At 34.4% G+C, this 72,089-nt stretch overlaps 2 protein-coding genes across 2 annotated transcripts; one reads left to right on the forward strand and one right to left on the reverse strand.

The window, feature by feature from the left end:
• Window positions 1–13,612: 13,612 nt before the first annotated feature.
• Window positions 13,613–18,840, reverse strand: LOC149414474 (uncharacterized). Its single transcript, XM_089643643.1, has 2 exons — window positions 16,623–18,840; window positions 13,613–14,262 (listed from the first exon to the last, which is right to left on the reverse strand). The coding sequence occupies exons 1-2, from the start codon at window positions 18,493–18,495 to the stop codon at window positions 14,243–14,245; spliced, it is 1,893 nt and encodes a 630-aa protein (XP_089499769.1). The 5' UTR covers window positions 18,496–18,840; the 3' UTR covers window positions 13,613–14,242.
• An 18,187-nt stretch (window positions 18,841–37,027) lies between these two features.
• Window positions 37,028–49,540, forward strand: LOC149414475 (ionotropic receptor coreceptor Ir8a-like). The gene is made up of 9 exons (XM_089644189.1): window positions 37,028–37,128; window positions 38,730–38,828; window positions 40,092–40,191; window positions 40,655–40,832; window positions 43,871–44,054; window positions 45,401–45,522; window positions 45,748–45,951; window positions 48,707–48,930; window positions 49,245–49,540. Exons 2-9 carry the CDS (start codon window positions 38,733–38,735, stop codon window positions 49,538–49,540), a joined length of 1,404 nt encoding a protein of 467 aa, XP_089500315.1. The 5' UTR covers window positions 37,028–37,128; window positions 38,730–38,732.
• Window positions 49,541–72,089: the final 22,549 nt, after the last annotated feature.

Consider the following 72,089-nt stretch of genomic DNA (forward strand, 5'->3'; position numbering starts at 1 on the left):
TACAAAATGTGCCACGTAGACCTACCCAAACAGCAACCCAGATACGGTTGGATTTTATGAATTATTTTTGTAGAAACAGTATAGAAAATAATTAAAATTTGTCAAAATAAATATGTTGTTTTACTTACACTGTTACCCTCTGTGTTAATAATGCTGGAACATTCTTAAACGTCATTTAAAAAATTGTCCATTGCTTCATAAAACGGCCAAATTGGGTTGTAATATTCCTCTTCACCCATGCCGGATTTAATGGACTGGATTTTCTTCCTACGATGAATTCTGTACGCTGCCATTAACGACTCCTTCTTTTTTTTAATTCACTTACAGGGATATTCATACTGTCTGCAATTCTACTCCAAGCATCATTAACCTGAAATAAAAAAAGTAGTTAGGAACTACTAGCTCTAGTTGATAGTAAAAACGAAAAAAGTAGCTAGGAACGGTATACCTATAGACAAATTAATATCGCAACTAAACATGTATTATTTTATGTAGTGAGGCAAGTTACTTACTCTGTTTTTATTTTTGTGTTGTTGGTGTTTGGGGTTCCATATAATGGATTCATTATGATAATAATCAATGAACCTAAACAGTTCTTCGTTACTCCATGGCGCCATATTCGCGACACGACACTACAGTCTACTAAATATACCAAACCACACACGTCCACTCCGGCCGACGCGCAACTATGAACTGAACGTTCGGCCAATGTGTGAACGCTCTTTGCCGCTCGCGCCAAATTCCTTTGATTCGTGCACGAAAAACCGACACTCATCGGCTCGCCGGCGAGCGTTGGCCGCAAACGCGAAATTCACACAAAATGGCCCAGTACACATTCGGCCAACGCGTTGGCCGCACGCGTTGGCCGAATGTGTACTGGGGCCTTTAGAGTTTAACATCTCGCTCGAGGCCACGCGTGACATGACGCAGATGTGTGATGGCGTGAGATACTATCATTTCGTGTCTAAAATTTAGCTAGTTAAAGTTATTTGTGATGAAAATATAATCCGTATAGTGTTAGCGAGTTAAAAATATATATTCAACCTAACCTAAATGTACTCCCTACGTAAGTTCAAGTTTAAAATGAATTGACAGTTTTTAGGTTATTACGCGTTAGTATTTTGCAATCGCAAAATACGTTAAATGGCTTGTTAAAAGTGCTCCTTACCTACTTATTTACAATATGACATATGCCTCCTTGGCAAATTTGTCTACCTTCACAGCGTATGAATGTTATCGATTACATTGAATCACTTTTCATAATAAAATAAAAATAGTATTAGGATGAATTGTACAGCGACGTCTTTTGTGCAAAATCATATCAAGGGCGCTTTCGCGTTTATCAATGATTATCGCGTTTTATCTTATTGTTTTAGTGACATTCAAAAATATTAAACATGTGACCATGAGTTAATTTATTTTTCTTTTCACAATAAGCAGATAAGCACAATCATGTTTGCAAATTTTTGTATTTCAGTGTTCTTTTCGTTTTTCATTTATTCAAGTTTTTTGTTACTTTTGGGTTTTTTGTCTCAAATTAACAAGTGTCCACTGACAAAGTTTCCTCTTGATAACACGAGCCCTGATAGTTAATTTTCTTAGAACAATGCTTTGTCAGATGAACTTTGCCGTCAGGTAACATTTTGATATTTTTCTGCTTCAAAGACGTTTTTAATTTTAAAATTGTTTTTGGGCCAAAGAATGAATGGCTGAGTGCAATATTATTGTCTACGGTCGCACCTTTTTTATATGGCTTTGATTTTTTCTGACTTGCATATTATCATCAACGCTCCGTCGGCTATATCTGTGGTTAAGAAGTGTGCTAACTTTTCCCATACAAAAAACCCGAAAGTGACCTAGTGAGTGGTTTATTTACGTCTTAGTGCATTTTGCTTAGTAACACAATACCATTGTTGTTCATTTTTTCTGAAGTAGTATTATATTCTGCATAATATTTGTGTTCCATTTATACAGTTTTGTATCACTTCAGTGAACATCACATTTTTTATTCCGAAGTAAATCACATTCTTGCACTTCTAATTTTCTAGTGACATTTCTTCAACACATTCGAACTGTTGCCTTGTACTCGTGTTAGTAGGTTCATGTTATATTGACTAAGTAAGACCTGAACAACCTAATTGATGCATGTTAATTATAAGAATATATCAGTTTTACATCATTCGCTTTATAATATATTGAGTTACCCAACACCAACCAGGTTAACTCGCGACAGACGGTACATGGGTTGTTTAAATCTTTACACTAAGTGGAAAACTTAAGCTTATTTTAATAAGTCAATCCCACTAGAAGTTACATTACATATATTGTCTTGCGTTTACTCATTGTCAGTAATAGACATCACCAAGTTTGTTTTACTAAGCACCCTGAAATTGAAACTAATATCAAACATTTCGCTTTATACCAAATCTGGTCGCAAAAAACGGCTTAAGCCATTAAAAGAAACCTTTCTAATCTGTATAAAGATTCAGGGTGATATTGAGAGTATCTAGCACTCAGATAACATTGTAGCAAATGGTTCAACTCTTGCAAAACTCAACTCTTATAACGTATTTACATCGGTTATATTAATCCAGTCAAATATATTTACTGCCAGTCATGTTTGTAAAGTCGACGCCGCTTTTAATTCTCTGAATGTTCTCTCTTCTGTCGTGTTATTGGTGAAAGCGGATATTTAAAATTTATAAAAATTAAAAGTTTAATTTGTTAATGATTTTAATCATGCATCGAGTTTAAATTTAAAGCATAGTGGCAAGTGTATCCATGAAATATATTTCTTTTGATTTTGTTTCATTCCATGTAAGACTTATACACTAAGCGTAATTAACAAACTGTCAACTGGACATTAGTGATAAAAAAGTTTCCTTGAAAGCATTCATAACTTTATGCGATAAAAATTTACATTAATCGTATAGCAGGCAAAATGTTTAGACATCTGCTCTCCATATTAATATTGGACATCTTTGATCCTATAGGTCAAAAAACGGTCTATATTATTTATTATATGTGGTCCATTTCACCTTCGAGGTTTTGAGTATTTCGTTCCAACTGAAGGTGATCACTTTAAACTAATTATAACCTTCGTAAATATGATTAATTCATATTCCGTTTCAGCTCTGACATATTTTGAGTTTGGACCATTTACCAGAAGGCCATGGATCTTCCCGACACAGAGAGTATTTCCATCAAGGTGGAAGCAGGGTCGCAGGATGAGGACGGATGTGAAATGCCGTATACCGATATAGATATCTACCTCCCCGACGTAAAGAAGGAATGTTTGCAGTATGCGGCGAGTAGTAAGTTGCATTGTAATAGATAGGTTTTCAAAAAAAAGCTCGTATTGTACAGGGCTAGCAGATTCTTCAATGGAGACCACATGCTAGCCTTATACAGATCTCAATAATGCCGAAATACTTGATTAACCTACATGACTGTGCAAATGAGGGCGAAGCGTCCGACAATCCATTGTTATGTTTGTTTCCATGGGGTTTCGGGGAATACTGAGAGTATCTACCAATCAGATAATATCTCTGTATATATATAAATATACCATTTATAATAATATTATAATTAATTTAATTTAACTACAGCAAAACATTTTACTTACCTTTTTACAAAAACATAAAAAACAAACCAAAAGACAACCTTAAAATTAGAATCCATAATACAACTTTCAATCAAGAAAAGTGCTTCCTGTGCAACGAACTCGCTAATGTCAAAAATATAAAATATTTAGGAGTAACAATAGATTTTAATCTAAATTGGAAATCACATATTAATCAAACCACTTCTAAACTAAGATATCTTACCTACATATTTTATAGACTCAAGGAAATTTTAAACACTGAAAAATTGAAAATGATCTACTTCTACCTGGTGCAATCTGCAATCACTTATGGCATAATAGGATGGGTGGTGCACCTGATACATTTATTAAGCCCCTACAAATAATTCAAAAACACTTAATGAAAGTCATATATAACAAAAATAAAACATTCTCGACCAACCTATTATACAAAGAATCTAAATTATTTAGCATTCGTAAATTATTTATATTACAAACAATGAAATATTTTAATATTGAAGACAATATTAGTGATTTTTAAAAAAAATCACTAATATTGTCTTCAATATTTAAATATTACAATTTGAGGTTTTACTCAATAAAAAATATTCCGAAAAATAATAATGAAATATAAATAAATAAAATATTATGTCCTTTTGGAATACCAATTTACTTATCAATTTAAAAGGTAAGAAAATAGTAATACCGGGCATTTCAATTAAAAGAGGGATTTTTCAAGGAGACTCATTGAGTCCTCTTTGGTTTTGCTTAGCATTGAATCCTCTATCTAAAATGTTAATTAAAAGCAAGTTTGGAATAAAAGTTAAGGGTTATACAAGGGAGAGTAATACAATTTCGCATTTATTATTTATGGATGATATAAAATTATTTTCGAATTCTGAACAAAATTTAGAGAAAATGATCGAGGTAGTTAAAAACTTTTCAGATGATATCAAAATGACATTTGGTTTAGATAAATGTAGAACGATCCATATAGAGAAAGGCAAAATTGTAGATGGGGACGAGAGTATATTTAGAAATTTCCAAATTACTAGTATGAAAAGGGATGAGGTTTATAAGTATTTAGGATACCCACAATCAAATAGATTAGACCATAGTAGTATTAAAAATGATATTAGGATTAAATTTCAAACTAGGATAAGGAAAATTTTAAAATGCAATCTATCTGCTAAAAATTTAGTAAAAGCAATAAATACTTGGGCAATACCTCTATTAACGTACTCATTTGGCATAATTAAATGGTCTAATACAGATTTAGATAACTTAGAAAGATTAGTTAGAACTACGCTAACAAAGTTTAATTGCCATCATCCAAATTCAGCTATAGAACGAGTTAATTTACCTAGAAATTTAGGAGGTAGAGGTATAGTCAAAATAACTTCTTTGAAACATAATCAGGTAGAAATGCTAAGAACTTTTTTCCATAGGAAAGCTCATAGCTCAGAAATGCACAAAATAATTTGCAAGGCAGATAGAAATATTACACCTTTAAATTTATACGATGAGAATGCCAACATTTTTATAAATCCCAACCAGGAATTATTAGATTCCTGGTCAAATAAAATTTTACACGCAAAACACTTCAATTATCTCAACCAAACGTATGTTGACAAAATTAAGTCAAACAAATGGTTGAGTATTGGAGAGTTGAGCGCAGAAATAGAAGGATTTATGCTTGCAATTCAGGATAGAGTCATTAATACTAAAAATTATAGAAAGCATATAATCAAAGATACAAATCAAATTGATGATTTGTGTAGAAAATGTTTGGCTTTTCAGGAAACTATAGAACATATTATATCGGGATGTTCTATATTAGCACCGTCCGAGTATACATTTAGGCACAATCAAGTTTTAAAAATAATTCACCAAAATTTGTTAATTAAACATAACATGATTGACTGCCGTAATGTAGTACCATATTATGAATACGAACCAAATTCATTTTTAGAAAACGAATTTTATAAAATATATTATGATAAAACTATACTAACAGACCGAGCGATTAATCATAATAGACCCGATATAGTTTTACATGACAAAATTAAAAAAATAACTTATATCATTGATGTTGCTATTCCAAATTCCTGTAATATTCAAAAATCTGTTAGTGAAAAAATAAGAAAATACACAGATTTAGGAAATGAAATAAAAAGAATTTGGCATTCTCAGACTATAAAAATATTACCATTCGTTATTTCGGCTACTGGCATTATACCTAGCTCTCTAATTAAAAATTTAGGCGTATTAGATCTATCAAAAAATTTATATATAAAGATGCAAAAGTCGGTCATTTTGAATACATGTAGGATAACAAAAGATTTTTTAAATATTTATGTTGAGGGATCAGTAGGATTTATAGGCCCTGTTAGTAGTTCTACCGAGCCGAACCCTCTGATATGAAAATATCTGGAGACGGTGAATTTTTTTTCCCATTTGATATCTGGTGATTTGACGTGTTGTTGTTCTTGTATTGTTTTGTATTTATTTTACTTATATAATGCACTTACATAGTGTTGATTGACTAGCTGATCATTTGTGGAAAAGTGAGTGGAAGGGTTAAGTTTTTCCTTTGGGGAAGACTTAACCCGGACAACTAAATCGGAAGTTTATATAAAAAAAAAAAATTTAAAAACAAAAATAATTTCAAAATAAATGAAAACAGAATGAGCAAAAGAACAAATAATATATTTTACACCCCCCAAACAAATACTAAATTAATGCAGACACATAACAGTTTCATCGGTCCTCGTACATTTAACCTTCTACCACTACAAACTCAAATGATAAATAAAACAATAGAATATGTTAAAGAGGTAAAATTATGGTTGAATGACGCAGATATTGAAACGCTTTTTATATAAATTTATTGATCCTTTCTACAACTCACTTGCTGAAACTTAATAAAATATTGTACATAATGTTTTCTCTTTACTTTTATAATAACTATAAACAAAAAAAAACTTTTTCTACTTATATATATTATACTTAGGTACCTGAAATATAGTAATGGTTTTATATTACCCACACTCAGGCAGTGCCTTAGTGGGTTTTCATTTCTTGTGTATACAATTTTGGTAATATATATTATGTTATTATTTACTGTCTATTATTATGTATAAAATATATGTAAAGAAATGAAAATAAATAAAGTAAAAAAAAATAAAATATTTATATATATATAATACGTATTTACTGCCAGTCATGTTTTTGAAGTCAACATCGTTCTGAGTTCTCTTTAGGAACTGAGCGGTCTCTCTTCTGACGTCTTATTGGTAAAAGCGCCCGTGATATATTTTAAATATCAATCTTAATTTTATTGCGCACTGATTTTTGCCGCCCGGTTATTGATTGCAAATTTATTATTTTAGTTTAAATTTAAATCACGATGTCAAGTAAATCCATAAAATATAATGCGTTCGATTTAGTTTCATTCCAAGTAAGACTAATATGATAGGAAGCACAATTAACAAACTGTCAACTGGACAGTGATTTTTTTTATTTTTACAATAACCATTTTTAGCTTTATGCGATAACATTATAACTTCTTGTATAACAGACTGTATAATTTTATGTACCGGCTCTCCATCTTGATATTTTACTTCTTTGATGCACGAGGTCAAATAATCGTCCGTGATATTTACTTTAGGTGGTCCAGCTTACATCCGACATCTTACATATTTCTTTTCAACTGAATGTGATCATTATGTTATTTATTTTTAGTTGGGACCATTTACCAGGAGGCAATGGGTCTTCCCAAAAGTGTTTCCATCAAGGTGGAACCAGGGTCCCAGGAAGAGGTTGGATGTGAAATGTCGTATACAGATATAGATATCTACCTCCCGGACGTGAAGACTGAGTGTTTGCAGTATGCGGAGAGTACTCCGACAACCTCCAAGTTGGGTTACAAAGGTATTTTGGTTTCAGATGTTCAGAATTCCTGCCTGTTTCATAGACAAGACGTTTATTCTTGTTAATTCAGTCCTTGCCGTTTATTAGTTATTCTGTTCTCAAAAGACCTCTTATTTTAAGTAATTTAAGTTACATACATATTTATTATATACTAGCCATACCTCGCCACGCATTGCTGTGGCTCATTCTGTCTGTGCATATAATGAAACATTAGCGTGTGTTTATTTTACGTCCAACAGATGGCACTATTAATAAAACAAGTTTGTCTAACAGACGTCCTTGGTTTTCAAAAAAATGTTTTTACCTGTCACAGCTGAAATCTATATAAAATAGGTATATAAAAACACACGAGTATTCAAATGCAACGTTGTGTCAATATTTTAATGCTATCCGTGAAGAACGTTTATGAAGAACGGAGATTTAAGATTTTAAACAAATGATCATTTACATTTTTATTTATATACACGGTTGTTACATTTAGCGCTGTGTAAAAATTAAACAGACCGCCGACACAGCCGTTTTTGTTTTGTTAAAGTTAACCATTTATGCTCATCTAATTTAAAAATATATATATTTACTGTACTTGACTAATTATGCTTCATCCACATTCTTTTCAGACTTGTTGGCGAACGTTAAGACGCATCCTGGGGGAAAACGATACTCTTGTCCCCATTGTAACTATTGTTGCATTCGAAGTTCATCGTTGAAACAGCACTTGCGGACCCATACTGAAGAAAAACCCTTTTCATGTTCCGAATGCCGTTATTCGTGTTTTCAAATGAGGGATTTAAAAATTCATTCGCTTACACACGGTGGAGAAAAACCTTTTTCATGTTCTGACTGCAACTATTCATTTTCAACAAAGACAGATCTAAAATATCACATGTTTACCCACAGTGGAGAAAAACCTTTTTCATGTCCCGACTGCAACTATTCATGTTCAACAAAGGGACAACTTCAAATTCACATGTTTTCCCATGGTGGAGAAAAAACGTTTTCATGTTCCAAGTGCAACTATACATGTTCGACAAAGGGCAATCTAAAGAGGCACATGCTAACTCACAGTGGAGAAAAACCTTTTTCATGTTCTGGGTGCAATTATTCATGTTCTCGAAGAAACACTCTGACTAGCCACGTGCTGAGTCACAGTGGAGAAAAACCTTTTTCATGTCCCGACTGTAACTATTCATGTTTAACAAAAAGTCAAATTAAAATTCACATGTTTACCCATGGTGGAGAAAAACCGTTTTCATGTTGCGAGTGCAACTATACATGTTCGACAAAGGGCAATCTAAAGAGGCACATGCTGACTCACAGTGGAGAAAAACCTTTTCCATGTCCCGACTGTAACTATTCATGTTTAACAAAAAGTCAACTTAAAATTCACATGTTTACCCATGGTGGAGAAAAACCGTTTTCATGTTCCAAGTGCAACTATTCATTTTCTCAAAAGGGCGATCTCAAGAGGCACATGCTGACTCACAGTGGACAAAAACCTTTTCCATGTCCCGACTGTAACTATTCATGTTTAAAAAAAAGTCAACTTAAAATTCACATGTTTATCCATGGTGGAGAAAAACCGTTTTCATGTTCCGAGTGCAACTATTCATTTTCTCAAAAGGGTGATCTAAAGAGGCACATGCTGACTCACAGTGGAGAAAAACCTTTTTCATGTTCTGAGTGCAATTATTCATGTTCTCGAAGAAACACTCTGACTAGCCACGTGCTGAGTCACAGGGGAGAAAAACCTTTTTCATGTCCCGACTGTAACTATTCATGTTTAACAAAAAGTCAACTTAAAATTCACATGTTTACCCATGGTGGAGAAAAACCGTTTTCATGTTGCGAGTGCAACTATACATGTTCGACAAAGGGCAATCTAAAGAGGCACATGCTGACTCACAGTGGAGAAAAACCTTTTCCATGTCCCGACTGTAACTATTCATGTTTTACAAAAAGTCAACTTAAAATTCACATGTTTACCCATGGTGGAGAAAAACCGTTTTCATGTTCCGAGTGCAACTATTCATTTTCTCAAAAGGGCGCTCTCAAGAGGCACATGCTGACTCACAGTGGAGAAAAACCTTTTCCATGTCCCGACTGTAACTATTCATGTTTAACAAAAAATCAACTTAAAATTCACATGTTTACCCATGGTGGAGAAAAACCGTTTTCATGTTCCGAGTGCAACTATTCATTTTCTCAAAAGGGCGATCTAAAGAGGCACATGCTGACTCACAGTGGAGAGAAACCGTTTTCATGTTCCGAGTGCAACTATACATGTTCGACAAAGGGCGATCTAAAGAGGCACATGCTGACTCACGGCGGTGAAAAACCTTTTTCATGTCCCGACTGTAACTATTCATGTTTAACAAAAAGTCAACTTAAAATTCACATGTTTACCCATGGTGGAGAAAAACCGTTTTCATGTTCCGAGTGCAACTATACATGTTCGACAAAGGGCAATTTAAACAGGCACACGCTGACTCACAGTGGTGAAAAACCTTTTTCATGTTCTGAGTGGAATTAATTATGTTCTCGAAGGGGCAATCTTATGAGGCACATGTTTACACATGGTGGAGAAGAACCGTTTTTATGTTCCGAGTGCAATTATTCATGTTCTCTAAGAAACAATCTGACAACCCACGTGCTGAGTCACAGTGGAGAAAAATCTTCTTCATGTTCAGAGTGCAACTATTCATTTTCTCAAAAGGGCGTTCGTAAGAGGCACATGCTGACTCACAGTGGAGAAAAACCTTTTCCATGTCCCGACTGTAACTATTCATGTTTAACAAAGAGACAACTTAAAATTCACATGCTTACCCATGGCGGAGAGAAACTGTTTTGATGTTCCGAGTGCAACTATACATGTTCGACAAAGGGCAATCTAAAGAGGCACATGCTGACTCACAGTGGTGAAAAACCTTTTTTATGTTCTTAGTGCAATTTTTCATGTTCTCAAAGTTGTACTCTGACGAGCCACATGCTGACTCACAGTGGAGAAAAACCTTTTTCATGTTCTGAGTGCAATTAATAATGTTCTCGAAGGGGCAATCTTATGAGCCACATGCTGACTCAAAGTGTAAAAAAACCTTTTTCATGTTCTGAGTGCAATTATTCATGTTCTCGAAGAAACACTCTGACATACCACGTGCTGAGTTTCAGTGGAGAAAACCTATTTCATGTTCAGAGTGCAACTATTCATTTTCTCGAAAGAGCGATCTAAAAGTTCACATGTTTACCCACAGTGTAAAAAAACTTGACGATGTACCGACTGCAACTATTCATGTTTAACAAAGCAAAATCTAAAAGTTCACATGTTTACACACAGCGGACAAAAACCTTTCTCATGTTTGTTTTAATTTACATGTTCATCGTTAGTTTTAATTTACATAAAGAAATTTAATGTTGTAATCATAATTTCCTTTCCTGTTTTTTTCACGAGTCACGCCACCATTTTCACGCCACCTAGCGTCTATTAAGTTTTTGGTTTTAATTTACATTAATAAGGCTACTTTTGTAATAGTGATTTCATTTCCTGACTTTTTCACTAGTCATAACCCTTTTTTTCGACAGGATATTACGTCGTAAAAAAAATGTTTTCTCATTTTGATTATTATTATTATGGTATGAAATTATATTTAATCCCATACTCTTAGTAAAGCTATACATATCTGATAAAAAAATAATATTTTATACTTATTTTTATGTATTTTTCATTAATTTATCAATTTTTTTTTTTATTGTTGATACATTTTTTTTACAATATTTCATATTTCAATTTAGTAATGTTGGCCTCACTGGGTTGTTTACCCGTGCTGAGGCCCCCATTTTATAATTTAAGAATTTATACATTTAAAAGAAAATAAAAGAAAAACAACATTAAAATAAAGATAAATTTAAAATAAAAAATAAAGATTAAATATTAAAATATAATTATAACACTAAAAGAAAAATATCAAAAAGAATGTAAATCGGCATTTATAATGATATATGTGTTTGTGCGTGTTGCGTGTTTTATATATTTTTTTTGTGTTGCGTGTATATGTTTTATTCTTTTATGTTATAGTATTTTGGTAATATTGTCTTTTTGTTCTTAAATCCATTTTTTTATTTTGTGTTTGAATTTATTTTTATTTTCCTCAATTTTTGTTTCAAGTGGAAGACTGTTGAATGCTTTAATAGCGTGGTATTTATGGTGTCTTTGTCCAAAGGTAGTGTTTACCGTCGGAGTTTTTATGTTTTCTTTGTACGCTTGTCTGACCGGTCTATTAGTGATATTTTGTGTTTGTTGGGGTTTGTTTTTTTGGTCGAAAATGTAGTTTAGTAGTGTTTTAACATATAATTGGCGTATAACAAGTACGTAACAGCTTTTAAATATTTGGTCTGTGTCGGTTAGTTTATGTTTTTTGAGTATTACCTTTAATATCGTTTTCTGTGCGATTTCTATTTGAGCGATAGCTGCGTTTGTTGCTCCTCCCCAAGCAATTATTCCATATTCTATTATTGATTGGCATAGTGCATAATATATTGTTTTCAATTGTTTTTTTTTTATATATGTTTCTTGTGTTTAGGAAAATGTGTATTGTTCTGAGGAGTCTATTTGTGATTTGTTTGATGTGATGTGTCCATCTAAGATTATGGTCAATTAGGATTCCTAGATACTTTATTTGTTCTGTTTTTTCTAGAGGGGGGCAATCGCAGATGTTGGTGTTTATGCATTCGTGTATTTTTATGGTGTTTGTATTGTTTTTTGGCTGTCCTGTGTTAGTTATGCTGTACGTTGTGAATTTTGTTTTCGATATGTTTAGTGTGAGTGTATTTGAGTCCAACCATTTTTTCACTTGCGTGATTCCTAGATTCGCTATGTTATAAACCTTATTCCAATCCCTAGATTTAAATAATAAAACTGTGTCGTCTGCGTAACTAATTATTTCTCCATCTATTTCCATGCTGCAAAGTTCATTTATGTAAATTATGAAAAGAACGGGCCCTAGTATGCTTCCTTGTGGAACTCCGTGTGTAATCGGCAGTGGTTTGCTAGTATAGTTATTAATTTTGACTTGTTGTGTTCTTTCGCTCATGTAGCTTATTAATAGTTGTAGTTCTTTGTCTTTGATACCCATATTTTCTAATTTTTTAAAAAGTGTTTTGTGGCATATTGAATCAAAGGCTTTAGCCAAATCTAAATATATCGCTTTGCATTTAAACCCTTGATCTAAGTTGCTATGTATATAATCTATTGTACTTGCTAAAGCTTCTTTTGTGCTTCTTTTTTCTCTAAATCCATTTTGTTTGTCCGAGATTAATTTGTTTTCTTCCAGGTATTTTATTATTTGTTTTTTTAATAGTCTTTCGAAAATCTTTGATAGAGAGTTTAACAAAGTAATTGGTCTATAGTTAGTTATTTCCATTTTATCTCCGGATTTATACATAGGGATTACCAGTCCTTTTTTAAGAGTATTAGGAAAGCAGGCATGTGTTATGCTAAGGTTGATTAGGTGTGTTATAGGTTTTAATATTTCATTTTTTATTATTTTAATGCAATCTGTTGTTATCTTATCTAATCCAGTTGATAAAAATTGGGGGTGATCCTTTTTGAATAAAAACTGGTTTTCTTGACACAACTTTACATTTATTTCAAACTATTGAAACAGGTATAATATTTATAAAGAACTGTGCGAATAACACTGCTACGATCGCTCTGACTTATGAGCTTGTTTATTATCGAGTTATTGTTGAGAAAGGAACGAAAAAACACGTAATGCGAGCCTTTTTAAAGACTTCAAAAACCACCACATGTAAATAAACCACTTGTCATCGTGATGTCTAGCAGTAAAAATGAAACCTGCTATACCGACCAAATTGACAATATTTTCTAAGCAAGGACTCACACCATTTTGGTTAAACGTAGTAACTTCAAATTTCTAGACTACAGATGTCGGTAGCCTGCAAAATTGAACATATTGCCAGGGGGCGGGATTCAAAAATTGCACTAAATTTTTGAATGATAATCTATTTAAAAATAAACTATAAAACAAACAGAATAAACTAAAAAATTCTTAATCTAAATATACCACAAAAATACTAACAAAATAATTCAAAATAGCAGAAATTAACAAAATAAAACCCCCTTTTTTTATGCCCTACTGGTAAACTTATAAATTTAACTGTATAAATGCTGTTGAATTACTCTATTAATTAACTAAAAATAACTAGAAAATTATTAATCCTATTAAATAACCAAAAAAAAATTCAAAAATGACTAAATTACACACGTCTGCATACTAATTTTTACATATTTAAATAGTTCAATAACACAAATAATATAGTTCACACTGAACACAACACAATTATTGTTCCTTTTTTTTTCTTCTTTCTTCTCAGGTCTTCTGCTTGATCCATCCAAGGTGGAGTCGAGAAGATAAGCATCATAGTGTAATGTACATAATCAATCCTTGGTAAGGTCCGGGACGTCAATTACAGGTTTAGTGTCTGAATCCAGGGGCATCAGACATATCTTTGTGATGGGCCTCACAAAGACTCCTTGAGGTGTTTTTAGGGTAACAACTCGTATTACTCCATCCGCTCCAGGGTGTGTATGCAGAATTCGGGCCATTTTCCATAAAGGTGGAGGTAAATGATCTTCCTTTAAAATCACCAGATCGTCTTTTTGCAGTGCCCGTTGAGTGCTGGTCTGCCATTTAGTCCTCTTTTGTAGTTCCATCAGGTAATCTTGCTTCCATCTAGACCAAAAAGATTGGATTAGCGAACTGATCCTCTGATATTGAGTTAGTCTGTTGTCCGGTATCGCCCGGACGTCTCTCTCAGGAATGATACAGGATTCAGTGCCTATAAGGAAATGGTTTGGGGTAAGAGGTTGGTAATCATGGATGTCGTCGGATAAGGAAGTTAATGGACGGGAGTTCAAACAGGCCTCAATCTGACAAATTAAGGTATACAAGAGTTCAAATGTTAATGAAGAATTGCTAGTGATTCTATACAAATGGAACTTTGCTGATTTTACTGCTGCTTCCCACAACCCTCCCTGATTAGGGGCTCGAGGGGTTATGAACTTCCACTCAATACCTCTGTTCACTAAATAATTTTGAATATTGTCGTTGTTTTCCCTCAAGCTGGTGTACAGCTCTTTGAGCCTGCTGCTAGCTCCTTTAAAATTACAAGCATTGTCGGAAAAGATCTTTTCAGGTTGTCCCCTGCGGGATATAAACCTTTTTAAACTGTTCAAAAAAGCATTGCTAGATAAATCCGAAACTAATTCCAAGTGAACAGCCTTGGTTGAGAAGCAAATAAAGATACATAAATACGATTTTACGAGGGAAGCCTTCCTCAGCGTCCCACTTTTAATTAGAATTGGTCCGGCGTAATCTATTCCGGTGATAGCGAAAGGACGACTCGGCGTAATTCTTTCGGGTGGCAAATTTCCCATGATTTGATGACCGGTTCGAGGACGACATCTAAAACATACAATACATTTATGTAATATCTTTTTAATAGTATTTTTACCAAAGATGGGCCAAAATTTTAATCGTATTTCAGCTAACAAAGCTTGAGGTCCTGCGTGTAGGTTTACATAATGGTAGTGACGTATTATCAATTCAGTTAGCTTATGTTTAGCCGGCAAGATAATTGGGTGTTTTTGTTGGTAAGATAAATGTGTAGCCAAATTCAACCTACCGCCTACATATATTAGACCATCGTGTAAGAAGGGATTAAGAGATTTTAAATTACTTTTCTTGTTGACGATGCCATGGTTTTTTAATTCTTTCAATTCCCTTTGAAAGGCGTGTATTTGAGCTGATCTCAATAGACATTTCAAGCCTGATTCCAATTCAGCCACACTTAAATTGTCTGAAATTTTACCCTTAACACTTCTGCAGTTATTGACAAATCGCAATACATACGCAGTAACTCTTTTCAATTTAATAAATGATGAGAATTTTTCAAATATCTCCCATTCTTGAATATCTGTGGATAATATAATATTTTTGCCTTTGAGTTCCGGAGGGTTTGAACACGAAATATTTGATATAGGCCAAGCGTTGACTCCCTCGGTCAACCAACTTGGTCCATTCCACCATATTGGAGAATTTATCAATTTATCTGTAGTGGTTCCTCTTGAAAGTATATCTGCTGCATTGTCGGCTGATGATACATGTCTCCATAGATCTGGATCACTAAATTCTTGTATTTCAGCTACTCGGTTTGCAACGAAAGTAGCCCATCTCGTAGGTTGACCTTTCAGCCAGCACAACGTTATCATGGAGTCACACCAATAATGTGTGTCGATCTCCACTATATTTAGCGCTTGTTTTACATTTTTAATTAATTTCGCCAGTAGCACAGCACTACAAAGCTCCAACTTGGGCAGGGAAATACACTTCGATGGCGCCACTCTTGATTTGGACGTTATTAAATGTGAATGCCGCTTACCGACATGGTCCACTGACACCATGTAAACGCAGGCTCCGTAAGCTTTCTCAGATGAGTCGCAAAAACCGTGTAGTTGTAGATATGTAGATTGCCTGCAAATAATTTTTCTTGGTATTTTCAACACATTTAGTTGAATTAATTCTTGAAGGTAGGACCTCCAGGGTGCTAATATTTCATTAGGCAATGGATCATCCCACGCTGCTTTAGACTGCCATAACTTCTGCATTATCAATTTGGCTACAACTATAATCGGTCCTAGAAGACCTAATGGATCGAAGGTTGATGCGATGCAAGATTATATCTGTCTTTTACTCTCGGTTCGACTTGATGGTTTCATTATTACATAAGAAAAATAATCAGATTCATTATTCCATATTAATCCTAATATTTTCTCAGTCTTTGGATTGTCAGTAATATTTTTTTCAGAATTGCCTGATTCGGCAATCTTAGCTTGGCCCGACTCGGCTGACAACTCCAAGACATTGGACCTCCATTTCCTCAAGGTCATCCCCGCAGACAAAAAGAGGTTGATTTTGCTCTTTTAACTCTCTACAGGATTCCATGTCATCTCCTCCGGTTAACAAGTCATCCATATAGAAGTCATTTTCTATGACCTGACTAGCTCTAGGAAAATTTATATTGTTATCCATACCAATTTGCCGTAGACTTCTAGTGGCTAAGAAAGAGGAAGGCCCCAGACCATATGTGACTGTCTTCAGACGGTAATGCTTGAGCACCTCCTGCGGCGACTCGCGCCACACTATCTTCTGCAGGTCACGGTCCGCTTCACACACGTTAATCTGGCGGTACATCTTCTCGATGTCAGCCGTCAGTACTACTTGATGTTTCCTGAAATGCAATAGTTGGGTGTATAAGTCCTTTTGTATAACAGGTCCTGTCATCAAGGCGTCATTGAGAGAAATTCCATTTGAAGTTTTGGCGGAGCCGTCAAAAACGACCCTCACTTTAGTAGTAGTGCTTGATTCTTTTATTACAGCGTGATGAGGTAAAAAATAGGATTCACGATCCCCCTTTGACTGGTCACACACCTCCATATGACCTAATTCCTCATATTCACGCATGAATTGTATATATTGTGTCTTCAATTCGGGATTTGACACAAATTTTCTTTCTAAATTTTTAAATCTTTTTTCAGCAGTGAGCAATGAACTTCCCAGCTGATCAATGCATGCTCGACGCGGTAAACTTACTACGTATCTACCGTCGTCTTGTCTAGTATGAGTACTAGCAAAACTGGCTTCACAAGCCTTTTCTTCATGATTTAGAATCTTAGTGGGATTAATCTCCTCCAATTTCCAAAATTTTTCTATTTGATGACTTATTTTATTTATAGATAAATTACAACAATCTGATACAGGCCTTTGCTTTGGGTACATGTGGATTGGTCCTGATATGATCCATCCCAGTTGCGTACGTTGAAGTGTTGGTCCCGATTCGAGTTTCAATCTATCGTTGGTTAGGATTTCCCAAAAGCTCTCCGCGCCCAACAGGATGTCGATGGGTGCAGCTATATTGAAGTTCGGGTCAGCTAGCTCCAATCCTCGTGGTAACTTGAAGTCTTTTTTCGCCATTGTCACTTGTGGTAAATTTGTTGTAATCTCCTGTAAAATCAGACATGATATTTCACTTTTATAATCAGTATGAAGCGAATTCATCTCCACTGAAATTCTCTTTTTTATGTGAGTGATGTTATTATGGATCCCAGAAACGGGTTTGTTTATCAATTCACATGGTAAATTTAATTTATTAGCAAATTCTGCTCTCATAAAATTTGACTGGGCCCCTGAATCAATCAGAATGCGGGCTTTAAAAATTTTATTGTTACTACCCACAACTCCTATGTTGGCAGTTGACAATAATATTATTTTTTCTGCTTTATCCGATGCAGAAAAATTCGATACTGAAACCTCGTTATCAGCATCCATATTGGAGGCCTCCCGCAGAGGTACCTCATTGTGTAGCAAGGTGTTGTGATTATCTTTGCCACAACGCCTGCAAGAAAAGGTTGCCTTGCAACTCTGTGCCTGGTGACCCACCTTTAAACATTTAAAACAAGCTTGGATTGATTTCGTAGCATCAATCCTCTCATGTAATTTTAATTTCAGAAATTTTTTACAATAATAAATATGGTGACCTTTCTCGTTACAATAAATGCAGTTGTTAGCCTTTACCGCTAAAAATACTGATGAATCTTTTTTGCAATTATTGTTGCCTAGTTGTGTTTTATGTAAGCTAGAAAATTTTTTCTCAGAAGCGTTCATCAGTTCCAATACTTGGGCTCTAGCAGATAAACATTTTAAGAATTCCTTTAACGTAGGTAATTCGTCTTGTAATGTATATTGTTCCCAATTTTTTCGGGTAGCTGCGTCTAATTTATTTGATATTATATAAATAACCAATGGATCCCATTGATCTACCTTGACCCCGATATTTTGTAATGCCTTTAAACTAACGTTTGTTTCATCAATTAGATACCTCAATGCTACAGGCTCTTCTTGTTTCATGTCTTTTAATGAAAATAGAGCTTGGATGTGTTTATGAACGGTAGTTCTTAAATTTGCATAACGTTCATTTAATAATTCCCAAGCGGAAATGTAATTTAATTCAGAAATTTCTAGATTAGCAATTATCTTTAATGCGTTTCCCTTTAAAGTTGATTGCAAATAAAAGAATTTTTGTACGTTGCTTAAAGTACTATTGTTATGGACTAAAGTCTTGAAGGTTTCGACGAAATTAACCCAATTTTTCTGATCGCCATGAAATTCCCGTAATTGGAGGTTGGGTAGTTTAATTTCCACCTTACTTTGATCGACGGATTCGATCGCACCTTTGGCCGTTGCCAAAACTGAGAAATATTGGTTTTCGAAATCTTCTCGTTGACTATAATTTTCAATTTCGTCTGAATCCGGTAACATTTCAATTTTCTGTTGAACTGCTTCGAATTCATCTAACAATGATTTCACCCGCTCATATCTTAATTTAATTTCATTTACCGACAATGCATTTAAGGAATCCGCGAATCGGGTTAGTTTTCCTTTGATTACGCCGCGTTTGTTTATTAATGACTTCATATTTTCCATTTTTAATTATATTTTGTTAATATCGGTTGACAATTATTTTATTTTAGCAAACACCCGTTTGAAAGAATACCACGACAACCTTGACAATACTATTTGAGAACACTATTCAATAATATTATATTCTTATTTTCAAGTGGGTAGTGATTTTATTTATAATATTGACTCTATTTAAGATTAATCTCGTTTAAATTACATGAGACCTGAATAAACATAAAATGGATGATAGGAAGGAAAGCACTGAATACTTATCTCAGATTTGCGATGTGGTCCACTTTCCTTAATGATTTCCAGTTTCAATCAATTTTGTATCCTTTTGGCTGCTGGTTCTTTGTTTTTTTACATACAATCTCCTGATCGTAATCCGGCTCGAAGGACCAAATGATAAAAATTGGGGGTGATCCTTTTTGAATAAAAACTGGTTTTCTTGACACAACTTTACATTTATTTCAAACTATTGAAACAGGTATAATATTTATAAAGAACTGTGCGAATAACACTGCTACGATCGCTCTGACTTATGAGCTTGTTTATTATCGAGTTATTGTTGAGAAAGGAACGAAAAAACACGTAATGCGAGCCTTTTTAAAGACTTCAAAAACCACCACATGTAAATAAACCACTTGTCATCGTGATGTCTAGCAGTAAAAATGAAACCTGCTATACCGACCAAATTGACAATATTTTCTAAGCAAGGACTCACACCATTTTGGTAAAACGTAGTAACTTCAAATTTCTAGACTACATATGTCGGTAGCCTGCAAAATTGAACACCAGTAGCAACTGTCTTTATCATAAGGCATTTGTCAATGGGTAACAGTATACTTATATTAATTATTCATAGATTAGAAACAAAACCTCACTCCAAATACCCACACAAGATCAAAATCATACCCTATATATTCATTATGTAATTGTTCTCATATATATTTTTATTTTTTCATTTTTTCATTGTAACTTATTTTCAGCATCAACCTCTCTCCATCATAAGTACTTACCATGATAAAGGCAATTTTATTGTTTTTAGTATATGTTTAGCCTTTAAGATTCTCAACTTACAAATAACTTACAGAACGAACAATAACACGTGTTTTTATACAACAATCATTGACACAAACATCACAAAAATCCTACACATCATTCAGAACTCACTAACTCATATATTTAAATATTATATTAATTAAATTATAACTATGATTCAGCTGCATGTAAATAATTACAATGATTCCGATATTAGCTGTAACATGAACGTTGTTCTAGATATGAATAAATTAAACAACTATAACTGGAGCTCATATAGCTTGAAAATCATACATCAGAATATCAGAAGTATATCGAATCTTGATGATTTTACAATTTTTCTTGATCAATTTAATTCCTCTTTTGATGTTATCATATAAACTGAATGTTGGATAAACAAAGATTACACATCCACGTCAATCCCCAATTACTCAGAACATCACACCAAATTCAAACTCAACAAATCAAGCGGGATTGTGATATATATTAAAGACGGTCTACAAGCTCAAGTAGAAGAAATTTCATTATCGCAATCGAACTGGATGAAAATAATATTGAAAAATCATATGTGTAAATTTGCTATCTACAGGTCACCCTCTTTCCAAAATATCGACCCCTTCCTGAATTCATTACAATCAATCATAAATAATTCAAAAAAACTAGAAAGACAAATCATTATAAGGAGATATTAACATTAATACCATCCCGGATTACCATCGTCAAACAAACGATTATCTTTGTCTGCTTGCGGAAAATGGTTTCACTCAGACAATTAACAGCATTACTCGTGAACAGGACCTGAGTAAATCCTGTATAGATCATCTCAATGTGAAAAAAATTAATTTTATCGACTCTTTTGTTATGCACACTACCATTTCAGATCATTACACTACAGCGATTTGCCTCAAAGAAAAGCCCCATACCTATACAAAAATTAAATTCGTTTCTCAAACAAACTTCAATTATCTACTTGACGAATTGAGTTTAGAAAAATGGCAAAAAGTTCTTGACCAAGCAGACACTGATGCAGCAATGAATGAATTTGTTAACAAACTAAATGAGTATATTTCAAAACACACAAGCATTAAACCCATATCGAATAAACTAATAAAACTAACGCCATGGATCTCCCCGGGACTAGTCAAATCGATCCACAAAAGAAACCAACTGCATGAAAAGGCGAAAACGTACCCAGAGAATTTGTTATTACAAGTTTATTATAAAAAGTATAGGAATTTGTGTAAGAATTTAGTAAAATCAGCGAAAGAAACTTTTTTTTAAAACTCATTTACGAAAACAACTGTTCTCCAAAACATTTTTGGGAATCGTTTCGTCAAAAAACCAAATCTAAAATTAACAAATCTTCAGAAATTAAATCTCTATACATCAACAGCTCAAACTCTCAAGTCCCAAAAAACATGGCAAATTATGCCAATAATTATTTCACATCTGTGGGATAAAATTGCGAAAAAAATTCTCGATAAACGTATGACAACAGAAACCGATCTAGCCAATTTATCTATCCCTAATCTCAGTCACAAAATAGAATTAATCCAAACATCACCAAATGAAGTCATGAAGATAATTGACGACTTCAAATCTTCAAAATCGTGTGGTCCAGATAAGATTTAATCAAATCTGATAAAAATCATTAAATCATACATAGCCATACCCATTGCATTCATTTATAATCTAAGCTCTAAAGCGGGTAAATTCCCTAATCATTTGAAACACTCAATAGTTATATTACTACACAAAAATGGGGACAAATCACTAATACAAAATTACCGACCTGTTTCCTTGCTAAATTCTGTATCTAAAATTTTTGAAAAAATTGTGAAGATCCGTCTCAGTCATTATCTTGAAAATAACAACATCCTTTCTAGCAGACAATATGGCTTTCGCAATGGTTTAAGCACTGAAAATGCCATTGCTAATTTGACAAAAATCATCTCTAATAATCTAGATCTAGACAAAGGTATTAAATGCATTGCACTCTTCTTGGATCTAGCCAAAGCATTTGACACTATTTCACACAAAATTCTGCTGAGTAAACTACAGAGAATCGGTATCCAGGGGCAACTTTTAAAATGGTTGGTCAGCTACCTAGAAAATAGGAGCCAAAGAGTGGAAATTAACGGTACTCTAAGCGATCCAGCAAATATAAAATTCGGTGTACCTCAAGGAAGTACGCTAGGACCACTTTTGTTTAATGTTTATATAAATGAGTTTTGTAATAGTTCCTTTGCAGACCATATTATTACCTTTGCAGATGATACAGTATTATTATTTGAAGGAAAAACCTGGTAAAAACTTACAGTAAAGCAGAAATTGGCAATAACAAAGTTAAATAGTGGCTAGACAGCAATCTCCTCACTCTAAACTCGGATAAAACTAAATTCATCTGCTTCAGTGCAACTCAAGCGGGTCAACCTAAAGAGATGCATAGCATTTTTGTACACCATTGCAATGCCATAAATGTATGTAAATTTATTTATTTATTTATTGTAAGAAACAAACAGCATTTTTTTACAGGATTAGTTATACAAGAGGTTACATATGAGGTAAGCCAAAATAGTTTCTTATGCTAATGTTGGTTAATGTGATATAATACAAGATTGTAATTGGTTATAACCATTAACTGAAAATGAAAATGAAATTAACAAAAAAAATAAAAAAAATAAAAATCATTTAAATATATTAGAAGGAAGAAGGAATAGGAAAGGGCAAGAGGCAGAGGGAGATGGGATGGGGACAGGAGACGCTCATGTTGTACCTTTTCTATAACTGTACATTGATTTAATTAATATTTGTGGTCGTGCGCTTGACTTCGTTTCGGTATTTCACAAGAGTATTATTAAGAATATCGATATTATTAAATTGCGTGTTATATTGCGCGCATATACGGGGGATTGGAGAATTTTTTCTAAGGTTGGTTCTGCACGCGGGCAAATGAAAAAAATGGTTTTGTCTGGTTGGCCTTGTAGGTATGTGAATTCTTAAATAATTTACGAGTTCAGGAGAGTCCAGGCCGTTATTCAGAATTTTGTATAAAAATATTTGATCAGATATTAATCTACGTGTTTGAAGTGGAGTAAAGTTGTGAAATTTTAAGGATTCGGTGTTATTTGCAAAGAGTAAATTAAATTTATAATTTATGTGTTTAAAAAATTTGTTTTGCACACTTTCGATTCTGTCAATATGGCATTGGTAGAACGGTGCCCAAATTAGTGTGCAGTATTCTAAGTGGGGGCGGATATACGTGGTGTAAAGGGAATACTTTTTTTTAATATTGCGAAAAGGTTTAGATATACGAATTATAAATCCCAACATTTTATTGGCTTTGTTGATTACTTCGTTAATGTGTTTGATAAAATTTAGTTTTACATCCAGTACTACCCCAAGGTCACGGATTGATTCTATTTCATTGATATGTGTATCATGAAAGTTATAATTAAAATAAATTTTATTTTTGTTGCGCGTAAAAGATAATTTGTTGCACTTAGAAATGTTTATGATTAATTTGTTTAATTTACAGTATGCAAAAAGACGATTTAGGTCTTCTTGAAGTTTTATGCAGTCATTGATAGATTTGATTACTAAGTATATTTTTTTGTCATCTGCATATGCAAGGTAGTTAGCATGTAAAAAACATTTATAAATATCAAATATATATACATTAAACAGTAATGGTCCCAGATGGGAACCCTGCGGTACGCCAGAGGGCACAGTTAAGAAACTAGACTTAGTTCCCTCAACTGATACGCACTGTAGTCTTTTCTGCAGATATGAAGTTAGCCATCTAAGTAAGTCGCCATGGATTCCTAATTGGTGTAATTTTTTAATGAGGATAGAGTGGTTAACTTTATCGAAAGCTTTCGAATAATCTGTGTAGATAACATCTACTTGGTGTCCATTATCCATATTGCTTGTTAAGTATTCAGTAAAGTTGACTAAGTTTGTTATTACTGACCTTTTTTGTAAAAAACCATGTTGTTGATTTTGTATGCTGCGGACAATAGTTATATAAATTTGATCGTACACAATACGCTCAAAGAGTTTACTAAATACTGTGCGTATTGAGATTGGGCGATAGTTTGCAATGTTACTTTTTGAACCAGTTTTATGGATGGGGATTATAATGGCTTCTTTGAATTTTGTAGGAAATATTCCTTTTTTTAAAGACATGTTAAATAAGTTAGTTAAAGGAAATGCAAGATTTTTGGCACATTTTGAGATAAAAAATGGCGAGATACCATCACTACCCGCACCCTTTGTAACATCCAATTCATTCAAGTATTTATTGACCAATGAGTTGCTTATTTGTACGTTCCCGATCGGGTTATTATTATTAACGCAGGTAGAATTATCTATATTACTGGGATCATCCGTGCCCTCATCGCTTACGTAAGTAGATTGGAAGTGTTTACAGAACAGTTGGCTTACTTGATGAGCACCGGTGCCTGACTCGTCTTTTAGGTTCATGATTTGTGGTATGCCATTTGTCCTATTTTTGTTCTTAGCGTAATTCCAGAGACTTTTATTGTTAGTTGGAATACTAGACTCAACTGAATTTATATATTGGGTGTAACAATGTTTCTGTAAGTGTTTTTGTTGTATTCGTTTGATAGAGAACTCTATGTAATCAACTGGATTATTATTTGATTTCCATTTTTTGTGTAGTCTTTGTTTCTCATTTATGATGTTGATTAGGGGAGGTGAGTACCAGTTGGGAAATTTTTTCTTTTTGATGAACCGTTTGGGGACAAACTGGTTAATGGTGTTATTTAAAATGTCATAAAAAGTATAAATTGCTTCGTCAACGTCAGCATTATCGTGAGTAAAAGACCAGTCTGTTTTAGACAGGTGTTGGTTTATTAAATCATAATCAGCTTTATCATACCGACAAATTTCTTTTGGTGGAGCATTGATAGTTGGAAGTGTGTCTAATTGTAGTATGATTTTGAGCGATGGATGGTGTAAATCCTCTTTGACAAGAGGGTTGTATGCTTGAGATACAAGGCATTCCACATTACAGATAACTAAATCTAGTATACGTTTATTGGCATTTTTGATGGAATTGTATTGGTTCAGTTCAGAGTAATGGATTGTGTCAGTAAGTAAGGAAGTAATTGAATTTAAATTTTCAGGTGTTAAGTGTGAATTATTATCTTGTGGTTTCCATGTTATGGTGGGCATATTAAAGTCTCCAATTACGAAAATAATATCATCTGGGTTTTGATCTTTGACGTTAGCAAGCAAACAAAGGAATGAACTGAGAGCATTTTCATATCCATGTCCCTGTGGTAAGTATATACAAGAAACATGAATGGTACGTTTTGAAGTATAGTTAGACGGGGGAATAGTTACCCAAATGCATTCAGCATTACAGACCAAGTCTTCGCGAGGGTATGCGTTAAGATTGTTATGAGTTATGATCATGACTCCACCGCCTCGACGAGAATCTGATTGGGTATTAATGCTATTAATTGTAAAGTTATTTGTCCTATCCCGTCTAAAAATACTGTAAAATTCAGTTGGTGCCAGTTCCGGATCTAAAATAGAATCAATAAGCCAAGACTCAGATATACCGAAAATGAAGCAATCGTCATTCAAAAGAATATTATTGTGAAAAATCTCAGTTTTAGTACGTAGTCCTCTACAGTTTTGGTATATAATATTTAACATTTTAATTTAGTTGAGTAATAGTTGGGTACAATTTGGTTATAATATATGAGTATAACTGAAGAGTAGTGTATTATGAATGACATGTACGATATTAAATTGATAGAATAATGTACAAAAGTGAGCATCAAGTACAGGAGGAGGGGGGATAGCGAGATAAAGATGGGTAAGGAGAGTGTAGGAGTGTATCTTCTATATTGGGTAGTATATACATTCCTTATTGTAAATATACAAAAATTAATATTGAAAACAGAACAGACTATTTTAGCAAAATTTATAAGATAACTAGGTATAAACGAAATCGGAAATAAAAATAAGAATAAGAATAAAAATAAAAATAAACATAAAAATAGAGATAAAAATGAAAATAAAAATAATAACATTATTCAATGGTAAGTTAAAATTAAAAGAAAAATGCAGATCGTGCGAATGATCTTAAAATATGGTTATAAATAGAGGAAATAATATGAACAGCTTGCTTATAGCTTGTAAGTATATGAATAAAATAAAGTAGAGACCGTATCGACGGTATCAGGATTATTGTTAGTAGGCATTCTTGAAATAAAGACAATGTCTATTAGTAGCATTATAGATAGATATGTACATGAAAGATATACAACGTTATAGTATTATTAACATGATATACAACGGTAAGTTAAAATTAAAAGAAAAATGCAGATCGTGTGAATGATCTTAAAATATGTTTATAAATACAGGAAATAATATGAACAGCTTGATTATAGCTTGTAAATATACTAATAAAATAAAGTAGAGACCGTATCAATAGTATCAGGATTATTGTTAGTAGGCATTCTTGAAATATAGACAATATCTATTAGTAGCATTGTAGATAGATATGTACATGAGAGATATACAATGTTATAGTATTATTAACATGATATACATGGAAAACATAAGATAAACATGAATAATAAACAGTTATAATAGTATCACTGCATTTTGAGCATAGGTACATGAGATATAGGTATACAATGAGATAAAGGCACACAATATCGTCGAAATTGTAAATAAATGTCGTAAAGTACACACGCTGCCAGTAGCCTAATTGTAAGTAGGTATCGACAACTGTAAGATGCGCGGTATTGCGATAAATTGCCTGCACGAGTATTATAATACGGGCGTTTCTAAATGTGTATAATATTTTAGCAGGCTGAATTGAATAATAATAATTACTTAATTGTATGGCGAGCGGGTACTACATAGGTATTCATAAGATGTTTGTTATTATGGTTTGTGGGCAGATTAATAATGAAGTTATAATATGTAGGATAAGTTATAATGCGATAATGTAAGTTAAGTATATTATCTATGTACCTACGTACTTGTTGATAATTCAAACTATTCACCATTCGAGCAAAATATGTTTTTAATAACGTAGTTTTAGAGATTATTATTTATATTATCAAAAACAAATCACTTTTTATTATTATTTTTAGTAACCTACTTTTAAAAATACCGATAATGATGCCACAAGGTATTTATGCTAAGTTTGAAGAGATTATTATTTATGTTTATTGGTTCTGGAACGCAGACCGATCGGTCTGGAGTCATCATTAACAGAACCAGCTATGGAATGGGAATCGGGCACGGCGCCGGTGGACTTGTTAACTGGAGGAGCTGCTGGGTTAAGAGCCTTGGCCCTCGTCAAGAGGGCGGTCACGATCTAAGGTACTAAATGTAGTACCTTAGAATGTGTGGACAGTATTAAATATCTAGGAATTATCATAGACAAATTTCTGAGGTGGGATAAACATATAGGTAGACTTAACTTCCTCAAAAGTCAGGAAACTTACACATCTTTTCAGGGCTATTAGAAATATTCTCTTCATTAAAGACATGAAAAGAATTTACTTTGCCATGTGTAATTCCTTATTAGATAATACATCTTTAGGTTGGGGAGGTTGTACTAAAACAATACTTGATCCCTTAGCAAAAGCTCAGAAATCACTTCTTAAAGTTATACTAAAAAACCGTTCAGATACCCCAGTGATTCATTGTTCGAAGAGTTTCGTGTTCTAAATGTAAGGCAATTATACATGAGGAAAATCATATTACATACCCAAAAAACGCGTCACCAATACACTTCCGTACTCCATTATCACGATACTAGACATGCTAAGAGCAACCCAGTTGTTCCTCCCACCACTTCTTCATCCTTAGCTCAAAGACAATTCTCATACTTAGGCCCTAAATTGCTTAATCTTATTCCCGATGCATGGAAATCAAAAAGTGCTAACATTCTCCGAAATCTGGTAAATAATTGGCTTCTGATCTTGGGGAGAGATGAATGCGAAAATATGCTAATTAACTATAACTATAATATAACTATATATTATAGTTATATATATATATATATATATATATATATACATATATATATATATATATATATATATATATGTATATATATATATATATATATATATATATATATATATATATATATAGGTCCCACAACATTTATTGCGTCCGTGCGTAAATCCGTCTTTGGGCGTCCAGCACTTCTAGTTCTTTTTTTTAGATTGTTTTTGTGAATATTGCACTATGTTTTACTCACGATAATCGCTAATATCATATTTTTTTTAAATTCATAATAATGCAGGTTTTGATGTTTATTACACTCTCATACATTTATAGCGTCACGTACATACTCACGTCCGGGTGTATATTTTTTGTATATTGAAGGTTCCTTTTAATATAGGTTTCACGTCCGTTCACTCTAATTTAATTGTTACGTCTGCCGTATATTGCTGACTATTCTAATAAAGGTTTCACGTCCATACTGAATAATATATTCTTGCGTCCGAGTGTATATTATTTGTTTGTTACATGGCGTTTTGAAGGTCGATTTAATTTTTACGTCTTCCGTATATACGGCCCTTAAGACTCTTGGATTTGTTTTGAGAGTTTCAAAAGGTAAATTTAGGCCGTTGTTATGCCCCTTATATTATTAAACCCCTTAGGATTACATGACTTATTCTGATATGGGAGATATATTTCACCTTAAAAATAATCAATATAAATATTGTTTATTTTAATTCTTTTATATATCGAGACAAATAGACATCTATAATTTTTGCAATCTTTTCTTTATTTTTAATATCTACTTATGTGAGACTTCTTATCATTTTTACCAATGTATCTTATTTTATTATACGCTTTTGTTGTAACATGTTTTTTTTTCATTCTATTTTGTTTTCTCTATTGTTTTAATTTTGAAGAATTTATAATAACTGCGATACTCAACTATTAAACTAGAATAAAAACGTCTATTTGGTGTAATAAATAAATTAACAAATAAATAAACAACACAAAATATTTCTTACTTTTCTAGTGAAGTTTTCACGTTCATAGTGAATTAATTAATTAATTACAGCATCTGTGGTTGAGAGATAAGACTCTCGACTCGCAATCCGAAGCCCGTAATCTGACGGTCAAACCCGGCGTGCGCAAATAAATTTTTATTTGTTTGTGTTATTTCACAATTAATACATTAAACATAATATAAAGTGTGTTTGCAGCACGTTCCAGAGTGAAATATACTCTCAGTATCGCCCTGGTGTGTGACCACCATTCCGAATGGAAACGTTATTTCCAAGCTTTTGCCGTGTTTGGTGACCAGATATAAATAGCCAGGTACTTTTCTACATTTCTCTTCCTCATCTTCTTCCCCTCCCCAATACCTTCACCCTAGTACTCAGATTGGGGATGCCACAGTCTCGCTGTTCCAGACGGGAGCGGTTGAGACTCTTGTGCGGTATATAAAAAATATATTTGTATATATTTATTTTTTATTTTTTTGACATCCAGAAACACACCAGACCTGACAACAAACTGTCTATTGATAGTGAGAAGTTTTAATGAATATCTTGTTGCACCTTGTATACAAACGTACCTACTGGGCGCAGGCGTGCGACAATTTTTTTTTCAACGATATCCTTAGTAAAAATGTATCATTTCATAACGCGCCAGTTCGCTCCATTGCAGAGGGCGGTCGGACATTTTTAGGTCGGGATATCAATTTACCGTCCACTGTAAACCATCTTACAAAAATGTCCACCCGCGCAAGGCGCTTTTTAGTTCTGAGTGCTAAGTGGCAACGTTGTAAATGAACTGAATGTTGCCAAATCTGGGGTTTTGCTTCACCAAGGACTCAAACAATACATAAAAATGTACAAATTCGCCAACGGCCATAGGGACGCAATACTATCGACGAAATGCATGGACGCAGCACGGCCGTCGTTATGTATACAAAATAATATCTACTCGTGATTGGTCACGAGGATACAATACCATCGACGCAGAACTTCTGTCGTTACGTATTCAATATAATAATATCTGTTTTTATATTTAACTTAATTAGTTCAACCTCAAATTGCAATATTTTAATTAATGAGTTAAACTTATTAATACCATTAAGTTCAAAATAAAAATATTTATTTTTTATTTTTATTTCTTAACATCATTAGTGTTACAATATTTACAACATAATATTAAATAATATTTAAATCACTTTTCTGATAAGTAAGATGCTTGTGCTTAGGAGAGGACAACAATATATTTTTACATATTTATATTGCAAATATTATTACAAAAACTATTAATAGCCTTACAAGAAAATACAATAAAAGTAATAAAAACAGGTTAGTTATAAATAATACCAAGGAATGATAAGCAGAAACATAATATGTGGAGTTTATTAAGCAGAATTGATTTGAAAGTACCTACACGGCACACACGCTCATGTAATCTAGTAAAATAAAAATGCTTGTCTTAGAAGAATATGTTCAACATATGTATAATAACATTCTCTCTGATTCTATCTTCGATGTAACCAAAATAAATATAAAAACTATATTAAAAATGTATTAAACGTGTACCAAACTGCATAAAATGTAATTATATTATGTAATGACATATATTATGTAGTATTACGTTATAATAATCTTCTGTTTTAATAATCTCCTGTTATAATAATCTCCAGTTAAAATAATCTCATGTTATAATAATCTCCCTCTTGAATAACGTTATATTTTTTACAAAATGAAACAATACTATGTTTTAAACCACTTTATATTTATTTTATACAATATTTGGGTTCAATCCAAACCGATCGACGAAATATAAATAAAAATAAAGTGGTTTAAAACAAAGTATTTGTTTCATTTTGTATAATGTCAAGCCACTAAGTGTTTGCTTTCTTCGATAAATTTTATATTTTTTAGTTCTTGTAAGTAAAGTTTTTAAATTTTTACATACATAATAGAATAGAATTTTGCGGAAATCTGCAATTGGTTTCTCAGTTAGGTAAATTACACGTGTATAAATGAACCACATTGTATACTGTTGATTTCCCTGAAATAAAATAAATAAATAAATAATTTAAAACAATAAGAAAATTTATTAGGAGGTATTAGAGAATTTTAAATTGTTTTTTTTTTGTAACTGTCATAATTTTCCTCAAATATATCCAGGAGTAATTTATTGAATAATTTTATACCGTTAAATAAATAATGATGTTTTGCTGTTGTAGTTCGAACTAGTGGTACGGTTAGTCCTCCAATATAAATAATTATTTAGCTTAAAATTAATTATGGAATATTATTTTTATCAAATAAATCTTTATGTAATTGAAGTTCTTAATCTACGAGTATTTTTGTCATAAATTTTTGTGAGAAGTGGAACCGGGAAACCTTGGAAAACATTTATTGTTGGATAGTTATATGGCTTTTTTAAATATGATTTTTATTAATATTTTTTGAATTGTCACAAGTGGACGTAGGTATGATTTATACCCACCCCCCCCCCCCGCAAACCACGATTTCATATTGTAGTAGTGTAGAATGTGCAAGTGCAAAATAAATACCTTTAAGTATTTTTAATGATACAGTATTTCTAAGTCTAAAAAACATAAAGATGAGTTTTCTCATTCTGTCTACTGTGGAGTTTATTTGACTTTTCCATTTGATGTTATTATCGATAATTATTCCAAGATGTTCACAGCCTAAGCACCCTGATCAAATTTCTGAAGGAATCGCTTGGGTACCTACTGGATTATAAGGGTATAACGAGCTATGTATTCGATACATGCGATTATATTAATTGGCTAATTATTTAGATTCATTAATTGACAAACAGTTTGCGTTACATATTGGTATTTCGTTAACATTGATATCAGTAAATTTTTCTTTAGCATAGACTACAATTCCACTACTTTTATTTTTGTGATAATTTGTGACATATTGTTTGTAGTTTGGAATACTTGGTATATTTTTATGTATTGCATGCGAGTGTGCCTCGGATAGTATTAAAAAATCTGGTTGTGGACATAATGTCAAATACATAGGTATACCAGAAGTTCGTCCATGTTTCAAATTATACTCCCTATGTTTAAGTGCAAGATTGTTAGTAGATTTATTATGTTGTTCTAGATTTTAGTGCATTCGCTGTATGTTTCACATACGTATTCTTCTATATTTTGATTTTTTGTTGATTTCATTTAAGTTAAAGTTTTCATTGCATTTATGAAGGTGTGATAAAATATATATTTATAATTCTATGAATATATTAATAATTATCCTCACAATTTGTGTTACGATATTCTTGCTAGATTTCAATTCATATCTTGAGGTTTTTATTTTATTCTATAAGATTTATTTTATATTCAGATAATATTCGGGAACTTATAAATTGTTTGTTTAATTGACAACAATATTTAATTTAAAATAAAACAATAACTTTGTAAACACCACTTTTATTTTTTATACTTTGTGCCGACCGGGTTTCGCTCCCAAAAAAAACGCTTTTTCTTTAAAAAAAAACAACAACGGACGCAATACTACCAACGTAATGCGTAAACGCATCACGATCGTCGTTATGCATTAAAAACTACGCAGGATGCTTCTTAGTTCTTAGTGTCAAGCGGCATCGTTGTAAATTAACCCAACGTTGCCAAATCTGATGATTTACTCAACCAAACGCTCAAATAATTTATAAAAATGTACTCGTGAATGGCCATGGGGACGCAGTACTATCGAAGTAATGCGTGGACGCAGCAAAATCGTCGTTATGCATTAAAAACCACGCAAGACGATTCTTAGTTCTGAGTATCAAGCGGCATCGTTGTAAATTAACCAAATGTTGCCAAATCGGATGATTTACTCAACCAAACGCTCAAATAATATTTAACAATGTACTCCGAATGGCCACAAGGACGCAGTACTATCGACGTAATGCGTAGACGCAGCAAGACCGTCGTTATGTATTCATAATAATATTTCAACGTGATCGGCCAGGGGGACGCAATACTATCAAAGTAATGCGTGGATGCAGCATGACCGTCGTTGTATATTCAAAATAATATCTACTCGTGATCGTTCACTGGGACGCAATACTATCGACGTGATGCATGGAAGCATCATGATTGTCATTATGAGTTAAAAATAGTATATTCTCATGAGCGGCTACGGGGACGCAGTACTATCGACGTAATGCGTGGACGCAGCACGACCGTCGTTATGTATATAAAATAATATCTACTCGTAATCGGTCTCGAGGACGCAATACTAACGCTGTAATGCGTAGACGCAGCATGATCGTCGTTATGTATCGAAAATTATATTACTTCGTGGACGCGGCAAGATCGTAGAAATGAATAAAAACATACACCGCTCGATATATACATCGTGTAGCGAACCTGTCGGCAAAATGTCAAACGTTCAATATTCGTTTCCAGACATTCTGAGACATTTTTTGCTTCCACAAAAATTTTTGCCATACGATTCTACATGGGGTAAGCATCGTTCTGGCCAATTTTGAGGTCAAAACATTGCAGCGTCCGTATATCGGACGCTGTAAGTCGGTGGACGCTGCAATGCTATGGAGTTTTTAGGGGTCGGACGCAACAAATGTAGCGGGATATATATATATATATATATTTTATATACGTGAGTAACGTTAGGTTAGGTTAGGTAAACCGTAAGTATTGTTGTATGCATCACATGGGATGTTGATCACTTCGGCTAGGTCACATCCCGGATGTTAATCTGTGCTCAGTGATGTTGTGGTCAGCTAGTAGTGAAGATCACGGAACTTACTGGTTCTCCAAGTTCTGGCAATGCGTCGCACAGTGGGCTGAAAATCGCCTTTCATAGACATAGAGACTTGAATTTTCAAGGGTATTTTTTTTGGCTAGAAATGGATTCTGCTGATCATTACTATGCTATAAAATGTCATACGAAGCAATTGCGTGTACAAATGAAGGAGTTATAATTTTTTTAAGAAAAAATTGTATGGCGCTGACATTAAAAATGAGGCTATCTCTGGAATCATAAGGTTGGCCGTTCTATCTTTACACACAGATAATACTACTATTTATTTGTATTTTTTTGACATACTTCACATTGTGGCGCAAGGTGCGATTTTTTTTTTAAATCTAAAAGTTGAAAAAAAATCCTTTTTTTGTTGATGAATCATTTAAAAAAAAATCGCCTTTCATAGACATAGAGACTTGAATTTTCAAGTGTATTTTTTTTGGCTAGAAATGGATTCTGCTGATCATTAATATGCTATAAAATTTTGTATGAAGGAATTGCGTGTACAAATGAAGGAGTCATCATTTTTTTAAGAAAAATTTGTATGGAGCTGACATTAAAAATGAGGCTATCTCTGGAATCATAAGGTTGGCCGTTCTATCTTTACACACAGATAATACTACTATTTATTTGTATTTTTTTGACATACTTCATATTGTGGCGCAAGGTGCGATTATTTTTTTCTAGCAAAAAAAATACCCTTGAAAATTCAAGTCTCTATGTCTATGAATGGCGATTTTCAGCCCACTGTGCGTCGCCAGGATGAGTTCTAGATGATGCGTTCTCGTTCTCGCTGTCGACTTGTTCTCGCTGCCAATCTCGAATATTCCTGGGCTTGCTTATGTTTTTATACAGGTTATATTTACACGTTCCTTGCCTTGTTCACATTCATACATCGTCTAATACGACATAGATACAAACTTTGAAAAATATATAAGCCTTAAACTAAATAATAATTTCCAGATGAACTCCATAATAATGGAAAAAATACTTCGAAAGATCGTGGAAGTTGGACTGGCTGCCAATCTGCAGGACTTCTTGGCGAAACCGGATTGCAGCGGCAACCATTCGGAGGCTAAATCAGAAACTTTGACGTCAAGGCGAAGAAAATTCATGACACTTTTAGCAAAACCGGGGAAAGAAGACAAGATGCTTTACAGTGACATGAAAAAGTATGTTCGCAATTTTAATTTTACCATCTATTATATAACACTATGTGACTTCAAAAAAGTAGAAAAGGTCTCCCGCAGTCCCCTCTTACAAAGATGCAGGGTGCATTGCGAAATTCATCTATTGTGTTTAAATTTAGACTTGCAAATCAATTCGAAAACGTTTTTTTTTGTTTCATTCTTCAGGTTCCTAATGTTTACATTTTGGAAATTAGGAGGCTCCGATGAAAATAATTTCCCTCGGGCCTTTTTAAGAAGGGCAGTAGAGAAAGTTCTGGGAAGGAAAAACATCGGAAACGGTGGGTAGGAATATGTTTACGGCCATATGAATTCATGCCGTCTAGAGAGGTCAATGAATCTCTTTCAACCGGCCAACATCCCGCCAAAGTCATCGGCCGTATCTTGTCAAACCGAATCACCGATATGATATTGTATATGTTTGCCATTCTTGAAAGAATGGAATTTTTGTACGGACAAAACTATTTATTCATATTCATGTTACGTTTGTAATAATACGTATGCATAACTTTCAAAAATTGTACTTTCTAAAAAACCATGTTAAGAATAGTAAATTTCTACTGTTTGCAGATGACTTTAAAATTCTGATGGAAATAAGCTCCTAACAAGATTGTCTTAAAATGCAAGCTGATCTGGATGCACTTTCTGAATGGTCGTTGATAAAAAAATTAGATTTTAATACAAAAAAATGTGTCACCATGTCTTACACTCATTCTCTAAATACTTTACGATTATAAGATATAGGGCGAAACACTATCACGTGTAAATTCCGTAAAGGATCTCGGTGTCGTCTTTGATCCCGAAATGAATTTTTTTGACCAAACATTAGGACATGCCAGCAGTTCAATAACCAATATGCTATGTTAGCATTGTTCGATGGTATACTGAGAAGCAAGCTGGAGTATGCGAGCGATGTTTGGGCACCGTACCACCAGAATAACATTGAAATGATGAGCAAATCCAGAAGAAATTTCTCAGGTATGTCTATATGCGGACGCATGGAACCTATCCTAGGTTCATGCACCATATCGACTTACTTGAGGAAACTAATTCTGTGAGTCTGCGGACTAACTAAGCTAAGCGGAAAGCAAGTCTACCTATTATGACTTTCAAAATTTGGGACAATTTTATCGATAGCCCATTCCTCTTGGGATGCTATGATTTATATTTACCAGACCACTACAGCCGAAGTCAATACCATGACCTATTCAGAGTACCAAAAGGCAAAACCGACGTCCTGGCAAAGCATAGCATGATGAGGGCAGTGGTGCTGTTGAACGAACCAGCAAAGAATTTAGATGAAAGTTCTCTAAATGACCTAAAACAATTATTGAAGAGTCACTTAGCTAAATGCTGATGTGATGTAAAATTTTACTGTAGCTGGAATGAATGTTCTGTTGTACAATATTTATATATATATATATATTTTTTTACATTTTGTATGTAAAAGTCCATTGAAAATTTAGCGAAGTTAGCGTTCACTCATTAGGTAATGTTATTTCCAGGCAAGGACTTTACTTCAAGGCGGAACAGATGGTATCAGTCGGTGGCAGTCGCGGTATGACCACCGCGGCGAGGTGGTTCACCGGTGAAAAGATGAAACCCCTCCCTCGTGCTAACATCACTTCACCCAGAAGGTTCCTGAGAGTCGGGACTGCACCGGTAACTAACTTAACCCAATTTTTTTTAAATATTTTAATATTTTCTTCATTCAAGAGGTCTTGAGGTTTTTTTTAATAAATAATTTCTTTAACTAACTATTGAGGAGAGAAAAGAGTTAACGTGGGTCTTGAATAGACCCATGCCGTAGAAAGGAAGAAACACAGAGAGCGACAAATCGTTGCAAAGCCGAGCTGTTGAACTCAAGAACAAGTCGTAAAAACGACCCGTTCTCGTATCGTACCGTTCTTTGCGAGTTTTAACATTATTATATTTCACAGGCAATGCCGTGGACATACGTCAAACTAGACGAGAACGGGAAACCGATTCTGGACGAGAAGGGAGAGCCAGTTTTCGAAGGATACTGTATTGACCTGATCGTCAAACTAGCGGAGGTAAATAACTCTTGTTCTCTGCTGTCTACATTTTGCATCAAGCTCGTAGAATTGTAAGACGACCTTTACGAAATCAATTAAATACATTCGAGTTTGGAGAAATGGAATGCAGAAAGTGGTTCAGAATATCACGAATTATGGATACAGATCTCATTTACCAATTACATCCCTGTTTATATCAAAACTACATGTGGAGTGCGGAATGTGCCTACATTAAAAATAATGTATTTCAATTGGACCGTTGTAGCCGTTGTTGGGCGTTTTATTTTTATTTTCGTTGTCAATTTCGACAGCGCAACCGTGCTCGTAAAATTCATACAAAATGCCAATCGTTCCGCTATTGTTAAGTTATCGATTTGACTGTGCTAGACTCTCAGGCGTCCATGTCCTTTACTAATTCTGCAGCCTTCGTCCAGCCTCAGCCCAGCCTCTCGAGTTACTTTCTTCAACTTTATCTAGGGTGGCCCACTGGACGTTTTCCATTTGAAATTTCTGTCAGTATTTTGTGCAGAAGTCGTACTTCTGGCATTTTGAACATACGTTCAAGTCATCGCACTATCAATTTTTCTACGACGAGCAGTAGAGTTATGACGATAGGCACCTCTAAGATCTAGATTTCTAGGATCAGGCAGATCTAGATCCCATGTTATAACTTCTACCAATCCTCTAAATATCTTTTCAGAAGATTGAACCTTTGACTTCGTCATTCTTTTGTATTATTAATTACCTTTAAAGACACACTGTATATCAGTTTTTTTATTAATTCCTCCTCAATACAGAATTATGCAACGAGGTGGATTGTAGGTGATTGTGTTGGTGTTAATTCAGATTCCTCATCTTCATATTTATAGACTTCATCTTCACATTAATTGATTTCCTTATCTTCATGTTTATAGTCCTCATCTTCATATTAGTTGATTTCCACCTCTTCATGATTGTTGACTGAAGATTGTTGTGTTAACTTATTCAAATTTGATATTGTTTATACTTTTGGTTTAATGTGGAGTATTTTTAACTTCTAATTTAAATATTGAAGACAATATTAGTGATTTCTAAACGAAAATCTGAAACAGAAAAATCAGAAAAGGAAACGGTCACATCTGGGACTCGAACCCAGGACCCTTGTCTTGTCGTGCGCAGTTGGTAGAGCATTGTCCCGGAAAGACAAGGGTCCTGGGTTCGAGTCCCAGATGTGACCGTTTCCTTTTCTGATTTTTCTGTTTCAGATTTTCGTTTAGAAATCACTAATATTGTCTTCAATATTTAAATATTATAATTTGAGGTTTTACTCAATAAAGTTATTCCGAAAAATAAATTTTTAACTTCGTTTGGAAGAGGATTATGTAATTTTTTTCTACGAATTTATGGTGTTTCTGGCCAAAAGATATATTTAATTTAATCTTAAGTAGATTTGAGATTTTTGTCCTTTTAGGGTAAGTGTTTGTCAGAAAGTTACGCATTCTTTCCTTTATGCTTCTAGAGAAAAATTTTTAGTATAGTTTTAAAACTCTAAAAGTACCTATACTTATTTCTTTTTAATTCGTAAATCAGGAAAGAAAAACAAATAAGGAATTATCTCCAAACTTAACTATGTTTTTCAGGTCATGGATTTCGACTACGAAATTGTGAAAGCTATGCAATTTGGAAGGAAACTGAACAACGGGACGTGGGACGGTTTGATAGGAGACCTGGCCAAAGGCGTAAGTTCTTTTGCACGAATTTATTATGTTCATACATTTTTGATACCTTTCGTTAGCCTCTCAGAAACTGGGCGTTCTGTACAGAGTCCGCATATTTCGATCATCAACCTTACTCTCCTAACCTTGCACCGAACTATTTCCACATTTTTCACAGTTCAAGCTACATCACGGAGGAAGAAGCTTCGCAAATAAGAAATAATTAAAACCAGCTTATCGGGAAAGTGGTTTGACAGTGGATTAAAAAAACTGTTATCACGGTACCAAAAATGTATTCAGATTATGTAGAAAAATATTTATGTAATGTTCTCTTCAAAAAACACATTTTGAATTTTTTTAACTTTTAATGCTTAAGGTTTTTGAATATTTTTAAGTCCCAACGACATTGTGAATTTTCTTGGAATTTTGGAATTCTCCCAGAAGGTATTTAAAATGTGCTACATATTACTTATTTTTGAAGTTGTCGTTAAAAGAAATACTATTTTTGAAACTAAATTAAATTACTTTTGAAATATTTGCATTTGAAAAAAAAAATTGATCTTTCTAAAAAAATATTTTTTTAATATCAAACTTGAAAATGTTAACAAAAAATTTACCAGGACATTTTGACGCGGAACGTCCATAATTTTGAAAAAAATCGATATTTATAAAACATATTCCTTTCGTTTATACAATAAAAAAATAAAATATTTTTTTGACTTTCAACTGTCAATGAAAAAATGACACCAATTCGTAATCACGCACTTGGACAATTAAAAAAAATGTTATCCATGTAATAATGTATATATATATATATTATATGATAGAGGATGGTTGGAAAGTAGATGGCTATTAATCTGGTCATTCAACATGGCAAAAGTTATGTAAAGTTATTATTTTAAATGATTTAATCGTGAAATAACAAATTAATCAAACAAAATTGATTTGTGGACACTGAGATTAGAAACCGCAACCTCCGGATTGCATAACCCCTCGACCATATAGGACGTCGTCTTCTCCTCAAAATGACCCTCCTCACAACATCCCCAAAGATGCTATAGGCCCTGAAAAAAAATATTTAATCAGAGCCTCCTGCGTAAACACAAACACAATCAACAAACACAAATGAACGCTATCGAACTATTACTAAATCAGGCCCTTTCTTGCTTCTGCTCTAGCTATTGTCGTAATTTCAATGGAAACTTCAAAGGATATCGATGTAGGCAAGTATTTAATTCAACTCTTCGATGTCATTGTCGTCTTTGTTTGTATGCCTTTTTTGTTCAGGATACCGACATAGCTGTGGCCGCCATCATTATGACGTCACAAAGGGAGGAGGTGGTTGACTTTGTCGCTCCATACTTCGACCAGACCGGACTATCAATTGGTGAATATCAAACATACTAATATCGTTTAAGCGTCTGTCTGTGTGTAATTGCAAGTAACAACTCGTATAGCGTCCAGCTTGGACGATTATCTGGATTGGGTAGAAAGCTGAGTCTGAGTGAGATCGCACTCAACTATATAAAATCTGATGTATCCCTGTCTCACAATGTAATTGTCATCAATAATAAAAGCGCAAATTATTTGTTTACGTGAAAACGTTTCTAAAATGGCTCTCATTCTAAGGTCCCACCAGAGTATTTGAGCTCGTGGACCAAGGGTTGTGGCGCAAATTCGTTACCTTGGTTGGACAGGGTTCTAACTTCGCTTTACCTTGTTCTGAGATATGAGGTGTCAAAGTTTGCGAAGGCTCAATATCATGAAGGTTGTGCATGTCCTCAAATTGGAATTTCTTGACAACTTGTACCCCAAGCTGAATTATACTGACAAATGTTGTTCTATTTTAGTAATCAGGAAGCCAGTTCGTTCGACATCTCTGTTTAAGTTCATGACGGTCCTTCGCGTAGAAGTGTGGTTGAGTATTGTAGGGGCTCTTACCTTGACAGCCATTCTGCTCACTATATTGGACAAGTACTCTCCATACAGCTCCAGGAACAACAAGGACGCTTATCCATATCCGTGCAGGTAAAATCTCACTACTTCTCAATCACTCATTTCTATAGAATCGTAAATAGAATTGCTATTATGCGATACCTTTACATGCGAGAGTTTGTGTACTTATTTATTAATCTTAAGAGGAAGCTACAAGTCAAAAATGTTTATATTCTTGGATAACCTTATATTTATAGGCTTTAAAATCGCATGACAAACGGAGTCAAGAAGCGTTTGATTTCAAGCACAAAACTGTTTTTAATTTATTTTGAAAATAATTTTATAAGAAAACAATTAAATTAATCAAGTGAAACTGTCACAGATAATCTTAGCCATAATACAGTATTTTTAAAAAGTGGTTTCCTTTACGCGTTCATACTTTTCTATTGAAAAATAAACTTTTTTACTAGTTTTCATTTATATTTTTAATTGAGTAATTTTTTTATTTGTATTCTTCTCTTGCGAAGCGATAGGAAAACCTTCAATTTATCTAAAGCATATTTTTCGGTATTCATAATGTACACCAATTCGTTATATAGTACATTCATACATAATCAATTAGTGCGATCTATTTACTAATAATTTCTCAATTTTTTATAATTTTCTAATTTCTCCGTCCACTTCTTGCAACCCAAAACTAGTTATACATCAATTTTCTTTTTTCTCTATTTTATATTATAGTAATGTATAGATTCTATGTCCGTAAACAGTAAAATTCACCCGCCATAACACAGGGTCATCTCTAGCATGGAGGGTGAAATATCACAAAAAACCACACGTACTCTCTAAATCATGTATCAATAAAATAAATACATAGAGATTATTCAAAATAGTGATTTGGCATTAAACTTCGCCTTAAGATAAAAATTACAGTAATTGTCAAACAATGGATCTATCTAATATTTAACTAACATCAATATTTGTGGAAAATATGTTTTCTCAATTCCTCTTTAAACTTAACCATCTTCTCAATCTCAGTAACTTTCTTCGGAATTTTGTTATACAATTGGAAAGCCTGGTACATGAGAAATTTCTGGGTGCTTGATTTTTTTCTTGTTGGCAATCTGATATCTGGTGGTTGTAATTTATTTTTCTAATCAGTTCCTTAGAAATCATCCCTATTTTAATTTTATGTATAAAAATAATTACATTAAAATTTATAGTTTGTTTCACCGTCATAAAATTTAGCTCATTTAACGTGTTTCTTATCCATGTGTATATGTTGCGCTTGAATATTATTTGCATTGCTTTATTTTGCAGTATTTGCTTTTTTTAATTTTCTCTTCGTTGCAGAGAAAAAGAACACTTGAACAGTAATTAAAATGTGGTGATATAATTTTATTAAATATTATCTAACATGTTTCCTCATTTACATTGTTTCCTTCCAAGGAATTGTTCATTCTCGCTGGAATGCTAGGACTAGATCGTCTAGACGTTAGAAGAAAAATTGCAATGGTGTTTGTAGCACATAAGCTGTTCAATGGAGGCATTTGCAATCCTGATTTTCTGGAACGTGTTACGTTTTATGTCCTCGATAACTTCACAAAAGCTAGACAGCACAAGCTTTTTATTTTTCCAAGAGGGAGGACCAACCTACCAATGATCATGCCTCTGGGGTGAATGAATACGCTATTAAACCACTTTTCTTCTACGATAGACATTTTTTAGTCAAATCTCATTGAATTCTAGATTAGAGTAAGCATTTTTTACAAGATTCTGCATAGTAACTGATATAATTATTTATTGTAATTGGTTAATGTACTCGTATGAGTAATTGTAAATGTTGTTAAATATTACTGGAATCGGTAATCGAATTAGTATCGTTGAAAAGTAAATGCGAATTGCGAATGTGTATTAAAATGAATATTTGATGTCAACATTCTCAATTAATAAGAATTTTTAACTTTTACGTAGCCGTCTGATGTTTAGGAATGTCAATTTTCAAGAAATGTCGAGATTTCTCATTTATTGCATTATCAATATCGGTCTAGCTATCAACAGGGTGACCGTGCTCGGAAAATTTTACAAAATCATCGGTAGTTACGCCTATCGATCCGATATTTTAAAGTTATCGAGTTATCTGTGCTAGACCCCCAGAACGTCAATGGAGTTAATATTTCAGCGATTCCTAAACGAAAATCTGAAACAGAAAAATGAGAAAAAGATCCGGTCACATCTATTACTCTAATCCAAGGCCCTCGCCTTACCGGGGCTGCCGCTCTACCGCTGAGCTAATGGGACCCTATCTCCTTCGGTCATTTTTAACTGTATCATACTTCAAATAAGAACTACCAACATTTGTCTTCATTTTTCTCACCGCACATTTTTATTGGCAGTTATCTTAATGTATGATCGCATGATTCAACCCAAACTAAATGCAGTCTAGACAGTGTCTTTATATAAACATATCTATATTTTTATTTTTAAGGCGATGGAATACGTCGTGTAATATTTTAAATTGAGCCGCTATCAATAACAACCCTTACGTAGATGGCGATAAGGTTTAAATTCCCGCTTAACACCATCCGCCTGTTTTGATTTATGCAAGAAAAAAACATGGCCAAAAAGTGCCTTTTATTTTATTTTGTTGATGTTCAGGAATAAATATTTAATTTTTTTCCATCATTTTACAAATAACTTAATTTGCCACATTATACAATAAAATCATAACCGAAAATGGGTTCGTAAGTAGGAGATTTTGAACTTTAAAGCAGTTTTCATAGGCCTTATACATTATTTTTTCCGGGCTTATAAAAAGACTTATCTAAAAAGTACTCGATTATTTTAAAGGCCAAGATGTATTCTACTCGCAGTATTTAATTAAAGCATCTGAAACATTTCTAGGCGACCAAATTTTCAAAACAAAAACACTTGATTTTTCATTACTACGTATGGCATCGCCTTAATGTGCGACTCTTCAGCAAGTCTAGGATAAATATTTATTTTTTGGATATTCAATTATATTACAGTTACATTATTTACAATTTGAGGAATGACTCATTGTTATTCCAAAGAATAAATATCAATATTACTTCATTATTATAACTTCGTCAACTACTACATTATTCCAGGGAGTTCACGCTGAAAGAGTCTTTGTGGTTCGCGCTGACGTCATTCACGCCACAGGGAGGTGGAGAAGCACCAAAAGCTCTCAGCAGCCGAGCGCTGGTGGCTGCCTACTGGCTATTTGTCGTTCTCATGCTGGCCACCTTCACGGCTAACCTTGCAGCCTTCCTTACAGTGGAGAGGATGCAGGTAATCCAGCTTAACAGCGTATCCTTATTTATTAAATCTAGTTACAAGCGCACGTGAAGTGAAATGACACTAAACTACGCTATACAAATGCTATATATATTTTCCGACTTTATGTCCGGGTTAAATCTTCCCCACCGGAAAAAATAAACCCTTCCACACACTTTTCCACAAATGATCATCTAGTCAATCCACATTATGAAAGTGCATTATATAAGCAAAATAAATACAAAACAATACAAGAACAACACGTCAACTCACCAAAGATCAAATGGGAAAATAATTCGACGACTCCAGATATTTTCATATCAGAGGGTTCGGCTCGGTAGAACTTCTAACTGGACCTATTAATTCTACTGATCCCTCAACATAAATATTTAAAAAAATCTTTCGTAATCCTACATGTATTTAAAATAACTGATTTTTGCATTTTTAAATATTGTACAGATCTAATACGCCTCAATTTTGAATGAGAGAGCTAGGTATAATGCCAGTAGCTGAAATAACAAATGGTTATATTTTAAAATAATTATAAGAAATAACTAGTCGCCTGAAATATCAGTACAAATTGAAAATATCTCCCGAGTAAAAATAAATGCCGCCAGCGGGAATTGAACCCGTGCCTTCTGATGTTTGGTCAGGTGCTCTGAAACCACTGAGCTATGCTATGCATAAAACCTTGTCTTATAAACATGAGTTTATCATTGAAAAATAATAAAATTTGACAAGTCAAAAATATTTCACCAACAAATGAAGATATCATTTGTCTCGACGCCATCTAGTGAAAAATTTAGCACTAACAAAGCCTTTCCTACAAAAATAAAGTTAAAGAATGTTTACAGGTGGAAAAAATATAATAAGCAGTAATTGTTGATTGAGTTACTAGTACATATTATAATTATTTGGCGGGTTGGAAATAAGCCATCTCTTGTGTGTACTAGAGTGCTAATATTACAAAAAATGGCATATTGATGTTTTTGTAACTGAAACGTCTACTTTTTTTTCGAAAATTCGGTTTTTTGTTTGAAGATTTTCGGCGAATCTGCGCGGCTAAACTGAAATTTCCTGAAAATATTCATACCAAAAATCGAATTTTAGAAACAAAAATCGTTATGGCTCTAAATATCATCAATAGTGTCGAATTTTTAAAACGTAGCACTCTATCCGGCTCAAAAGTCACGAGCCGCCACTTTTTGTGATTAAAGTCGTCAATAATAGGGTTGGATGGTTTGTAAACCATGCTTCAGTACATTAGCCAAAGGCGGCGGTCATTGCCTTGCCGAAGAATGTGCAATATGATATTGCTGACGTGACAGTTCATCGCTTATACAAGTGTGTTAATTCGACAGACGCCAGTGTCATCTCTGGAGCAATTGGCGCGACAGTCAAGGATCAACTACACGGTGGTTGAAGGAGGCATGGCGCACAGATATTTCATGAACATGAAAAACGCAGAGGACACCCTGTACCGGTGAGTAACTATAACAGTTTCCAATACACTAGTCCCAGGGAGAGGTCAAATGCACGTCGCTGACGATTGACAAACAAGACCTGCCACTCGTAACCCCAAATTAGCATGGCCGTTTATTAAACTTGCACACACTTGACACTTCTCTCACTCTTCCAAACTAAAGTATGCTTAATTATATTTGGTAAATAAACATAGGTGTATTTCAAGGAGCTTGCATTATTGTAGGGTGTGGAAGGAGATAACGCTGAACGCCAGCTCGGATGAGGTACAGTACCAGGTATGGGATTACCCCGTCAGGGAACAGTACGGACACATCCTGCTGGCAATCAATAGCTCCAGCCCACTGCCTTCCACCGAGGAGGGTTTCCGCAAGGTGGACGAGCGCCTCGAGGCTGACTTCGCCTTCATACACGACTCTTCAGAAATCAAGTGAGTGCTTGCTTGCTGCATATTGGTTCCACCGCCCTGGATATCATTTGTTGTATAACCACCATCTCTGCCATAGGTCACCTATTGTGGAAGCTCCGGTCAGTGACTTAAAAGGGATACGTGAAATCATGGGGTGAAGTTTTTCCAGGTCTTGGCAGCTGATGCGTCTGTTCACGTACAGGCCATATCGAGAGGCAGGTTGAGGAAGACCTTTTGACCTATCCAGTCTGACTCTATCGGCCTTGCACTATATAGGGAGGGATGGAAAAGGGTGGAAAATCCTACCCACTTAGAGTAGGTTGTGAATTTTTGTGTTGTATGGGGAAATGTAGATTTATTTCTAACGTAAAGGAAATACAAAGTCTTCAATACAGGGGAAAGTTTTTGAAATACGAAGTCTCAACATTTTGTTGACTTTGTTGATTACTTCATAATTGTGTTGGATAACCGGTCTTACTAACAAACGCGGTGAATTTTTTAAAATTTTTAAACGACCGTGTAAGTGAAAACCTTACTAATTGAAACGTAAAATAGTTCACGGGAAGATATATATATTATATATATTTTTTATTTTTCTTATTTAATATATATAAAGTGGGTACAGGATATAATATGAGTACATAAAAAATATTATTTACCATGCAAAATTTTATTTATGTTCGCAATCTCACCAATGAATAAACTGGTTCTTGTGCTTGGTGAGAGAGTTACACTAATTATAAGAAAAATAGAATATCATTATTCTATGAGTAAGTATATATATGATAGGAACAATATATAAAGAGACAAAATCTAAGTACAGTGGAGACGAGTATATACTGATAATAAATATCAATGAAGGGAAAAACAGGTAATTATTTAGTTAATTATTTCTGAAAGAGTTACTTCAGTTTTAGTTTAAGTATGTTAATATCTTTTAATTTCTTTATTTCAATCGGAAGGTTGTTGAAACACTTTATTCCTAAATATTTATAGTTATTTTGCATTTGTTTGGTATTACATTTTGGAATTTTGATATTGTATTGATATCATATACACACTGCTTATCCAGTCAAAGAGGGTAGTTTATCTGTTGTATAAATATGAAATAATAATAATTTCCCATCAAATTTGAGGAATTTTTTTAAGGTATTTTAAATGTTCTATAAATTTTTTATACCTATTTTAATACTAATTTGGAAACTACATACTATAATTACCTTTTAGATTTTTGTATTTGAAATGTCCACTAATATTAAAAATTGCAATATTTTAATTTCAACATGAAAAGAATAAAGAAAAAGCTTATAATAAATATTTTAAATCAAACGTTGAAAAATTTTCGAGAATTAAAAATTCCAAATAACTGTCCATTTATACAAGAAATTTACAATTCGCTGTTACTTTACTTTTTATCTCGTCCTTACAGTTAAAAAGTATAAAAATGATTTCCAGAGAATTATAAAAAGAACAGATATTTTGGATCCATTTGGTCATTTTGCCATTTTGTGTATTTTCGTATACATGCATAAGTCATTTCTAGATAAGTACGTACAACGATTAACCTGTGTTAAATAAAAAAATAATCATATAAAATAATTTGGTATAACTTTACTTACTTCTAATATTTTTATTTCTATATTCTTTAAAATATCATTTAAACAATCAATTTAATCTTTATTTTATTTCTAATATGGTTTCTATGGTAATATGTATTTTTTGTTTTACTATAACCTGTCGTTTTCCCTTATGTTTTATTATTTGTTCACAAAAATACATTTATTATTCTTGTTGACGCAACAATCTTCCTTTAACATTGTCCTTGATATTTTCCCATCCTATTACCTACAAGTACCTGTCATTATCCGACAATACCCACGTTTGTGTGACATTTACAACCATAAACTTAACTGTCAAATCAGTTTATTGATGAAGCCGGTTTGAGGAACATCTCTTTATGATCAGTGCTATTATTGATATCAACTCGGGGTAGAATACCTACTGTGCAGTGAATATATTCGGTTCCCATCAGTGTGTTTCTTACCCAACCCAGATGTTGTGGAAGTTGCGTGTGAAATAAATCATCTCCTGTGAGTGAAACCAACCAGCAACATCGTTGACGAACATCAAAGGGGTAAGTCGGATTCCTTCCTTACTCCCTCCTGTTCACCATCTCTAACCATCGTTGTGTGAACTTCAAGTTCACAATTAATTTTACAGTCCATTCTTGATTCGCCTTGCGATTACAATTCTTAAATAAATCATGTACGACTACCATACTACGAGAATGAGCCTAGTATGGTAGTTTAGAAAATCACCAAAATTGTAATCTTTTAAAATATATAAAATGCATTTTTTTTAAATTGAAAAATTAATTTTCATCACTATCATGGAAGTTTTATGGAAGTAAAAGTTAATTAAAAAATTAAAAAGGTCAAAATATCTTCGCTTTTTCCGATGGCATAAAACTATATTCACATGACATTATCAATGGATAAAAACTGACGAAAAATAACATATATTGTATTACTAATATAATAATGGTCATTAGAATCGAAATTGTTAACAAAAACATAATTTTAATAAAAAATGACAAACCAAAACTCGTTTGCTGGGAAACTCACTTGTATGGGGCGCACGCGTTAAAGTAGCGTGTAAGTATTGCGCATAAATCTGAAAATTTAATGTTGCGAGACATTATTAAAAGTGTAACGCATACTATCTTTCCACAATGTGTAATAAGAGATTTTTTATTAGTAAGACCGTTATGCTTCAGGTATCATGTGAAGAAGAACTGCAACCTGACTGTCGTGGGCGAGGTGTTCGGGGAGAGACCCTTCGCCGTGGCCGTGCAGCAAGGCTCCAGGATCCAGGAAGAACTTTCCCGAGCCATCCTCCAGCTGCAGAAGGACAGATTCCTGGACTCGCTCATTGCCCGCTACTGGAACACCAGCTGTGAGGACAATGATAACTCGGAGGGCATCACCCTTGATAGTCTTGGTGGGTTGAATTCTGTCCTAATAAATATTAAGTTTTGTTCTGGTCCCATTGTTTTGGCAAGACATCTTCAAGGTGTTTAGCACAGTCAAATCGATAACTTTACAATGACGGATCAATAGGCGTAACTACCGATGATTTTATTTCGATCCACGAAGCCCTTGTCAATACGGTATTGACAAAATCCATCATCTATGGTCAGTTTTCCATATTCGCGAGCAAACTAAAGCTAAGCAGAAAAATATAAACTATTCCCAGTGACGAAACACGTTTTCGAGCAGAAAGAACCATCACCCCAATTTCCTTAAACGTTCCAGGTGGCGTATTCATCGCCACACTGTTCGGACTCGTCCTTGCTCTCATCACGCTCGTATGGGAGATATTCTACTACAAGAGAAAGGAGAAGATTCAGCGGGTTACCAAGAAGATTGCTGTTGCGAAACCGAAGAGTCTGATGCAGGCCTTCAAGAGCCAGGAAACTGAGGACAAGAAGCAGCCCAAGGAATCCGTGAAGACTATCACCTTCGGGGATAACTTCAAAGCTGTGAAGAACAAGAATAAGAACAAAGTCAGCTTCATAAATGTAGAACCAAAGTTGCAATGGAACCCATAAATATGGAATTCGAGTCAACATTTATTTTATTTATCCATTAGAAATATTAATTCACGGTGTAACTTTGCAGTAATATTCTTTTAAGCACTTGTAAACGGTTGACAAAAAGTATCTTCTCATCAAATATCCCACTTTTTAAATATGTTTATACAGGTTGTTAAGGTACGTAGTTGACTTACTTTAACAAGTGTCTCCCGAAATTATTTGGAGTAAAAAATGTAAGTAAAATTTTGGTATCCGGTGTTTTTTTTCGATGTTTTTGTTGTGTTTAAAAAATGTTCAATTTTTATATATTTTTAAATCTTCCACATGTGGACAATAGTCACTCGGTCGAGTAACCGCTCAACCCCTCACATCAACCTTAGCTGTCCAATTCCTACTGATTTTCTATGTTGTTATGTATATTATTATATTTTTTCATCACACATCACAAGTGCACCCTTGTCTTTACAGTGTAAAGGTAGGGAGCTATGTCGCCACCCGGTTGGGCAGCGTTGCGAGTCGCATATTTTAGCACTAAGTTATATTTTATTCATGCAAATAATAAAAATGGCATAAAATTTTTTTTTTTCTTGTCTTTTATTTCCGTATAAACTAGTGTCATATTTTTTTAGATATTGCGATCTTTGCCCTTTGAAAGATAACTGATTATAACTAAGATTAATTAGACTCCTTGGGCCTGCTCCCAATCGTCTGGAGCCAGTGTGACTATGGCATCCCCTATTGAGGTATGTTGTGATGCTGAAGGTACTGGGGAAGGAAAGAAAGTAGGTAAGAGAAAGATAACCGATGTACATTAGACTCCTTGGGCCTGCTCCCAATCGTCTGGAGCCAGTGAGACTATGGCATCCCCTATTGGGGTATGTTGTGATGCTGAAGGTACTGGGGAAGGGAAGAAGATAGGTAAGAGAAAGATAACCGATGTACATTAGACTCCTTGGGCCTGCTCCCAATCGTCTGGAGCCAGTGAGACTATGGCATCCCCTATTGGGGTATGTTGTGATGCTGGAGGTACTGGGGAAGGGAAGATGATAGGTAAGAGAAAGATAACCGATGTACATTAGACTCCTTGGGCCTGCTCCCAATCGTCTGGAGCCAGTGAGACTATGGCATCCCCTATTGGGGTATGTTGTGATGCTGAAGGTACTGGGGAAGGAAATAAGATAGGTAAGAGAAAGATAACCGATGTACATTAGACTCCTTGGGCCTGCTCCCAATCGTCTGGAGCCAGTGAGACTATGGCATCCCCTATTGGGGTATGTTGTGATGCTGAAGGTACTGGGGAAGGGAAGATGATAGGTAAGAGAAAGATAAAAGATGTACATTAGACTCCTTGGGCCTGCTCCCAATCGTCTGGAGCCAGTGAGACTATGGCATCCCCTATTGGTGTATGTTGTGATGCTGAAGGTACTGGGGAAGGGAAGAAGATAGGTAAGAGAAAGATAACCGATGTACATTAGACTCCTGGGCCTGCTCCCAATCGTCTGGAGCCAGTGAGACTATGGCATCCCCTATTGGGGTATGTTGTGATGCTGAAGGTACTGGGGAAGGGAAGAAGATAGGTAAGAGAAAGATAAACGATGTACATTAGACTCCTTGGGCCTGCTCCCAATCGTCTGGAGCCAGTGAGACTATGGCATCCCCTATTGGTGTATGTTGTGATGCTGAAGGTACTGGGGAAGGGAAGAAGATAGGTAAGAGAAAGATAACCGATGTACATTAGACTCCTTGGGCCTGCTCCCAATCGTCTGGAGCCAGTGAGACTATGGCATCCCCTATTGGGGTATGTTGTGATGCTGAAGGTACCGGGGAAGGGAAGAAGATAGGTAAGAGAAAGGTTGGGAAGTACCTGGTTATTAACCCTTCAGTACTTTCCAAACATTTGTTCAGTTTGCAATGTTTTATGTGTAATTCAAACACATCTTATTTTCTTAATTTCCTTAAAAACAAATAATGTTTTAGAAAGAAGATAAAACATATCTTTCTAATGTGTGCATTTAAAATAAACATAACTATTTCTAAATAATAGGATTTTAATATCAAACGTGAAAAATGTTGTCAAAAACTCTAACCACATTTTTACTTAATATTTTACTTTAAATTTAGAGATCTCGATAATTTCGAAATTTTTTTACTAAATAATTCGTTAGAAAACTGTACCTTTACTTTTATCTTGTTCATATAATAAAAAATAAGAAATAATTTGCTAAACAAGTTGTTACAATAGCGGCGAGAATTATGAGTTCTTAATTTTGGATATTTTTAGGATTTTATTAACGGATACCAGTATAAATATTTGAGAAAAACTGGAAATTATTATTGTTTAATTATGTAGTTCTGCATGATAGAAATAAATATATAAAAATACTTTTATAAAATATAGACGCCCTATCATATTTGACCCTAAACGCTGGAGGTGTTAAGATCTGGTCACCATCCACGGCTAAAGCCATTAGAAGCAACGTTTCAATTCTGAATGGTGATCTCACATCGGGGCGATGCTGAGAGTATATTCCACTCTAGAACGTGCCGTCTGTAAAACACTGAAGGTGTTAAGATCTGGTCACCATCCACGGCTAAAGCCATTAGAAGCAACGTTTCAATTCTGAATGGTGATCTCACATCGGGGCGATGCTCAGAGTATATTCCACTCTAGAAGGTGCCGCCTGTAAACCATATATTATTTTAAATGATTAATTTATGAAATAATACAAATCAATCAAATAAAATTTGCTTGCTGGATATGGACCCTCGACCACCGGATTCCGACAACCACGAGGCCGTTTATTACAATGATACACCAGTCCCAAAAAAAAAAAAAAAGAAGGTTGGAACGTTGTAGCATGCAGTTATTAGATATTTATATATAATTTTTTATCTCGTAATTATTTTTTTATATAATAAAATTAATTAAAAATTTTGGAACGATAATAAAATTAATTAAAAATTTTGGAACGATAATAAAAAAAATAAATACAAATATAAAACAATTTATTTTTTAGGCAAGAAAATTGCTATCAAAGTTCGTACCCAAGTCTTGCATTCTGGAATCATTAACAGTTTACCACTGTTTCTAAATTAATAAATTTAATCTATTATCATTCGAAAATTTATCTTTTTCTTCTTCAAATAACACTTAGGCTAAGGACTCACGGAGCGATTTTTACCCGCGCCCGCCGCGGTTGCGGGCCCGCAGCCTCTGTAGAATGCAGATATGTATGTAAAAAATTAAAGCACATTTCACGACGCGTTTTACGCCCGCGGCGTGTGCGATTGTTTGCGGGGCCCGCTGCACCCGCGGTCATCTTGTACCGGCGGCGCGGCCGCGGTCCCGCGGCCGCGGCGGGTTGCCCCCGCGCGCTCTGCGATCGGTTGGCGGGCGAGTTAGTGGAACTCAGTCTTGCAACCGCCCGTCTTGCGATAATCAACCGCCAAGATTGCGGGCGATAACCGCGACCGCGGCGGCTGCGTCACCGCAAAAAAGAGCGGTCTCGTGAGTTTTGAAAATAAAACTCCATTCCGCCACCGCAGCGGACGCGGGTAAAAATCGCTCCGTGAGTCCTTAGCCTTAAAATCGATGTCCAATTACTAATGATTTTCCATATTTTTGGTTGGAAAAAAACAACTAATTTTTCTAATAAAAAAATTAAAAATCAAATACTTAGAGATTTGCGTGTAACGGGAAATTTCCATAAATGATTGTCTTGTATTGTAATATGTAAGGGAACATGAATTGAAAAATGTATACAAAACAAATGATTATATTAACATTTTTTGTACATTGCTATAATTTATTCTAATTATATAAATAGAAAAAAATGACTTAGTCTTAATATAAATCAAATAACCCTATGTGACGGACTCCATCCATTGGCGAAAGCGCGACACTAAACACATCACTGCACCTCGCCCCCCACTCCTTTACATCCAGCTACAGTGACTACGGGATTTGCATGGCAACAATAACATAACAATTCTGCGTTTTAAAACTTCTCGGGTATGACATACCCGACCTCAGTCACGTTGGGTTAATTTTACACGCATTTTCGCTCCACGAATCATACCGACGTTGCCCGAAATAAAACCATTATTACGAATCGAGTAACTTCCGAGTAGTAGCAAGAATTACGCAGATAACCAGGATGATCAATGTCGCCCCATGTTACGGTTTCTAATACTTTAAATTAATCAAATACCATTTACGTATTTCTCGAAATGTTTAAGCTATTTATCGTAGTCATTATTCTATTGATTATTTCAAACAGGCATTCTGAATCTGCGGGCCGAGGCCAGAATCGCACATTTTATCATAAATATAAATAACACTTACGTCTGTGGGGATCCCTCTAGAAACATTTGAGATTTTAGTAATACGTTCAACAGAAGTCGCTAAAACTAAGGGACCAAAAATAACTTATCCAAAGAAGCGAAATTAGTAGTACACAATGGAGTGCTGGTACCTACCCTGATGTATGGAAGTGAGGCATGGAACTGGCAAAGAAAGAATGAAAGTAGACTGAATGCTGTTGAAATGATTTCTCTGAGGCGTACGTGTGGTAAAACCATGTATGATCCTGTGAGGAATGTGGAGATCCGCAAAGAGTGCAAGGCTGACGTAAGCGTAACGAGTAAGATTCAGAAAGGGACGTTTAGATGGTTTGGGCATGTAGAGCGAATGAACGAAAAAAGAAGGAGTGTAAGGAAAATTAATGATGCCAATACGAATGGTAGCAGAAATCGGGGACGCCCGAGGAAGACATGGCACGATCAAGTGAATCAGATAATCGAGTCGGGTCATGTCAAGATTCAAAATAATAGAAGAGTATGTATGAGACGATGTATGAACGTGATTGAGGCGAGAAGTTGTTTGGTGGTCCGTCCTCTCCGCCCACTCCTGCGGGGAAACAGCGTGATGGTTAGTTAGTTCAATTAAAATCACTTGTCTCATGAAAAGAAAATTCTAGATATTTTTCTCTTTGTAGAAACACTACTCAATAAAATTGACGATTTCTGTCTAGGTACATAGGTTTGTAAAACGAGATAAGAAAATAAAAAAATAAAAATGTAATATTGATTTAAGTAGGTAAAATTGCATGCGATACCAGATAAGGTCCTTATCATTTGGTTAATCATCAAAAATAAACAATGGAGGTACGATTCTCCTTCTGTCAAACAAAACGTCATCGACGTAATATTCACGTGTCAAAATTATTTTAGAAAATTGCTCCAATTTTTGGCAATTTTACGAGAAATTTTGTAGTTTTTCTAGTCAGTTTTTTGTCGTTGCTAAAATCGAAGAATTTTATATTAAAAATACACATTTTAGAAGTGATTTTTATAATTATAGTGATAAATTATACATTTAGAGTGTTTTAAAATTGAAACGTTTGTTTTGGAGTATGTTTACAATGAATTGAGAACATCTATAACAAATTATGTAGTGTTTTGATTGGTTTTCAGTTCCTACATCGTAGTAAATAATTGATATAAATTCGACAGTGATCTTTTCAGCATTTCAGTGATGTTTAACATCGTTATTGTGATTTTAAATTGTAATTTAAAGTAATGTAAAATTATCTTTATTTTATTTTTATTGGAAACTTCTGATTTTATTAACAGTTCAGTTGGGTTTTTCAACAGTTAAAGACGGTGTTTTATCAAAAAATGTATTTAAAAATTGCGTTCTGCGTGTTTTTCTTCGCTTATGATGTCTTCGGTGAAGAGTGCTACAATGAAAATTACAGATTTACTGAAGTAGAAGAAAATAACTGGACTATAAAGTTAAACGAAAATGCCATTCATATTAATGATAGTTGGGAACCAAAGTTTTCGAAAACTTAGAAGACTTTTACGTGGTTGACAGAATTCCAGTGACTTTTGTAAGTCAGTTCAGAGTAAACTCTGATATTTCGTTGTTATTTTATTCTATTCCTCAAGACACGGAAGAGTCCATCATCACCTTTGTGGCACGTGAACAGAAAATCAACTCTGTTGGTAAATATATATTCTTTTTAATGTGTTACTTATAAAATTACTTCAGATAATAAATATGATTCATTGCGATTTATAGATAAGAGATTTTACTAAGAATATCTGGGTTTACAGAGATTTGATTGATTAGTGATTTTTATTTATTAATTTTATTTTATGGATACATGATTTAGAGAGTACATGTGGTTTTTTGTGATATTTCATCCTCCATGCTAGGGATGACCCTGTGTTATGGCGGGTGAATTTTACAGTTTGCGGACATAGAATCTATACATAACTATAATATAAAAAAAGAAAAATAAGAAAAGTGATGTATAGCTAGTTTGGGTTGCAAGAAGAGGATGGAGAAGTTAGAGAATTATAAGAAGATGAAAAATTATTAGTAAATAGATCACACTAATTAATTATGTACATACTATACCGCCAAGTAAGGGAATAAGGATTTATTATGTTTTGTCTGAAAGTTGATTAAATTTATAGAGTGTAGAACGAATGGGTATTTTAGTTGTAATGTATTCCGTGTGTAAGGATCCATTTGAGAATGGGGTTGACTAACGGTTCTTAGGTTTTCAGGGATAAGGTTAAAGATTTTAGGAGCTAGGAATAAAAATTGTCTTTGAGCTGACCTGGTATGTAGTGAAGGTACTTTGTAGTGACCGTTGGTTATTGTTCTGGTGATGTAGTTATGTTGTAAGAGAGTTTTGTTTTTATATTTGAACAGGAAATGTATTAGCGAAAATTTTAGGTGGAGTTGTCGTATATTTAAGACCTTATACTCTATGAGATCAAATAAGTAATTTCTCAGTCTATTATATTTGTGTTAGGTCTATTGTGTCATTTACGGAACTACCTGTAGTGGTAAGCCACTACTTCATTCGAACTGAATTCTAGAAGTTTCGGTTTTTCCAAACAAGCTTCTTGGATGTTCTTTTATTTATTTGTTTGAAAAATTCTACATAGCAACCAAATTGTTCGAGAAGCTTCTTCACCTTTTAAAAACGACAGCATGAAGAATCTAGTCAGTCATCAATCCGCCATCAGTTAACAAGGTGCTCAACGAGTGATAATCCGCGCACCTCACCTGCGCGAAGGACATTCTTCCGGGCTCTGCTCATGGACTCCATCGGGTTATCATCATAGCGCTTTGGCCCAGATCGCCGTCCCTGGCCAACGCTACATGGATTACAGCGCCCTGGTTCCAACGTCTCTGACCAGCGCTTCATCCACGCTCCGTGACCACCACGAGGACACGCAGCATCCTCACTGGTCTGCTCAACTCCCGCTCAACCGCCTACAAGGTCCATCGCACCTTCGGCCTTCCCGTCAGCACTGGAGTACTGATTGCCAAGATCGCCAGTGCCTGACAGTCAACGAGTCCGGTCACTAGCGCCCGGCGTCGACTCACAGACCCGCGCTTGACCTGCCATCACCGCCTGCATCCGGAGAATACTACATCTGTCCAACGTCATCTGGTCGCTTCTGTGGAAGGACTATCCGGAGAAAGGAGCATCAGTTGTGAAGAAGTTACGGAAATTCAGGCCAAGGTGGCTGGATCTTAATATCTAGAAGGAAAGAAGACTTGCCATCCGGTGGAGGAAGTTTCCGGTCTATTTTATTAAGATTAGAAGGAAGGAAGACGGTCAATCCGACCAGAAGGAAGACCTTAAAACTAGCCAAGCAGTCAGTAAATTAACTAGCCAAGCAGCCCATCGCCGTGGACCCTGGTTGAGTTAAGTAGTCTTCTCTTTTGGAGGTTATTGTTGTCGAGTTGTGTTGGTGTTTTTGCTGTGTCATTGATGGTTCGGGTGTCGGTCCAGGCATCTGGCAGCTATGGAGTCAGGTGGAATCCCGCGGTTTAGCCACTTACGTGATGACTGGGGAATCTTCCGCCCGAGGATTGAGCAGTTCCTGCTGATCCGTGATGACACGAAAACCGTCAAACTCGATGCATCTCAAAAGAGAGCATATTTGTTGAGCTCTCTCGAAGCTGAAACGCTCACTTATTTGATCAATGTATGTTTTCCTACCAAGGTCACAGATACGTCATTCGATAATTTATTGGAATTATTAGAAAAACATTGTTCGAAGCCAAAGTCGGTTTTTAGGGAACGAGAATTGTTTTTTTCAGCTAAACAATCACAGGGGGAGTCGTCTAAGGACTTTGCTGTGCGATTACGCGGTCTTAGCACATTTTGTGAATTTGGGACGCGTTTAGAAGCGAATTTAGCGGATGTGTTTGCTCTGGGGTTGATCCCTGGGAGGGCAAAGGAAAAAATTTATCTGGAGGGACCTAGTCTGTCTTTCATTAAGATGGAGGAACTGGCGATTAGTATTGCGGGGTTGGACCATCTAGGGGTGAAAGTCAAGGATGAGGGTTCTGTAGGTAGTTTTGTGAGTACAATCAAGAAAAAGACGAATACATGGGGGGATCAAAGGTCGCGTTCTAGAGGGAAACCGGAGATTTCAAGAACGGATTCACGGTCGAGAAGCCCTAGTGTCAGGAAATTCTAGGGTTTTAAGAAATGTACTTGTTGTGGAGCGAATCACGCGTTAAGTGATTGTAAGTTTAAAAGCGCAAAATGCTTCATCTGTAAACAAGTGGGTCATCTTAAAAATATGTGTAAGAATAATAAAGTGTCTCCGTTGTTTGTAAAAAAGGCAATTTATAAAGAGCACATTGCATTTATTAGTCCGTATAAAGTCGAGATTAAAATCAATGAGATTTCATGTAAGTTTTTAGATTCTCACGGCCAAAAGCATTTTTGTTGTTTGTTTTGGGGTGTTACGCCGTGTTACGCTAACTCCTTCTTTAGCCGACGTTTCGGACAGCGTTGCAGTGTCCATCATCAGGGCAGATCTGGTAGATCCGAAGATGTGTTCTTCTTCGACACATCTTCGGATCTACCAGATCTGCCCTGATGATGGACACTGCAACGCTGTCCGAAACGTCGGCTAAAGAAGGAGTTAGCGCAACACGGCATAACACCCCAAAAACAAACAACAAAAATGAGATTTCATGTTCAGCTATGGTAGATAGCGGTTCGAGTGTATCGGTGATTCCTGAGATTGTTTTTTAAAAATCGTTTAAAAATATAGAGTTGTCAACTGACAAGCGTACAATTTCTGGTTACGACGGTTATCCATTAAAAATCGTGGGTAAATCAATTTTTTCGGTAACATACAACAACACTAAAAATAATATGTATTTTATAGTTGTCGCTAAGGATTCAGAATTAATTGTGGGTCGTGATTTCATGGAACTTTTCGACTTGCGAATTGCGCCGATTAATCGTGATTCAGTTTTTTTAGTGAATGAAAAAAAAGGGAACTTTTTAAGGAATTTCCAGAAGTTTTTTCAGACAAATTAGGGAAATTTAACAAACATAAAGTATGTTTTAAAGTCAATCGGGATTCAAACCCAGTGTTTCATAACGCGAGACCGGTACCGTTCGCGTTAAAAGATAAAATCGGGAAAGAACTTGAATCTATGGTGGCGGACGGAATTTTATCTCCAGTCTCTAGTAGCGAGTACGCGTCACCCATTGTTCCGGTCATTAAGAAAAACAGGAATATTCGTATATGTGTTGATTATAAGAGGTCCTTGAACATCATGACAGATTTAGAAAGATATCGTCTGCCTACGATTAATGAGGTCATTCATAAAGTTAGCTCAGGCAAACTGTTCGCTAAGCTCGACCTTAAGCAAGCTTACGCACAGTTGGAGTTAGCAGAGGGTTGCAAGAAATACACGACTATAAATACGCACTTGGGTCTTTTTCAATATAACAGGCTTGTATTTGGGTTCAAATCTGCGCCTGCAATTTTTGCTAGGACGATTGCGGGTTGTCTGCAAGGTCTGAAGGGTGTTGCGTTCTACCTAGATGACATTATTATCGCTGGCATTAACGAGGCAGATTTAATGGCGAATATTCGCGCGGTGTGCAATCGCTTAAAAGAGTGCGGTTTGCGTGTGAACACGGAGAAATGTGATTTTTTCGTGAAGTCAATTGAGTTTTTAGGCTATGTGATATCAGGGGAAGGCATTCAACCTCAACCTAACAAGTTGGAGGCGATTAAAAGGGCACCATATCCAGCGGATGTGCACCAATTAAAAAGCCTTTTAGGGTTTTTAAACTTTTACAGGAACTTCATTCCCAGAATGTCTTCGATATTAGAGCCGTTGCATAACTTATTAAAAAAAGACGTTAAATGGGATTTTTCTGACAAGTGTAAAAAGGCTGTCGATACAGTAAAGAGTTTAATGAGTGAAAACGCCGTGCTCACTAATTATTTTCCCGAATTACCGTTGAAGCTATATACGGATGCGAGTACATCCGGTTTGGGGGCGTGTCTAGTTCATGTTTTTCAGGACGGTTCGATGAGGCCGATTGAATTTGCCTCACGTAGTCTTACTAGCGCGGAAAAAAAGTATTGCATTTTAGACCTTGAAGCTTTAGCAATCATGTTCGGGCTGAATAGATTCTTTCAGTACCTGTTCGGAAGAGAATTCACATTATGTGGTGATAACTTACCTTTATTGAGAATTCTTGGGGAACACAAAAACATACCAGTTTTAGCGGCCAACCGTTTGCAGAGGTATGGTATTGTCTTAGCGAGTTTTGCATATAAGACGGAATTCGTTAAATCGGGTAATAATCAAGCGGATTTCCTATCTCGCTTGCCGTTAGAAAATGCGGTCGAGGAACACAATGATGATTTTAGTGCAGATTTTGTGAGTTTTATAGAAGAAGGAACACAATTAGATTTGCGTTCGGTTAAAGCAGCGACCGTTTCAGACACAGTTCTACAGCAAGTAGTCACTCATCTGAGGCAGGGCTGGCCTAAGTCTATGAAACGTGACAATATTTTATGGAATTTTTGGGTTAAGAGAAACGAACTGTCTATTGTAGATGATTGTTTATTCTGGAACCATAGGATAATTATGCCAGCTTCTTTACAGAGTCATGTGTTAACCTTGTTACATACGTCGCACTTAGGTATAGTCAAGATGAAAGGCGTTGCGAGAGCGTATTTCTGGTGGTCATAGTTGAACAAGGATCTAGAAAAGACGGTTCAATCATGCCAGGATTGTGCTATTAATAGGCAATCACCACCAAAGAGTCAATTAATTGTTTGGCCGAATTCAGGAAGAGTGTGGAGTCCTTTGCATATAGATTACTGTGGGCCTTTATCAGGCAAGATGTTCTTAGTAATTTGCGATTCATTTTTTAAATGGATAGACTGTATCGAGGTTACAAAGGCAGATAGTACTCACACCATTTTAGAATTAAGAAAAATTTTTGCGATTTTTGGTAACCCTGAATTGATTGTGTCAGACAATGGTACTGCTTTCACGAGTGAAGATTTTAAGAAGTTCTTGAGTGAAAATAACATTAAATTTATGACGTCACCGGTAAGGCACCCGCAAAGTTACGGACTAGCAGAAAACGCAGTGAAAACTGTAAAAGGTTTTCTTAAAAAGGTGATGGTTGGTTCTAGCTTACACAAAGATTATAGAATAAAACTACTGAATTTTCTGTTAGATTATAGAAACTCGCCTCACTGTTCGACGGGTGTTGAACCCGCTGTTTTGTTAGTAGGCAGGAGGCTTCGTTCCTCGTTTGACGGGTTAGTTCTACCCAAGGTGGGATAGCTAGAGCTAGACTCAGAGTTGGTTAAGCGTGCGAACGATAATATTGTGAAAAGTCAGGATAGACAGATTAAAGGTTTTGGTGGAGCCAAGGCTCGCAAATTTAGGATAGGTCAAAAATGCCTTGTGCGAGATTATCGCCAAAATAATAAAGTATTATGGACAAAAGCTGTGATTTGTAAGTCTCTGGGGAAAAAGGTTTTCATTGTAAGAGTGGGAGATTCGAATGTGACGTGGAAGTGACACTTGGATCAAATCAGGGAGCTGTCAGTAAGCTGGGGTGAGGAGTTCAACGGGTCGCAGTCCGCGTCTGAGATCAGTTGGAACGACCCTCAGGAGTTGGAGACCTCGGTTTTACTACGTGGTTTTAAGGGGTATTCTCCTGTTTTCAGGTTGGCAGATGTGGAAGGTGCTGGGCCAGGACCATCAGGAGCATCACCAATACCAACACAAAGGAGTCCGTGGGCGAATCGACTTCGGCCCAGACAAAATACCCCAGAAGAGCAGGCTACTTCTCAAGTCAACATTATTGAAGAGTTATAAATTATGTACTTATTATTAATTGTGTGAAATATTTAGTTTAAAAATGTAGTTTATGTGTGTGGTATATTTTATAGGTTTTTTCAAGTTTATTGTTGATAATGATAAGGTTTTAGCCGTAGGGTTACCACATAAAGCGGTAACTAGGGACCCTATATCTCTGTTATATAGTAGTCGTAGCGCTGCAGTTAGAGAGGGAAGGGTGTAGTATATCATATAGGCGTTCGTGCACGACCGGAGATAGCCGAGGGTTGTCGAACGTTTCCGACTCTGCTGGGCAGCGGGCAGTCGGGGAGCGCGGGAGGGCATTCTTGTAGATTCCTTCCTTGCAGTTAGACTGCACTGTACTTTTATAAACAACTGAATTATTAATAAACTTAACTTCGTATAAAAGAACCTATTTATTTAATACAGTTAACTTCGTATAAAAGAACCTATTTATTTAATACAGTTAACTTCGTATAAAAGAACCTATTTATTTAATACAGTAAAGAACATTACACTAATTGTGCCGAAACACTCGCAAAACCTCTCTGCATTATACACGGTGTCCGGAAACAGAAGACATATTTATTGGTCATATCCTGACTGAGGCACCTTCAGTCAGAATGTGAGCAGCCTCCAATGTGTCCAGGAGAGTAAGAAATGTTCAGAGAAGTTATGATTGGACTTGGTGAGATGACAAATTGTTTTTTAAGCGTTTAAAGTTGCAACGTTTTCGGGAACACATTGGAAGGCATTGTTGGCTTAGCAATTATTAGAAGATAGATGGTCAGCAAGAGTACTTAATTCTAATACAATATTTATAATATGTGATGAAATGGAAACATAACGTTTTGTTTACTAGTATTAGATTTCTTATAACAACTATAGGTATTATTGCTAAGTTTAATTATAATAAGTTGTTTGTAGTTTTAAATTATTTACAAAATAGCTTTAAACTAAAAGTTTGCTGATATTCCGCGTTTGCGGTGTCAGGTGCATCAACGAACTAATTGCTCGAAGCATTTGTTTATTATTTTGTGGTGCATGGAAATCAAAGTTTGATTCCAGTTTGTGGTTTAGATCACTGTATAAATCGTGAAATTTTTGTAAGCTGAACTATGTTCAGTGCAACTGCATGATTTTTACGCAGAGTGCGTACTATGTAGCGCTGGTCATGAAATTATTATATAATAGAATATAAAAATATTTAATCCTATCATTTATGATAAACTTGAAATTAGCATTGTACATGATAATTGAATCGAAAATATGTAGTCATAATTAGCTTAGGAAACATTTCTGCGTTTAGAGAAATATTTGTTTGACATAAAATATAAATGTATAGTGAGCTATAACTAGAGTATGAAATGTTTAGAGCAATATAAGCATAAATAATACAGTTGTCTTAATTAAAGAAGTACATGTATAAGGTAACCTAAATAAGGTGTTCATTATGGTATTAGAAATATAATGTGTTACGCTAATCTGTAGCGGTGAATTGGTAATTTGAAATTAACTATGCAACACGTCTGTCATCGGTATGTAAATATGTGTTTTTTGGAGACAAAAAGTCGAATAACCTTGCTTATTTACATACGTATGACAAAGTGGGTTAATGTTCCGTAGTTAGAAAGTGATACATCATCAGCTGTTTATTGTTATAGCATGAAAAAAATAATAAAGAAATATTAAATAACAGAAAATTTCGATTATATGGTTCTCTAGAAGTATATAGTGCCTTATACGTCCGGAGGAGCATATTTGAAAGTACACAAAAGTACCTTGGTACGTGGTTAAAAAAAAAAAACTATGCTCATTATATTGGTAGTCGATCACACTTGTGATGACGGTTGATGCTATTAATCGAGTAGCAATGCATATATAAATGCTATAAAGCGGTAAAAAGATTTCATCCGAACGTAGAGTTATTTTATAATTATTGTTATACATTTTAAGGTGCATGAATTATGCGGTTTACATGATGATTTGTGTTAATCGTATAGAAAATGTTTCACACTCGTGAACACACATGTGCTCAAAGTGTCAGATGATAGGACATTCTTACAAGTTCTGCAAGGAGACGACGAGATGTGGGCACTGTGCCCGGGAAGGACATACCCGTGAGACATGCCCTTCTGCTACTGCGGAACCAGTCTGCGCGACATGCACGAGATTTCACAAGCCCGCAAACCACCCGTCCGGAGATAGGGACTGTCCGGCTTACTAGGCAGCCCTTCAAAAGGACTTAGCTAAAATTGACTATGGCGTCTAATATTGATTTTGAGACCTCAGATATAGAATATGAACGGATTCAAAAGTTCGAAAACTGGACCCAATTCAAACATGAAACAGGCGATAAAGCAATAACTGTCGTTAATTTGAACATTAGGTCTATCTCCAAGTACTGGAATACATTCCTACTAAGTATTTATAGTCAACTAAATAAAATTGATATTATAATACTCTGTGAAACCTCGATAGACGAAAACAGTGTAAATCTATACAAAATATCAGGATTTAACTCATTCTATTATTGCCGAACAAAAAGATCGGGAGGCGGGATTATGGTTTATATTAAAGAAAACCATATATTCGAAAAAAAAGATATAATAGCTAATACATTCGAGTGCGTCTATGGAACCTTCTCCGTAAACAAACACAAACGCATACATCTATTTGCATTATATCGACCCCCGAACACGAACAAAAAAACTTTCCTACAACGGCTCGAAAATATAATACGAAACATTGATATTAAGGAAACCATCTTGATACTTGGAGACATTAACTTAAACCTATTAACCCATATTATCCCAAGCATATCTAGACTTGTACGATTTTGATGAAAATTTGGTCTTAGCACCTTATAATGTATGTCATAAAAAATCAATTAAAAAATAATAATAATTTCATTTATTTGCTGAGTTTTGAAACCGATCGATAAATCGATCAGTAGGAATATACCTACGTGGGTTGTATTCATAAGAATGTTACTTATTGTGAAATAAAAAACTGTGTACATACCATACTTTATTTTTTTTTATAAAAATTATATATTTTAAAACTGTTTGGAATTAATTAAGACATTGTGTATATCTATGAAATGTATTTTGAATGGAAAATGACAGAACATTTCTGATGTAAAGCGACATTGCACGTTGAACATTTCATAAATGTATTTTTATGACATAATCCACATCGGGTAGATTTAATTTGGTTGACAGTGTGATGGGCCTTTCCATCTAGCCTTATAGAGTCTGGAACCCGTTTTATAACAGCCAGTAATGACCTAGGCACCAAAAGTTTCCCAACGGAGGTGTTAGAGGCTTCTTTCATTAGAAAATATGTCGTAACTATATACCTGGTAAATGATAATAGATCATGACAACTGTTGCCCTTTTTCGATGCCGGGGATATTTTATATAATTGAAAGGCATTGTTCACACACGCATTGAGAGGGAACATAAGTAGTTGCCAATAACATCTCTTCAGCCTAATGGAAATTCGGTAGCACCCCACATTTTGATCTAGGCGATCTACGCCGCCCATATATTTATTATAATTTATAAAACACCTGGGTTGATCAACATCCTTTTTTTGTTTGTCACAAAAACGCTTGACCTTTCCTACAGGTTGTACACCACACTGCGTAGACGCAACCGTCACAGTAACTCAAAAATTGTGTTTCCCTTTCTGAATGGCATTTTTTTCAGTTTCTGAACGCAACAGCTCAAATACCTCTTCATCAAAAAACAACTCGAAAAATTTTATTGGTGTTTCAACATCTTCAAGGAAACTGGGTATTGTGGTCACTTGTTCAGGCTTATCTGGAATATCTATAGCCCTCCAACGTCTAGATACTGGAACACTTTTTTTTTTCTGCGAAGGTGGTTTTGCTGATGATGTACTAGGCGTAGGTTGGAGAGTGTGATCGTCCAAGAAACTGTCTTCCACGTCAATACAAGTTTTTGTAGAAACAGTGGCCCTAAGTTCAGCTTCTGCTAATAGTTGCCTAGACAAATTATTTATATGGGTAGATTCCTCGTCACCACTATCTTCGTCACTTTTATCATAATTATCTGGTGGAGTAATATAAATATCAGCCGATAAAATATTCGTGTCATCTTCCAGATGTGAAATAATTTCATTTACTGACAAACTGTAACAAAAACAACAAAAATATCTAAATAAAACCTTCATATGAATGCATAACAACACACTGGTATATCATCCTACTGATCGAAAAATCGATCACTTTATAAAATACCAATTTTTCTACCCACAATCAATTTTATAATAATTTCAATATGTTACAATATTGTGAAAAACATTATTCTAAGTATAAAACCATAAACATAAATAGAATTATATTATAATATACCAAAACTACTTACGTTTTACGACAAGATATTTTTTAAGAAAAATTGCCTTACAAACAGTTTAAATTGGAATAATAAACGCGGGAATTGTGAAACGTCAAAAATACTGCTTGACAACTAATAGTTTCAGGTGTACCAATATAAAAAAATTAACAACGAATGTGTTCACAATTTCACATAAAAAAATAAAGTATCAACCGATCATATAACCGATCACTAGGAAGATATGGGTTAAATAAACACGACTCAATAATTCTGCAATACGAAAATTTAATGGCTAATTACGGTCTAGTGAAATGTATATATGACATTACGAGAGAAGCGGTGGTAATTACCTACACAACTGCGACGTGTCTGGATCACATATATATATGAGAAAAAAAGAAAAGTGTGAAATTAACTCATGCGTATGTGAAACAAGGATAGCAGGTCATTATATAACTGCCGTGTCTGTATACCTTTATACTAAGGACAAAAGCAAAATATCGCACCATGAATACAACACTGTACTATCTGAAAAAAAAGTTGGAGAAATGATTACAAAAACTGATTGGAACTCAATTCAAATTCACACTGATCCGGATATCATATATCAAGACATTAAATCACACTTTAAAAAAATCTACGAAAAAAGTAGTATCACAAAATTAGTAAAAAATACGTATCGCCATAATCAAAAAAGTTGGATGAACGATATTCTCATAGAAAATATACAAACGAGGGATAAATTATGGAGAAAATGGAAAAACATGCCAACAAACAAGAAATATGAAAAAGACTACAAAAAATACAGAAATAATCTAAATAAGCAAATATTAGATGCAAAAAAAACATACTTTAATAACAAATTCAATAATTGTTTTAAGGATATAAAAAAAAAACGTGGAACGAAATAAACAAAATATTAGGAAGAAAAAACAAATCCAGTTGTGACGCAGTTATATCCAAATATTTCTTGAAGACCAAACCGACGGATGAAGTTGCAGAAAATTTTGCTAACTTCTTTGATGATGGAGTAAATGAGTTACTACACAAATGTGATGTCCGTGCGTCTCCGTGCCAGCTAGACGATTTACCGCATTCTATGTACCTACCCAGAGCTAGCGTAAAACAAATCGAATCTATTATCGAAATAATGAAAAACTCAAAAACACCAGGATTGGACCAAATACGTATGTATGATATAAAAAAAACATGTAAAAATTCTGAGCGCAGTAATTACTCATTTTATAAGGGTCATTCCGCCGTTTCGTTCAAATTTGCCTGTTTCCGCGGATTTTTTTTTTTTTGCCTTTTTACTATATATTTTTATAGAAATGGGTTCCCGTACCTATCAGATGTATAAAAGTGAAAAGGGCACCTTTGTGCGACACTTGGATTCGAAGAAAATTGATGGAAGGTAATGAAGGTGTGGATGGTAATGAAAAACTGTTGGATGGTAATTTAAAAATTTGGATGGTAATGAAATATTAATAGATGGTAGTGAACATGTTTAAGGTTCTTAAAATGTCTGTGAATAATGAAATTGGAATAGAAATTGAATAATAAAATAGATTTCAAATCATGCTAAGTATCATTTGACGTGGTGAGCGGATTAGGAAAAAGAAGAAAAACCTATTATAGTGAAAAACTAAATGCTTTATTCAGACTTTTGAACATTGGAGACAAGAAATACATTTTTTCATACGTAATCAGTTCTGCTTACTTATGCTTTTGCAATATCTGTATGAATTGTTAAAAAATAATGGAAAAAAATATCAAAATACAAATTAAGAAAAGGCAGCTGGAACATCAAACCCAACACAACTAAAATTTTCCTATTATACTACTTACCCAGAAATTATAAGGAATAGTCAAATTCTTTATAATTAAGTTTTATAAGTAGGTTTGTACACAAGAAATACAAAATTTTCACATTCCTAAGCAAACATTGTAATATTTGAAAAATAGAAATAATAAAAATAATAATTAAAAATAAGAAAAAATCAGAAGTCAATTGAAATGCAGTTTAAAATAAAATCAGAGATACTTAAAACAAACACAACATATGTAACTAATAAGTACAAGATAAAGGTCTTACATCTAAATAGGAACATAATATTTAAGGAACTTGAGATCATTCTTGTGAAAGATTTTGCTGGAAAACTATTTCAAATCAAAGTTCGGCAAATTTTTGAAAGTGAATTGTTCTCTTTCATTCTCATCTGGATCTTGCAAGCGCTGAAGAATTTGTGATTCCAAAATGAAATCGTCGTCACTAATTGTTGGGCAGACAAATTTTTTGGAATTCCCTTGAGCTTTTTTCAAAAAAATTACTTTGTACTATTCTATACTATCTAGTGTGTACTCATGTTTTCCAATAATTTTCCCAATGAAATGATGTGTCGTGTTAGTTATTTTATATTGAACCATTATCCAGTCATCTAAGTAGTATTTGAATGGCGCCTCCTTATCCTCTTTGTTGGTTTCCTCGTCAATGTCCATGTGTGGGAGTTCCACAGTTTTGGGGGACTGCTGTTTTGATTCATCGAAATCAGGATATTCTACTCTTAGGGATCGGATGAACTTCTCGAACTCACATTGATCGAAAGGATTGAATTCTTGCGTACTATTTTTATAAAGGGAATAATGCTGATAGTCGAACGGGACGTTTGAGAGTATTTTCACTTTACATTTCTTTTCTATAGTTTTAGCAGGCTCTGGCGTTGAAGCAATAGTATCGTCCAAAAACATGGAGCCGTCGAATTCGCTCAATAGCATATTGTCATCAATATTATTGAAAATAGTAGGCGAGTCAATTTGTAGGCTTAAGTTTTCAATATTCATGTCAACTGTGACATCTACCCGTCTGGCTGTCTACATAGTAAAGTACTCCTGTATGAAGAGAGACTTGTCCTCGGCTGCCACCAAAATGAAAGGACTGAATTTCTTCATGGTATTTCAACCAATAGTTCTCGCTAAAATCAACATATATGAGAACCTCCGTGTCTGTCAGATTATCTTTCAATTCTCTGATAGCGGAGTACTGCATTACGATGTTTCGTGTGTGTTTTAAGAAAACATCCATGGTGGCATCTAACTTTTCGATTATTTTACGAGGGTTGTCCTCGAGCTTCTTTTTAGTTGTTATGGTTTTCATTTTCTGGATTCCATCCTTTCCCCTGTAGGTTTGTTTTTCTATTGTCCACTCATAGTAGTTAATGTTTGTGCTGTTATTAAATTCTCCGTAATTATATCATTGAATAAAAAAATCGATTTTCAAATAAAAATTCGCAGGGTAAATTTTAACAGATTGTTTTTCCATATCAGTAAATAGATAAAACGAAAATATGTATTTCACCAAAACTGAAATTGTCCGACGCTAGAACGCAAGAAACTGCTTTTATTGATAATATTAACTTTTATGAACCCCCAAACATGGTCCCAGATGCACGTAAAAATAACCCTTACAAATTTATCATTACCCTCCACACCTCTAAATTACCATCCGGCAAAAAATTTTACGATACGGAAGGTAATGAGACGGAGGGTAATGAGGTTTTGACAATCTTTCCTTAATAACTCGCTTAATAATGACATTACAAATCTTTATGTTTCAATAAAAAATAGTCCGACTAATTATAGTTTATAGGTTCATGATTCGAATTTTTAAAACATGTACTTACTTTAAAAAATGCTGGAAGGTAATGATGCCTGGTCGGTGACAAAGTCGTTTTCGAGCACGGAGATCGCAGATATTTCTTTATTCAGCGACGCACGTCCTCCCCCGTCCAGATATAGCGGTACACTGATTAGTAACGGAGGCGCGGGGTGGGGTACAGCTGACGAACAGTGACAAACACGGTCACAATTTTAATTACCGCTTTGGCGGAAGACGACAGCGATTTTTTCTGGACAAAAACAAAATCTCAATTCTTTCTATGATACAGTAACTTTAAAAATAAATTAAACACCAATAAATATGCAAAATTAGTTGTACATTCAGGTCGATTAATGAATGTAGTGATTTTACTAGTGTAAAATGTTCTTATTTATTGATCAATTTACCGGTCCCTCATTTACACGGGGAAGGTAATGAGATTTTAGCATGTTTTTTGTATACCATAAAGTTATTAAGTAACAAATGCCTAATCCGGTAAATACTACTTTTTCCTTTTTTAAATAACTACATTTTCCAATAAAACTTTCTTGAAAAACATTATTTTTCATATGACTTTTTTGCAAGAACATGCGATTTGAACGAAACGGCGGAATGACCCATAAACACAATAATTGATACTTGCCAAATACCTGAAGAATTAAAAACTAGTATTGTTAGACCTATTTTTAAAGGCGGTGATCATTCAATTATAAATAATTACAGACCTATTTCCCTATTACCTGCCTTGGAAAAAATTCTCGAAAAATATATAGCAATATACCTAGATGGATATTTAAATAAATTTGGTATCATTGACGAATGTCAGTACGGATTCCAGAAAAAAAAAAAGCTGTGACGCACTACTTAATAATTTTTCTAATTTCATAAACACCCAGCTCAACTCTCAAAAACACGTACTTGTACTCTTTATTGATTTCTCTAAAGCCTTTGATACACTATGCCATAACATACATTTTACATACATTTTTGCAAGCCTGGAATTTATAGCAGTTACCAGCTGTCAAAGTATCTTCCGATATTTTTTTGAAATCTTTGAGAATTTGAAGTGAAATAGTAACAGAAAACTGTTCTAGTGAATTAATCCTAAATTGATACACAAGTTAGTGAATCCTAAATAAAAATAAACCCAATAGAACAAACTTTATCTGAGAAATTCTAACTATCTTTGAATAGAATTTGTCAACACTATATTTTTTCAGTATCCAATAAGTGCAAATGTAAAGTGAACAAAACAGTGGCTTTCCATAGCAATTAAATAATAATAATCAGCTGATTAGTTCAACATAAAGCAAAAGAATATCAGTTAAAAACTTTTATCAACTTAACCTAGAAATTGGCAATAACAATTTGGACAATTAATAGTGGATACAAAAAGTGATACTCAAAACAATCAATTTGACATTAAATCATCTACGGTTTTACTCATCATACATAAAAATTAATAATTAAGTATAAAAATAAATTTCAAATGCAATAAATAATACTAAAGTTGATATTGATTATTTATTTTTATCTTATCACATCTATCGACCAACAGACGAAGCTTAATCTGCTGCCAAAAACACCATAAATAGTTGCTGCCAATAGATGTCACTCTAGCCCAAAATTGAAATTTTATAATATCCAAAATAAATAAAAATCATTTAAAAATGGCTCCCAAAAGTGATACAATGGAACAAAAATTAGAATGTTTCAAAGAACAATTGTTACTAACAATGAGCGACAGAATTGACCTTCAACTAAAAAATTTTCTAAAAAAAGATGTCAATAAAATATTCTTAGACATTAAAAAAGAAATTCAGGATATAGTTAAGAGCGTAGAATTCTGCTCTAACAAAATTGATGATTTCGAAAATGAATTAAAAAAAACCAATGAACATCAAAAAAAAAATGAATCGAAAATTGAAGAACTACAAAAAGAAATAAAAAATCTTAAACAGTCAGTAAACCATATCCAACAGAGCTCACTAGAAACATCCATTGAAATTCAAGGAATCACACTGAAAAAAAATGACGACATCAGAAAACCAGTAGAAATGCTGATGTCGACACTAGACTGTAGTGACCTCCTAAAAAATAACTCATTGGTGAATTACTATAACAACCCGGTGAAACAAATTATTACTATTCAATTTGATACAAAGGAAACGAAGGATAAGGGCATCAAACAAAAAAAAATAAAGGAATCTTCACTCCCAAGGACATCAGGTACTCAGAATCAACTGAAAAAATATTCATAAATGATAAACTTACTCCAAAGAATAAACAACTTCTTTGGTTAACAAAATCTACCAAATCTTTGGGATATAAATACGTTTGGACGAAGGATGGAAATGTATTACT

This window comes from Hesperophylax consimilis, chromosome 20, assembly GCF_061612785.1.
Source record: "Hesperophylax consimilis isolate HC1 chromosome 20, BYU_Hcon_1.0, whole genome shotgun sequence".
Classification (NCBI taxonomy): domain Eukaryota; kingdom Metazoa; phylum Arthropoda; class Insecta; order Trichoptera; family Limnephilidae; genus Hesperophylax; species Hesperophylax consimilis.

Excerpts from the sequence above, each read along its gene's own strand:
- LOC149414474 (XM_089643643.1), bottom strand. The coding sequence starts at position 18,495 with ATGAAACAAGAAGAGCCTGTAGCATTGAGGTATCTAATTGATGAAACA. Across the intron at positions 14,263-16,622 it reads TAGAAGTCTACGGCAAATTG|ATGGAAGCAAGATTACCTGA; the intron begins GTATGGATAACA and ends TTTTTGGTCTAG.
- LOC149414475 (XM_089644189.1), top strand. The coding sequence starts at position 38,733 with ATGGATTTCGACTACGAAATTGTGAAAGCTATGCAATTTGGAAGGAAA. Across the intron at positions 44,055-45,400 it reads TTACAGTGGAGAGGATGCAG|ACGCCAGTGTCATCTCTGGA; the intron begins GTAATCCAGCTT and ends TTAATTCGACAG. Across the intron at positions 48,931-49,244 it reads CATCACCCTTGATAGTCTTG|GTGGCGTATTCATCGCCACA; the intron begins GTGGGTTGAATT and ends TAAACGTTCCAG.